The sequence below is a fragment of the Macaca fascicularis genome, chromosome 10 (assembly GCF_037993035.2).
Source record: "Macaca fascicularis isolate 582-1 chromosome 10, T2T-MFA8v1.1".
Lineage (NCBI taxonomy): Eukaryota > Metazoa > Chordata > Mammalia > Primates > Cercopithecidae > Macaca > Macaca fascicularis.
This window is the reverse complement of record NC_088384.1, coordinates 107201474-107273562: the sequence shown is the minus strand read 5'-3', so window position 1 is coordinate 107273562 and position 72089 is coordinate 107201474. Positions and strand designations below refer to the sequence as shown.

At 45.1% G+C, this 72089-nt stretch overlaps 1 protein-coding gene and 1 pseudogene across 1 annotated transcript; one reads left to right on the top strand and one right to left on the bottom strand.

Moving 5' to 3' along the window:
• Window positions 1-20574: 20574 nt before the first annotated feature.
• On the bottom strand, window positions 20575-30690 carry LOC102124566 (small ribosomal subunit protein eS12-like). Its single transcript, XM_045364478.3, has 4 exons — window positions 30622-30690; window positions 30189-30274; window positions 28989-29029; window positions 20575-21051 (listed from the first exon to the last, which is right to left on the bottom strand). Exons 1-4 carry the CDS (start codon window positions 30688-30690, stop codon window positions 20597-20599), a joined length of 651 nt encoding a protein of 216 aa, XP_045220413.2. The 3' UTR covers window positions 20575-20596.
• Window positions 30691-37780: 7090 nt separating this feature from the next.
• LOC123567076 (small ribosomal subunit protein uS2-like) lies at window positions 37781-40507 on the top strand (annotated as a pseudogene).
• The last annotated feature ends 31582 nt before the right edge of the window (window positions 40508-72089 follow it).

Here is a 72089-nt window from a genome sequence, read left to right as displayed (position 1 = left end):
ACCATTATATTACTATTTATTTCTTGCTCACAATGTGTCAGTCATTGTGTTGGGTAATTGATATCTTTATTGGCTAATGTTTATGAAGTATTCACTATACACCAGACCCTATTTTAAACACACATTTTACATATATTAACTCATTTAATCCTCTCAATAGCCCTAAAAGGTAGGTACTATTCTTATCCCTATGTTACGGATGAGGAAACTGAGGTATAGCAGTGGGGAAATTTCTCAATCACATAGCTAGGAGGTGAATAAAGTCAAGACTGAAATACAAAGCACTTCCTGCCACCTGAGGGGCATAAAACATGAACAAGTACAGAACTGTTCATTCAGTGAAAACTTAGGTTGGGGCGGAGCAAGCAAGACAGAAACATTTGCACACCCACGACTACATCCTCTTACCCAGCCTTATCTTTCTCAGAACTTACCACTATAATATGAATTGTTCACGGTCACGATCCTACCTTCACATATCAACTCCATGAAGACACTATTTTTTTTCTTTCTTTTTTTTTTGACAGAGTCTTGCTCTGACACCTAGCCTGGAGTGCAGTGACGCAATCTGGGCTAACTGCAACTCCACCTCCCAGGCTCAAGTGAGTCTCGTGCCTCAGCCTCCCAGGCAGCTGGGATTACAGGTGTGCACCAGCTAATTTTTGTATTTTTAGAAGAGATGGGGTTTCGTCATGTTGGCCAGGCTGGTCTCGAACTCGTGGTCTCAAGCAATCAGCCCACCTTGGTCTCCCAAAGTGCTGGGATTATAGGTGTGAGCCATTTTGCCCAGCCTTTTTTTCCTGTTTTCTTCAGTGCTATTTCCCAAGCTCCTAGGACAGTGCTAAGCACATAGTAGGTGCTCAGTTAATATTGGAGGAAGGAGAAAGAAAGAGGGTTGGAGGAAGGGGAGAAAATGTCAAAGAATGTTTAAGAGCATGGAGAAAAAAAAGCTCTGAGGACAGACAGCGTTATAGGGGAAAGAGGGGATAGGCAAGTAGGTCACAGAATAAGCCACTGGGCTCACACTTGAGTGAGAGTACAAGGAAAAACTCTGAAATAGGCTATGATTGGAAACAATGGCCCATAAAACCACATTGAAAATGATACAAAGAAATTAACAGTTGGCCTTAGCTCGGGCAGACAACAGGGCGTGGTGGGGACAACATCAAAGTGGAGAAGCCATGCTTTTTCTGGCGGGGTGATGCTGGGGGAGGCCAGGGGGCTGTGTTTGATTCCAATCAATTCGTCACACTGGAAAAATTTGATTTTTTGCAGCCTCCAAATCATATTTTTGTGAAATATTTCAACTTTTTATATTGGCCTCAAATTCCAAGTTATTGTAAAATGCTATAGGAATGAGACGGGGGTCGAGGAGTTAGACTAACCCACCCACACAAAATTATAAAATCTGGGCCACATATTTTTAAAAACAACTACTTGAAGGCTCTGGAGAACAACCAGAAACAGAGAAACAAGAAGAGACTACCCTTAAAGACAGGAAGCAGTGGGGGATTTGCATATTAGTGACTTTTTGCCTGAGGGTACTCGCCAATCCACAAGCAGCTAAGAGTGACAAAAAGCTGCAGTTTACCAGCTGGAGGTGTCAAAGGTAGAGCGCTGGAAAGCAGCTGGAAGATTAGGTGGTCAATCCCGGGAGAGGAGGAACTGCCACTGCAATTAGCCCTCACATCTCTATATAAAATGCACGCAAATTCTTAGCTGACTACAAAACTACACCGGCCAGGGAAGACCCAGGAACTACAGTGAAAAAGCAGCAGCGAGAAACTGAGAGAACTGAGTCAGAGTTCCTGCTGACGTTGAGGGAGGTGGAGTTTGGAGGATGAGCCTATCCAAATTAATTGCCTTCTAGAAAAAAATAAGAACTCTTCAAAGGAGCACAACAGAACCCAGAATCTCTACACCATATCATTCATGACATCTAGTAGTGAATTGTAAGTCATTAAACACACAAAGAAGCAGGAAAAGGTGGATCATCATCAAGGAAAACAAGCATTTAATGGAAAAGAATCCCAGATGTTGCAATAATTTCAGGCAAGAAATTTAAGGCAGCTATTACAAACATGTTCGGGGACTTAATGTCACCTAATATAAATGTAACTGGAGTCTCAGAAGAAGAGGAGAGAGTGCATGGGCAAGAAAAAATTTGAAGAATTAAAATGGCCAAACACTTCCCAAATTTGGTAAGAGACATCAACTTACAAGTCCAAGAAGTTCAGCAAACCTTAAATAAGATAAATACAATAAAAGCTCTACATAGGCACATTACAGTCAAATTCCTGAAATCCAAATATAAAGAAAAAGCCTTGAAAGTAGTCAGAGAAAAGCAACGTATTATATACTAGCAGATAATGATAAGAATTATGGCTGACTTCTCATTAGAACCAATTAAGGCCAGAAGAGGAGGGAGTAACGTCTTTATGACGTTCAAAGAAAAAAAACAAGAATCCATAATTCTTTATCAAATGAAATTATCCTTCAAAAATGAAAACAAGCCTGGGCACAGTGCCTCATGCCTGTAATCCCAACACTTTGGGACGCCAAGGCAGGAGAATCACTTGAGCCCAGGAGTTTGAGACCAGCCTTGGCAAGGAAGAGAGGCCCTGTCTCTACAAAATAATAAAAAATAAAAATTAGCTGGGCATGGTGGTACATGCCTGTAGTCCTAGCTTCCTGGGAGGCTGAAGCAGGAGTATCACTTGAGCCCAGAAGTTAGAGTTTATAGCAAGCTATGACTGTGCCACTGCACTCCAGCCTAGGTGACAGGGCAAGACTCTTTCTCAAAAAAAAAAAAAAAAAAAAAAAAAAGCAAAGAAAAGAAAGCAAAATAAAGATATTTCAAATAAAAAAAGACAGAGAGAATTCATCACCGTAATCTATAATCTTCTCCTATAAGAACAACTATAGAAAACTTTTCATTCTGAAATGATATCAAATGGTAATTAACCTACAGGAGGAAATGACAATCACCAAAAACAGCAAATGTTTCAAACTGCCCCATCATCTCATGAAATATGTGAAAGAGAAAACAGATAAAAGAGGCACGTATGTGAAATCTTGTCCCTCAAACAGTAGAGCTTTAAACATCTCTGATGTCTGCCTCCCAGGTGTGAAGGCAGTGGTGTACTCCAGGACAGGGGAGATAATCCTATGAGGGTCTTTCCCTCTCCCTTCACTTTTTGGTCCCTGCAGACAAGTTTTGAGGGGCAAACCCTGAGGTTTTGTAATCTAGGCCATGCTGAAGACTCACCTGGCATGTCCATAGCCCCTGAGCATTGAGGGTGAGGCTGGCTTGGGAAGTTACACGGATCCTGCTGCCTCTGTGCTTACAAGCAGGTCGAAAGTCTCAGCCAGGCGCAGTAGCTCACATCTGTAATCCCAGCACTTTGGGAGGCCGAGGCAGGTGGATCACTTGAGCCTAGGAGTTCAAGATCAGTCTGGGCAACATGGTGAAACCCCATCTCTACAAAAAATACAAAAACTAGCCAGGCATGGTGGTGCAGTGGTGGCTCACGCCTGTAATCCCAGCACTTTGGGAGGCTGTGGTGGGAGGATCACTTGAGTCCAGAAGATTGAGGCTACAGTAAGCCAAGACTGTGCCACTGCACTCCAGCCTGGGCAACAGAGCAAGCCCCTGTCTTAAAAAAAAAAAAAAAAAGAAAGAAAGAAAAGAAAATAATAGTCTCCCAAGCCCAAGCCCAAGGCCAAGGCAACACAGCTGGGAACAGGAAACCCACAGGAGGCAACCTGCTTGCTCTAGGAAAAGGCCCAAAGAGGTCAGGACACCTGAGTTCTAGTTTGGAATCTTCCAGACTCACTGAGCTGTTCTTCAGCCTCTCTTTCTCAAAAAGGAGAGATTGATTGAGGGGGAAAAAAAAAGGTGATCTCAACCTTTTCTACCTTGCTGTACTGTTGTGAAGTTCAAACATGCATCAGCTTGCTGGAAATGCTTGAAGCTCTTTAGAAATACAAAGGATTTTTATGAAGAAGGGCCCCTCCCATACACATGCTATACTGTTTTCGGTGTATAAAAATCCAAAAGACAGCTGGGTTAAAAACACTTGGGATTGGTGAAGATGTGAAGAAATTGCAACCCTTATGCATTGCTGGTGGGAATGTAAAATGGTGCACCCACTGTCGAAAACAGTACAGTCATTTCTCAAAAAACTAAGCATAGAGTTACCATATGACCCAGCAATTCGGATTCTAGGTATACAACCAACAGAACTGAAGGCAGGGTCTCAAACAGTTACATAGACACTAGTGTTGATAGCAGCATTATTCACAATAGTCAAAAGGCAGAAGCAACTCAAATGCCCATCAAGAGAAGAATGGATAAACAAAATGTGCTACATCTATACAATGGAATATTATGCAGCCTTTAAAAAGGAAGGAAATTGTAACACATGCTACAACATGGATAAACCTTAAGGACATTATGCTAAGTAAAATAAGGCAGACACAAAAGGACAAATATTGCATAATTCCATTTATATGAAGTACTGAAAATAGTCAAATTCATAGAGACAGAAAGCAGAATGGTGGTTTCCAGGGGCTGAGAGGCGGGAGTTCATGGGTACAGTTTCAGTTCAGGAAGATGAAAAGACTCTAGAGATGGATAGTGGTAATGGTTGCACAACAATACAATTATACTTAGTGCATTGTACACTTAAAATGGTTAATTTTGTGTTATGCACAAGGGTGTGAATGTACTTAATGAATTACGCACTTAAAGTGGTCAATTTTTTGTATATTTCACCATAATTTTTTTTTAACATTCAAAAAGCAGCTGGAAGCCCCCAGGACACAATGGATTTTTTAAACTGAAATTTCCCTGGGGTATAGACTCTGGTGTTCCAGATATGGAGGCCAATCCAACATCACTCACAAGCCTTGGGGCAATAGGGACAGCAGTTGTGCCCAGGGTCTAGAAAGAAGAGAGATGTAGCCAGGCACATGTGGTCATTTCCTCCGTCCAGAGCCTCCTTCTCACTCAATGTTCCTCCAAGGCACAATTTCATTTTGGTAGTTTCCAGTGTACCCTTTCCCTCCTACACCAGACTGGCCATGTGTAATATTAAAACCAATGGCAGAAACAGCAATTACTTTTGTACCGACCAAATATTTATTAATGAAGCCATTTATTGGGTGAACTCATTTAGTCCTTGCAACCCCAAGAGGTGGGGGTACTGCCATTGCCTTCATGTCGTAGAAGAGGAAACAGGCACAGAAGTGTTCAGTCATCTGCCCAAGGTCACTTACACATGCAGTGGGGGACAGAGATGAGACACAAATCAGGGGGGCTGGCTCTATAGCCACCTTCTCAATCATAACTCTTGCTGCCATTCTAAGACAAGCTACACATCTCAGGAGTGAAGGCTCTTCCAAAGGCAGGTGAGTTTCCACTGTTGATTTGTTTGACTTTTTTGTGAAGTGAGTCCTCATCAGAGAAGCCACAGGCTATGAGGATGCCAAAATCAATAGCAGCTTTCTTGTATTGAATGCTTTCCACATCCCAAACACCATCTCCTCTAACCCTCACACAAATGCTGCCAGATGGGAAGGTATTGGCCCGATTTCACAGATGGAGACGGAGAGGCTCATAGTCATTAGCTAACTTGCCTGAGTCTATGCCTAATCTGGGATTAAAAGCCAGATCTGGCCGATTTCAGAGCCTCTACACCTAAACCCAACGATGGTCCACAGGGCCAATTTTGCATTTAGCCCTTGGCAATATCTAGAGACATTTTTGGTTGTCCTCTGGGGGGTGCCACTGGCATTTGGTGGGTGGAGGTCACGGATGCCGCTAAACATCCCACAGTGCACAGGACATTCCCACGACGGAGAACCATCCGGCTTAGAATGTCACCCGTGCTGAGGCTGAGACACCCTGCCGAAGCCCTAGGCTGTGATTAAAGGCAGTGCAGGGAATCTCAGTTTTAAGTTTTTAAAATTTCCCTCAAGGCCTTAAAATACACACCACAGCACGTCAGCCGTGACTATCTCTGGGTGGTGAGAGTGCTGGTGAGTTTTATTTTTCTCTTTTGGCAAAATTGCATTTTCTAAATTATCTGCAATGAATATGCATTAGTCTCGTAATCAAGTAAGTTTCAGCTTTTCCAAGAAGTCCTTGGGCTCTGGGAGTTGGAGAACCCTTCTGGGTTGGCATTTCATGATCCAATGTGAAGTTTCAGGAAGGTGAATCTCAGCAAAGGGGCCAGGGGCAAGGTCTGGCTCAGCCAGTTACTGGATGCCCACCCTTGGACTTTGCCCCTGGGAGCCTGGTTCCTTGTTGGTGACATGGAGATGATACCTCTTGGGTTGTGTTACCGTAGTTTTTCTGGGTGCCTGACCAGGTGCCAGGCACTATGGAGCGAAGCATTTTATCCACATCTGCTCATTTCAACTCCCCACAAGCTCATGAGATTGGCTACTGAACCCAGGAGGGAGAAGCAGCTTGCCTGAGGTCATGGACATGGTAGGTGGCAAAACTAAGACTCAAACCAAAAGGCATTTGATTCCCAAAAGCCTGTCATAAAATACAGACCCAAACGATGGCAGTGTTTGCTATTCCTGCCCCTGGAGGGGGCGCTTTGCAAAGACTGCCTTCATAAGACAGTTGAAGAATCTCGCATGCAGCTGGCATCCTTCAGCTCCCAGGGCACAAAGAGCTGTGTCTTATCTGTTCAACATCTGAACATCAGTCCACTTCAACATCTGAACTGATTCAAGGAAGCTGCCTGGCTTAAGTCCTCCTAGGCAGGGGAGACAGACCCTGGTCAGTTGAAAAAGAGGAAAGAAGTAAACCTGGGGGCCGGAGGAGGCTGGCAGAGCTCCTCTGTCTTCTCTCTGACTTATCTTGCAAAGAAAACGTCCCTGGTGTTAGCCCTGTCCTCATCTGGCTGTGGGCTGAGCTCAGGTGAACACTCTGAAGTACTGGCACTCCACCAAATGCTACCCGTCGGCTCTGGGATGCGACCCCGTGGAGGTAGGCTAACCAGGGTTAGCAGGTGTTTTATATAAGTATATCTTGTGCAATATTTGGGACATCCTCATACTAAAGAATTATTTGTTGTTTATTTGAAGTCCAAATCTAACTGGGTGTCCTGTATCTTACATGGCAACCCTTCCAATGGGCCCTCGATGTCTGAGAGTAAGGGAGGAAAAGGGTCAAGGGCTGCAGTGCTGGCCTTTATCAGGACAACTCTATCAGGACTAGGCCAGGATGACACCCTTCACGTCTGTGCTGGGATCTGGGATCTGATCCTCTCTGATTCAGCCTTCACATCTTTTTTTTTTAATTTTTATTTTTTAAGATGCTGTCTCACTCTATTGCCCAGGCTGGAGTGCAATGGTGTGATCATAGCTCACTGCAGCCTTGACCTCCTGGCTCAAGTGATCCTCCGGCCTCAGCCTCCCAAGTAGCTGGGAATACAGGCATGCACCACCACACCCAGCTAATTATCACTATTATTATTATTATTATTTGTAGAGATGGTGGGGGGTGGGGTCTCACTATGTTTCCCAGGCTGGTCTCGAACTCCTGGTCTCAAGCAATCCTCCCACCTTGGCCTCCCAAAGTGTGGGAATTACAGGCATCATCATGCCTGGCCTTCCACATCTTTCTCAAAGGCATATTTTTTCCTTTTCTTCCCTGCATAATATCCCTCTCTTGGCTTCCCATTACCCTGAGCTAAACCCTTAGCTGAGCCCTGTGCACTACTGTCCCCCCAGGGCCTGGATGTATAAGGTGCTTGGTAAACCTCTGTTGAAAGAATGCATAAGAAGATGGCCCCAGCCATCCACAGCCTTGGTGCTTATTCCTGCTGCCTCGCGCATCCCACAGGGGCCATATAGAGCTTCTTTCTTTTTCCACCATCACCTGCCTCCAGCCCACCCCACCCCTGTGCCTTCCCCCAACTCATCCTCATCTCAGCTTTCCTTGTCTTCCACCTCGGGGGTTGGCAGAGAAAAGAATGCCTAACCCCTCTGGCAATGCAGAGTGGTATTGCTCTGAGCGAGCTGGTGTTCAGTTCATCCTCCCGACATCAGGTGAGGTGGGTAATTCCTGCTGCCAGTCCCCTTTTTACAGCTAGTAAGGGTTAGGCGAGAATTCTGAGCCAAGCCAGTCTGGCTCCTGGGCCCACGCTTGTGCCGGCTCCCTCTTAATGCCCTGCGTGTAGAACTTTCTATCCAGGCTTTGATTGCTCATTTACCTCTCCTACTCCTCTGCTCCCCATGTGCTCCATGGGGGGAGGAACCACTCCATCCTCCACATCTGTCATTAGCATCTGATAATAACAAGAATCCTATCAACCAACATTTATTGAGTACTTATTATATTCCAAGGACTTTCTAAATGTTTGATGTGTTTAATGCAATTCCCGCAAGTCATAAGTACTGTTGGTATCCCCATTTTACAGATGAAGAAACTGAGGCACAGAAAGGCTGGGTTAGCAGCTCCAGCCACACAGCCAGTGGCACAGCTGGGAGTCCAACTCTAGCAACCCAGCACCAGAGCTACCCTCACAGCCTCCACACCAAGCATTCAGGAGTGCTTGCTGGTGTGCTTGAGTAAAGAAAGGAGATTTTGTAGTTACTTAACAGGACCTTGAGAACAAACTAGTGAAATAAAGAGAGGGTCATTGTGGAGGGGAAAGAACTGAGGGCCACCCCTCAGCTGGCTGTGGAATGAGAATGCACTCCCATCTCTAAATGCCAGCACAAGCTGCATCCTTTCAAGGATTCTTTAAGCCCCAATACTAACATGGCTTGATCATTATAAACAACAAACCATCACACCAATAGCTGACGCTCACTGAGAGCATGTAATGTACCTGCAGAGTGCTGAGGGCTTCACACGCCCTCTTTGATGAGACTTCTGAGCAGATACTGTTATCCCCATCTGATCAGCGAGGTTCGAAATGGGGAAGTGACTCTCCCGGGGTCCTGTGGCTTCCTGGTGACAGGGCTGGCATTGGAGTCCCAGCCTGTGTTACTCTAAAGGACAGGCAGGGATGCAGCTTTCTTCTCTGTCCTCAGGAAACAGCCACATGTCATCAGGAAGCTACGTTTTTTTTACAGACGGATCTCTAACGAAACTTATTTACCTCTCTTAGCTCCATATTTTCCAGGATAAGGATTCAAACCAACTGAAATAAACATTTCTTCGCTGCCCTTTTTTTTTTTTTTAATCAACTGATGGCTGTTGAGCTCCCACTCGGTGTGAGACACTGCCCTGGATGCTGGGCATACAGGTTAGCAGCACCAAGGCATAGCTTGTGGGCTAGTGCAGGAGAGCCAAGGAAACAGATAAAATACCAGGTGATGACCCGTCAATGGTGTACACCGAGGGGCGAGGGGAGCCCACCGAAGACACCCAATCCCCTGAACAGAAAGGAAAACACAGAACCCAAGATGAGCCATCAAGCGTTTGAGTTGGCGTTCACCAGAGAAACGGAGCCAACAGGATATAGAGAGATTTATAACAGGAGATTCATTATGAGTATTTGCTCACATGATTCTGAAGGCCAAGAAGTCCTGTGATGTGCCCTTTGCAAGCTGGAGATCCAGGAAAGCCAGTGATGTAATTCAGTTCAAGTTCAGAGCCTGGGGTACAATTCCCAGTCTGAGTCTGGAGGCCAGAGGACCAGGAGCACCAGTGTCTGAGAACGGGAGAAGATGGAGGTCCCACCTCCAACGGAGGAAGCGGATTCATGCTTCTTCCACCTTTTTGTTCTCCTGGGACTCTCAGTGGACTGGATGATGCATGCCTACATTGGGGAGGGCGGTCTCCCTTACTCAGTCTATGGATTCCAATGCCCAGCTCTTCTGGAAACCCCCTCACAGACACACCTAGAAATCATGTTTAATCAACAATCTGGGCTTCCCTTAGCCCAGTCAAGTTGACACATAAATAACCATGACATGAAGAATGAGAAGGAATCACCCAGGAAAAAGGGAAGGGACAGAGGGACAGCACGTGTGAAGGCAAGGAGTGAATCTTGCGGAAAGCCTGCTGTGAGTACTAACGTGCCTCTGTGTCCTTGAAGCATGGGCTGTGCAGTGGGGCGTGGGGAAGCCTGAGAAGTCAGGGTAAGGACTTGACTTTGAGGGTGGCGGGGAGTCACACAAGGCAGGTGTGGAGCCACAGTTCCCACTGTGGTCCATCCATGCACCCCTCCTCGTGGGCTGGTCCATTGGAGTTAGGTAGGGCCATGTAACTACTTCTGGCCAATGGACTGTGAGCAGAAGGGAGCTGTGTTCCTTCTGGGCTGAAGCATTTAAGAGCCAGTGCATAAGCTTATGGGTCTCCTCCCCTGCTACAGGGACCCTGGAGCCACGTGTAGCTATAGGATGGAAGCCACGTGTAGCTTGGAGACTGGAGCTACCCATCCACAGGGAGCTTCCATGGAGAGGCTCTAGATCCACTGTAGCCTCTGCATGAATGAAAAGTAAACATCCAGGTTAAGCCACAGAGATTCTGAAATTTGTTGACAGTAGTGTTGTCTAGCCTGACTAGATCTGAGGGTGGAGGGCAGGTCAAGTTTGGTGACTCATGCCTGGGGAGATGCTTTGGTTAGACAGGCTTAATGGGTATCAAATATTTAAGTTTGGAGATAGCGTCTGCAAATTAGTTCATTCCCACTGGGATTCAATTCCAGCCTCTGCTCCACAAACTGAAACCTCTGTCTTGTACTTTGTGGGTACATGGTAAGCAAGTGATCAAACCAAGAGAAGAATCGGGGACCGGACAATCTGTAAGCCAACCTCAGACTCAGCCCCCAGTGGAGAAACAGATGGGAGACCCCTCCAAGGGCTTCTGTCCATCCCTATTCTGCCTTGGTCCACCATCAGCCAGCTGGTCAGCCCCTTTCTCCTCTGCCTCCATGCACTAACACTTATCCCAGCCTGGAGTGGGATGTGTGCATTCTGGCCGATGAGTTGTATAAGCAGGTCTCCTCAAAGGCTACTAGAAAGTGAATCTTTCAGATCAAAAGACTTCGGCTTACAAAGAGAGCCTCTCGCCTATGCCCTGCCTCCTCCGTAGGATGCAGAAGAGGATCAGAGACACAACAACTGGAGCTGTGGCAACCATCTTAGGGTTGGAGATAACAAATTCAAGGACAGACGGCCAACCCAGAAAGGAGACTGGGAAAGGACCTAATTCCCTGATGACATTTTTATGACGTGCGGTATCTTGGTACTTCTGCCCAGACATCTTGTTAAGACAGGAGTGAATATTCTTATCCTTTTAGCTGCTATTACTCGGGGGTTTTGGAGCCCAACAGACCCTAACAAACATGCTTTTTACCTTTAGAAATCAATCAGTCAATCAATAGTGTAAATGGTTATCTCAGCTCAGGAGGATGGGTTCCACCAGAGATTCGGGGAAAAAGCCAGTTGTCTCTGTAAGCTTGTTGTCATATCCTCCTCTGACATGTCTGGAGTCTGAGAGGCAGAGGAGACTGAGCTGGATGTTTTTGCATCTCTTTAGTTTAGAACACTGGCTACTGTTCCTGTGGGTCACGGGCATTCAAGGTCTGTGTTAAAAGCTTCAGTCCCCATGCCACTATCTGGGGCTGATCTGATGCCAACTGCTCTTACTTTTCTCATCTCCTTCCCTGCGCTCCGGGTACAGCCCACAGCCATCTGTGAAGGGCGCTTTGCAGGCATCATTCTTATCAATGCTTTATGCATCTGCAGGAGGCAGCAGAACCCATGCCCAGGCTGCTGCAGCCTCCCATACACAAATCCCCGCTCCTCCTTCCAGTCAGGCCCTAGGTCCTTCTCCTTTCTGCATCAACAAGCAGAATGCTGAGGCTAGCAGAGAGCACATCAATGTTTTCTTGGTTTCTCGTTATTTTGTCTCCAGCCATCCCACAGATACTAATCTTAAATTCCTAGTATATAAGAGTGAAAGGGGCTGGACGCAGGGGCTCATGCCTATAATCCCAGCACTTTGGGAGGCCGAGGCAGGCAGATCACCTGAGGTCAGGAGTTCAAGACCAGCCTAGCCAACATGGTGAAACTCCGTCTCTACTAAAAATACAAAAAATTAGCTGGGTGTGGTGGCACATGCCTGTAATCCCAGCTACTTAGGAGGCTGAGGCAGGAGAATAGCTTGAACCCAGGAGGTGGAGGTTGCAGTGAGCCAAGATCGTGCCACTGCACTCCAGCCTGGGCAATGAGAGCAAAACTCCGTCTAAAAACAAAAAAAAAGAGTGAAAGGGACTTGGCTTTAGGGAGCAGAGAGCCCAGGGCATTCATTTCACAGATGGGAAGAGTGAGGCCCAGAGAGGAAGTGGTGTTGGCCCATATTCATGCTATGATTTAGAGTCAAAGCCAGAACTAAAATCCAGCTCTCCATGGGTATAGGATAATCTCTTAAACATAGAATAATCTCTTAAACATAAACAGATATATATACCTATATGCACATGCAAGTATAATAATCAAGTAGAAGGCTATTCCTTCTTGTTTTTTTCAGTGAGATCATAAACTGCTTGTGGTCAAGTGTGCATATGGTAGAAACTGTATTCAAATGGGGTTGATTATTTAAAGGGGCTTATTGGCTCTCATAAGTGAAAACTCTAGGGACACATCTAACTGGATCCAGAAGGCTAAGAGATCCCCTCTGGATGTTGCATCTCCAAGCTCTGCTGCTTTCCACACAGGTTGACCCACCCCGGAACTGCTAACCTCGGTCAGAGGACATGGTGCTTAGCCCCCTCCTCAGCCACCTGAACCGGAGTGGGTATGTCCTCCAAAAGAGCACTGGTGCTGTTATCAGAAGATGTGGGAAAGAGAGATGTATAACATCAGATGCCCGCCACAGTAAGGAATGTACCTTAGCAACCCTTCATTTCCCCTGTAGGTCCCTATAAACACTAAAAATAAAGCATACCTGACTCCCACACATGAATGAATGAATGAATGAATGAATGAATGAATGAATGAATGTGTGTTGAATAAGCACTCACTGAGTTGCTGATTATTAGCACTGGTGCTGTACACTTATGCTACCATCTCCAAGGACTGCCCTGTGTCTCTTCATCCTTCCCCACGCCCACCCCATGCTCTCTGCAAGATACTGGAGCAGCCCACAGGTAGGAAAGGCAGCAAGTTACCCATTTGGATTGCTCTAATGAATCAAGAAATGCCCCTGTCAAATGCTGGCCAGAAGCTGCTCTGCTAAGCGCTCTCTGCTGTGTGGGAAGGCCGACTTTAGCCGCACAAAGAGCTGTTGCACAGTTGGTAAGGCCACAGGTTGAATCTGAAAGACCTGGGTTCAGGTTCCAGCTCTGCACCTTATTAGCTGAGGGTCCTTCTGCACATTCCCCGCCTCTCTGAGCCTCAGTGTCCTTATCAATAAGGTGAGGATGATACCAGACCCTACCTGGGAGGAATCGTGTGAGGGTCACGTGACTGCATGGCAAGCCCTTGGCTCAGTGCTTGAAACATATCCCAGAAGATCACTATTAGCTATTCTCAGTCCCACAGGGGTGCTCTTAACCCATCAGCACTCAACAGGCTTATTAGACGTGAACTCACTTTGCAAGGAGCAGACCACTCCTGTCCTGGGGTGACTGGGCCACAGACACACCTTAATAATAAGGGAGACAGGGAGGGGTACCAAGTAGAAGATAAAGCAAATCCATGGGGCGATCACAGTTGATAAAGGACTTCTGCAAACATTAACTCATTTAATCCTCACAATCATCCCATGAGAGAGAGCCTGCTTTTGTTTCCTTTACACAGATGAGAAAAACAGGCTCAGAGACTCTAAGTCATTTGCCTAATTCACCCAGCTAGTAAGTGACTCCAGGACCATTGCTCTTTGTGGAGCTGGAGGTGTGAGCTGAGGCAGGGAGAGGTCGTCCACCATTCTTTCCCCCTGCCATTGCTGAGAGAAACCCATTTCTGAGCTCGTGCAACTGTGAGTGACTCAACCCACCCTCTCTGTCAGAGCGGTGGCACATAACGTCCCGTGTCCAACCACCAATCTGAGTGCCCATCTCCCAGCCACAGAGACTGGGGCATGGACAGGTACATGGCCAGACAGGGCCAAGCCAAACCGCCCAGGAACCTCATGGAACTGAACCCTCAAACTTCCTACTCAGTTAGCCCCACTTCTCCCTGGAGAGGAACCTGCATGATTCCCTGGAAAAGAATTCACGGCATCTGTGAAACAGGACACAGATACACATGTAGCCAGATGCTGGGCTGCCTTTTACAGCCTCCTCTTCGCTGTTTTAAGAGCACCACTCTGCCACTTCCTGCTGTGATCTGGGACGAGTGCCTAAGTCACTCCGTGCACCCCCTTCCTCTCTGCAGAGTGAGGCTAGCACTAGTGCCTTCCCGTAGGCTGCTGCGAGGGTTCAGCACAGAGCAGGGTGCGCAGGAAGCATCGATAGCTGTCAGCTGCTGTGATCTTTTTATCTTACCCAGGCCTGCCTGCATCTCGTCACTTGTCACCCAGGTTATAATCAGCACCTAAAAGCTTCTGTTCTCTCAGCATGTATTTGTCTCTTTACTGGTGGACCAGCTCGGGGAAGGGCTGCAATCATTGAGTCCCTAGAGGCTCGCTTCCCTAGCTCCTCCCCATTCCAAAGGGGATAGATAAAAATTTAAAATGATCCCAGCTGCCATCCTTTGAGGAGGGCCTCCTTGGCTTCCTTTCTCCAAAGCATTCTCACCAAATGGCACCTCTCAGAGGGCCCCGAGCTGAGGCACCAACCACGGCTTTCAGTGATCATTCACAAAAGTCCTCCTGGAACTGGGACCGTTCCCTGCTGATCCTAATTCATCAGAGATGTTGTTTACATTTTTACCTTCCTCGGACTATGTGTTCTCGAGCCCTCAAAATAAAGCCTTTTTGGCATTCCATCAGTAAGGATTTCTCAATAGCTATGAACAGAAGCCAATTCTGGAAAACCTAAGTGAAAAAAAAAAAAAAAATTGTACTGAGAGAACGTGAGCCTAGCAGCACTATTCACAACAGCCAAAAGGTAGAAACAACCCAAATGGCCATCAGCTGATGAATGGTTACATAAAATATGGTCTATCCATACAAGGGAATATTCTCCAGCCTGAGAAAGGAATGAAGCATTAACACAGGCTGCAACGCAAATGACCCTCAAACACCATTTGTTAACTAAAAGAAGCCAGATGCAAAAATTCATGTATTGTATGATTCCATTTACATGTAATATCCAGAATTGGTACATCCATAGAGACAGAAAGCAGTTTTGTGGTTGCCAGGGACTGGGGAGAGACAGGAAGAGGAAGCGATTGCTTCACGGGTAGGGGGTTTCCTTTCCGGGTGATGATAATGTTTTGGAAAGGGATAGAAGTGCTGGTTGCACAACATTGTGAATATACTAAATGCCACTGAATTGTACGCTTTACAATGGTTAGTGTAATGTCATGAATTTTACCATAATTTTTCAGAAAAAGAAAGATTAAAGTGTTAAGATTAAAAAAAAATAAATAAAAGAAATATGGGCTGGCCCAAAAGATGAAAGGAAAGCTAAAAAGCCAGGTTTGGGAAAGGGCAGGAACCAGGGCAACCCCGTGGTCCTGGGTAGTGTGGGTGGAGAGTCTGCCAGGCTTCATCCTGCCTCAGGCAGTACCTGCCATTTTTAATCCTTGAGTCAAAGACTCAAGGGCCTCAGTTCCAGGCCCAACTCTTGACAGGAGAGGGCAGGAAGCCTGGACCAATGGTCCAGCTGCACAAGAGAGATGGGAAAATTCATATTTTGTTGTCAAAAGAAGGGAGACAGTGGCTGGGAAGAAAAAAATATATGAATTTGCGAGGAAGGAAGCTGGAGATGTGAGCTGAAGCAGGGATAGAGGTCATCCGCCCTCCTTTCCCCCGTCATTGCTCAGAGGAACTCATTTCTGAAAAAAATGTCATTCAATAGCTACCCTATTGCCCTTGTGCAACTGTGAGTGACTCAACGCACCCTCTCCATCAAACAGGTGGCATATGGCCCCCATCCATCCAATCACCAATCAGAGTGCCCCATCTCCCAGCCACAGAAACTGGGTCATGGATGGGTACATAACCCAGATGGGCCCAATCCAATCCTCGCAGGAACTTCATGGGAAGACCCCTTTTTCTGCAAGAGGCCCCCACTACCATCTGCAGTGGAGTCGGAGCGGGAGAGCGGTGTCAGATCCATCTGAGCCAAGTGGACTAAGAGTGAGGAAGGGGAGGTTTCCCCCACACACACACCAAACAAAACAAAACAAAACAAAACAAAACAAAACAAAAAACCAAGATGCTGTTTCCAGAAGAAGGAATGTGAGCTAGGTTGGTCAAAACAACAGATGGTCATTGCAGACATTGCCATCAGGAGGTTCATGGGACTGTGCTGACCTGCTGCCAATATCAGATCATGGGTCCCCTGGTGGTCCCAAATTACCCAGACCACTTAACCCTCAATTCCCAGCTTCCAGAAGGGGGGAGTCCAGGTCAGCAGGTGATTCAAGGATTCCCCAGTTGAAGCATAGAGTATTTGAATTAGCCCCCCAGGTTGGATGCAGTACTCAGATTATTTAAATTGTATTTGCAACTCACGGCTATCTTGCTGACACTGTAATTATTTTGTCAGGATGCTTATTTAGCGCCAGGCTTTGCTTTCCCCCAGCGGCCTCCCTAGGGCTTGGTTCTGAACAGAAGGTTGGATGTAGATTAGCCAGAAGCAGCAGGACTGCAATGGTGCAGCAGCTGAAGCTGCTGTGCGGTGAATGCTAGATGAGGCTTCAGGGTCTCTCTCGGCTGGGTCACCTCCGTCACCTGCTCACCTGCAGCAAATCTTGTTGGAAATGACTTGCTACTGCCCAAGTATAGATAGTCAGCCCCACCACCTCTCAAGCCAACCCAGCACCTGGGCCTGTCTATTCTTCTTCCTAAACCTTTCTCAAACTCTATCTTTTTCTCACCCATTCTTTTCTCTGCTACCTTTCCTGTGTCTCCTCTGAGCATCCATCTCAGCATTCTCTGTTCCTCCACCCTTGACTATCCAGAAGCCATCGTTATCTCTTCAAGGATCAAATCTGACCCTATTATCCACTCCCTTCACCCATTAATATCCTTCGATAGCTCCCTATTGCCCTCAGAAAAAACTCCAGCCTCCCAGCCTCCTTGGCATTGTGTAGAGGAACCTACATGATTCAGCTACTACCTAACTCTTCTACCTTTCTGTTTCTCTCTCACAATGAACTCTTTGGGCTCATTAAAAGTGATGTATGTTCTCTTACCTCCATGGAGCCTTTGCATATGCTATTCCCTCTGCCTGAAATACTGTTCCCTCACTTCCTTTACCTGCTTAACTCTTCCTTTTTTCCCTATTTCTTTTTCAGCTACTGCAGATCAGTACCTGCTCAACTCTTAGTCTTCCTTCAGTTCCCATCAGAGAAACCACTGCCTGCAGGAATGTCAGGTGCCCTGTGGGAAGGGACCTTGACCAACTTGTTCACTGTTTCCTCAGCACAGTGCTTGGCACATCAGAGCCATCCACTAAATGTTTGCTAAATGAAATTACTTATCCAAATATTTATTATTTCTAGTTGACACTTTTAAGCTTTTTGTTGATGCACAAAGCACATTTAGGAAAGTGTGAAAGTCCTAAGTGTACAGCTCACTGAATGATCACAAAGCAAGCTCACATGTGCAACCACAACCCAGGTCAAAACTAGAACATCAAAGGGTCCCAAAAGACCTGGTAGGTCTCCTAGCAATCATTCTGTCCTGCCCATGCTTCCAAAGGTAATCACATTATTGACCTCTAAGACAAAAATTGTTTTCCCTGTTTTAAAACTTTATATTAATAACTTCAAATTTGTATGTTTATATTTTATATTAACATTATATGAATACAATAGGACTCTTTCACGTCTGGTTTTGTTCACTTAACATTGTTTCTGAGATTTATGTATATTGTTGCAGTAGTTGTAAGTTATTCTTTTCTTGGCCATACAATATTTCACTGTGGGAATATACTATGATTTTTAATCCATTATACTATTGCTGACCATTTGGATACATTCTAGTTTGAGGATATTTATGTCTTTGGTATGCAGATATACACAATTCTGTTGAATATGTACTAGAAAAGGAAACAATGGGCCAGAAAATATTTGTATGTTTATCTTTAGCAGATACTTTAGCCAGTTTTCAAAAGTAGTTGTTTAGACTCCCAACTGCAGTGGGTGAGAGTTCCAGCTGTTTTACATCATTAGTAATGTTGGTCCTTTTAATATCAGCCATTCTGGTGGATCTGTAGTAGCATCTCATTGCAAATTTCATTTGCATTTCCCTGACAAGCATTGAGGCTGAGCATTAGTTCACTGAATATCTTCTTTCGTGAAGTTTGTTTAGATTTTTTTCCTATTCCTTTTCTTATTGCTTTGTAAAAATTCATGACATACTGTGAATATGACCCTTTTTTCAGTAATTTGTATTGCAAACACCTCACTCATTCTGATTGTCATTTTCTTAATGTGCCTTTGATGAACAAAAGTTCTTAATTGTAATGTAATCCAATGTACAGTTCTTTCATTTATGGTAAATGCTATTTGTGCTTTACTTAAGAAATCTTTTCTTGCCCCAAAGTCATAAAGATATTCTCCTATCTTCCAGTGGCTTCATTGTTTTACCTTTCATATTTAGATTTAAAATCCACCTGGGGCTGGACACGGTGGCTCGTGCCTGTAATCCCAGCACTTCGGGAGGCCAAAGCGGGCAGATCACAAGGTCCAGATCAAGATCTCCTGGCCTACATGGTAAAAGCCCATCTCTACTAAAAATACACAAATTAACTGGGCATGGTGGCAGGCGCCTGTAGTCCCAGCTACTCGGGAGGCTGAGGCAGGAGAATCGCTAGAACCCGGGAGGCGGAGGTTGCAGTGAGCTGAGGTCACACCACTGCACTATAGCCTGGTGACAGAGTAAGACTCCGTCAAAAAAAAAAAAAAAGAAAAGAAAAAAGAAAAAGAAAAAAAGAAAAAAAATTCTACCTGGAACTGATTATTCTCATATAGGGTCAAGTTTCACTACTTTCCTTATGGATAGCTGATTTACCCAGCTATATCTGTTGAAAAGACCACTCTTTCCCCCTCTACTCCGAAAGGCCACCTTTGTCATAAATCATGTTACTTTAGATTTGTAGGTCTGTTTCTAGAAACTTCTATTCTTTTTGGCTGGTCTCCTTGTGTATCCTTGCACAAATATTATACTCTGTTCGTTATTGTTATTTGTTAGTAAGTCTTTCCTCCAACTTTGTTCTTTCTGTGGTTGTCTTGATTGTCCCTGGACTTTTCTGTATAGACATTTTTGTATAAATTTAAGAATCAACTTATCAATTTCCACACACAAAAAAGAAAGCTGTTGAGATTGTGAGGATTGCACTGTACCTGTAGATTTGGTGAGAACTGATAGCTTTACAATATCGAACCTTCCAATTCATGAATATAGTATCTCTCTCCACTTAGTTATGTCTTTTAACATTTCTCTCCCTAACATTTTAGAGGTTTCTGCAGAGACTCTGACATATCTTTCAGTGGATTCATGCCTAGGTATTTGATTTTTGATACTGTTGTAAATAGCATTGCTTTTAAAACCTCATTCTATAATTTTTCCCCTTTGTTATATAGAAATGAGGTCAATTTTTGTATGTTAAACTTGTATCTAGGGACTTTGATAAAATTAATTTATTATTCCAATAATTTATTGGCAGATTCTTCCAGATGTTCTGATTACGCAAATATGTCATCTGTTGATCATTGTATTTCTTCCTTTCTAACCTTTATACATTTTTGGTCTGTTTTATTGCACTGACTAGGACCTTCAGTACAATATTGTGTACCAGTCATGATAGCAGGCATCCATTCTTTCAACATTTTGCCAAGGTTTTTATAGATACACCCTATCAGACTAAGAAAGTTCCCCTCTATTCCTGGTTTGCTAAGACAGTTCCCCTTCTACTCTTAGTTTGCTAAGAATTTTTATACTAATGAATGTTGGAATTTAACAAAAGCTTTTTCTGTTTATATTGAGATAATCAAATAATTGTGTGCCTTTATTATATTAATATGGGAAATTACATTGATGAATTTTAAATGTTAAACTATCTTTGCATTTCTAAAATATTTCCAACTGGTCATGACATATTACTTTTTTTACTTAATTTCTTGCACAAATTAACATATTACTCTTAATATATACCAGATTTTAAAATGTGTTAATATGTTTAGAGTATTTGCACCTATACTTAAAAGAGAGATTGGTCTAAAATTTTCCTTTCTTATAGTGTTCCCATCAGATTTTGTTATCAGGGTTATAATAGCTTCCTAAAATGAGTTAGAAAGGAGTCTTTATTATCCTCTGGAAGGATTTGTCTATTTGTATTATTTCTTCCATAGATGTTTAAAAATTTTTTGCCAGAGAAGCCATCTAGACTTTCTTGAAGTTTCCTTTGTTAAATGGTTTAAATTAGATTCAATTTGTGTGTGTGTGTGTGTGTGTGTGTGTGTGTGTGTGTGTGTGTGTGTGTGCCAAAGATTTATTTCTTCACTTCTTGCATTTGAAGTACTCTTCGATAACATCCTTGGCCTGAGACTCTTTGCCATAGTCCTTAACTACTACACAACTGCAACCAACCACTTTATGGGGTTTCCCGTCTCTGTCAATTTTACAGAGGCCTACCCATTCTCCTAGTTTCTTGTTGTGGTCAACCTTAATTAGGTTGACTTGGTGTTCAGCACAAAGGGCCTCCACCAACTTGACATACATAGGCTCATCACAGTTGGATGCAAGCACACAAAGATGGGCTTGGCGCTTGTCTAAGGCTTTGGCAGCTCCGCGAATTCCACGTACTAGGCCATCGTGGATGAGGGCGGTCTTCAGCACCTCTTGTAAAGCAGTATTAACGTCCATTACACCTCCAGCGGCAATCCCTCCTCGGCCATGGCGGTGGGTTACGGGTGAAGCTGAATCTTGAACGCACCCAAGCCTCCGCCTCCGCGCTAATCAGCGGCGGCAGGGAAAGAGCAGATTCAATTTTCTTAGTAAAGGACTCTATATCTTTACTTTTTTCTTGTATCAGATTTATGATGTGTTTTTTTAAAGGAATTTGTTCATGTTATCTAAACTTACTGTCCTAAAGTTGTTCATAATATCCTCTTGTTATATTTTTTCATGTTCATTTGACCTATAGTGATACCCTTTTTAAATTCCTGATCCGGATCATTTTAGGCCTTTTCAGTTTTTCCTCATCGGTTGCTAAGGATCAAAAATTAATAAAAATGTTATTAGTCTTTTCAACAAGCTTTGGGCTTTGTGGCCTTTCCTTAGTATGTTTGTTTTTAATTTCATTATTTGCTACTCCTATGATCATTATCTCCTTATTTTTATTTTCTTTGTGTGTAAGTTGCTGCACTTTCTCAAATTTATGAAAACAGATGCTTAGATCTGATTTCTACTTTTCATTATTTTATTAATATATGTATTTAAAGCTATACATTTCCTTCTAAGTACAGCTTTAGATATCTCCAATAAGACTTTTCTCCTTTTTTTTTTTTTTTTGAGATGGAGTTTCGCTCTTGTTTCCCAGGCTGGAGTGCAATGGCGTCACCTTGGCTTGCCGCAACCTCTGCCTCCCCGGTTCAAGCGATTCTCCTGCCTCAGCCTCGGGAGTAGCTGGGATTACAGGCATGCACCACCATGCCCGGCTAATTTTGTATTTTTTTTTTCTTTTTTAGTGTTTAGGGGATCAGGGATTCTCCATATTGATCAGGCTGGTCTTGAACTCCCGACCTCAGGTGATCTGCCCATCTTAGCCTCCCAGAGTGCTGGGATTACAGGTGTGAGCCACTGTGCCCAGTCTGTTTCCCATTTTTTATGAAGGTATAATCTACATAAAATGATAATCATACTTTTTAGTGTTCAGCTCCAAGTTTTGACAGATGTATATAATTGTGTAACTACCACCATGATGAAGATAGAGAAGAGCTCTATCACTTCCCAAAAATAACCTTATGCCCCTGTATCCAGGGCAATAATTTTCTCTTTAGCTGCATCTAAGCGGCTATCAAACCCATCCACTGAGTTCTCATTTTTGTACACTTGTTTCTGTTATAGAAATTTAATTAATCATATAATCACCATTATATGTGATCATGTATGTTGTTTCATTTGTTTTTCTATTTTTTAGTAGTTTAAAGCAGAAGGGTAAATCCAGTCCCTGCACTTCATCTTGACCAGAGTAAAAATTCTGACAAGTTTTTATATGTAATCTTTTCATTATCATTTGGTTGAAAATATATTCTAATTTCCATTGTAATTTCTTCTTTGACTCATCAGTTATTTAAAAGTGTATGGTTTATTTTCCAAACATATGGGAAATTTTCTACTTATCTTTGGATTAATTTCTAGCTTAAATATACTATAGCCAGAGAACATATTCTGTGTGATTTCAGTTCTTTGAAATTTGTTGAGACTTGCCTTATGGCCCAACATATGGTCTGCTTTGTTAAATGTTCCATCAGCTCCTCAAAATAATGTGTATTCTGTAGTTGTTGGGTGCAATGTTGTATGTATATCAATTAGGCCAACTTATTAATCATGTTGATCAAGTATTGTAAATCCTTACCTTTTTATTTCATCAGATCATATTAAAATCCCTTAATGTGATCGTGGGCTTATCTATTTTCTTTTCAGTTTTGTTGACTTTGAAATTACATTATTTGATACAAATGAATTTTAAATTGCCAAATCTTCCTTACGAATTATACTTTTTATCATTATGAAGTATCTCTTTTGCTGGGCACAGTGGCTCATGCCTGTAATCCCAGCCATTTGGGAGGCTGAGGTGGGCAGATCATCTGAGGTCGTGAGTTCGAGACCAGCCTGGCCAACATGGAGAATACAAAAAATTCTAGAATTTTTTCTAGAATTCTAGAATACTAAAAATACAAAAAATTAGCTGGGTGTGGTGGCACATACCTGTAATCCAGCTACTTGGGAGGCTGAGGCAGGACAATTACTTGAACCTGGGAGGCGGAGGTTTCTGTGAGCCGAGATCGCGCCATTGCATTCCAGCCTGGGCAATAAGAGCAAAACTCCGTCTCAAAAAAAATTAAAAAAGAAATATCACTCTTTATCTCTAGTAATATTTTTGCCTGAAAGTATACTTTGTCTGATATTCACAAAGCTATTTTAGCTTTCTTTTAATCTATCCTTTTCTATCCATTTATTTTCAATCTATCCTTCTGTTTATGATAGTCCTTGTAAGCAGCATATTGTTGGATTTGTTTTTCTATCCAGTCTAATAATCTTCATCTCTTAATTAAAATATGTAATTCATCTGATTTTAAATATATTATCATCTTGTTACCTTTCTTTTGTATCATCCAGTATAGGCCTTTTTCCCATCCTCATTATTTTCTTTTTGAAAATAATCAATATGTATTATTACATAACACTCTCAATTATCTTATTATTTATACATTCTGTTACTGTCTTATGGATTTACCTAGAGATTGCAACATATATCCGTGATGTATCACAAAAAATAAACCTAGCCTGGGCAACATGTGAGATCCCATCTCTACAAAAAAATTTTAAAATTTGCTGGATGTGTTGGAATGCATCTGTGGTCCCAGCTACTTAGGAGGCTGAGTTGGAAGAATCACTTCTTGAGCCCAAGAAGTCGAGGCTGCAGTGAGCCATATTTGTGCCACTGCACTCCAGCCTGGGCAACAGAGCAATACCCTATCTCAAAAAATAGTATATACATACACACACACATATACACACATACACACATATATACACACATTTATTTCATTCTGAATCCCTAAGTTGCATCTACACACACACATATTTATATATATACAAACACACACACATACACATGCATATATATGTGCATGTGTGTGTGCTTTACCATTTGCCAGAAAACAAAAGGTCCTTGGAACACTTTAACTCCATTTACTACCTCCTAATTTAAATGTTTTTATTGTCATGTGTTTCAATTCTATGTACAGTTGACTCTTGAACAACGTGCGTTTGAACTGCATAGGTCTACTTACACATAGATTTTCTTTCACTTCTGCCACTGCTGAGAGAGCAAGACCAACCCCTCCTCTTCCTCTTGCTCCTCAGCCTACTCAGTGTGAAGACGGCAAGGATGAAGACCTTTATGATGATCCACACACCACTTAACAAATAGTAAATATATTTTCTCTTCCTTATGATTTTCTTAATAACATTTTCTTTTCCCTAGCTTACTTGATTATAAGAATATGGCATATAATCCATGTAACTTGTAAAATATGTGTTAACCAACTATTTATGTTTTCAGTAAGGCTTCTGATCAGCAATAGGCTATTAGTAGTTAAGTTTTTGAGGAATCAAAAGTTATACATGGATTTTTGGCCAGGTGCGGTAGCTCATACCTGTAATCCCAGCACTTTTGGAGGCTGAGGCGGGTGGATTGCTTGAGCCCATGAGTTTGAGACCAGCCTGGGCAACATGGTAAAAATCTATCTCTTAAATTAAAAAAATTTTGGTTAAAAATTAATCAATAAAAAGTTATACATGGATTTTTAACTGTGCAGCAGGTCACCACCACTAACCCCAGTGTTGTTTAAGAGTCAACTTATATTATCTTAATGTAATAATTATAAACATACTACAATAATAAATGTATTATCATTATAAACCTATCATATAAAAAGATAAACATATTAATTTATGCAATCAGTGTTCATTTAGATCTATCCATTTATTTACCCTCTGCATTGTTCTTTATTTCATCCTGAATTCCTAAATTGCCATTGAGGATCACTTTTCTACCTGGAAAATACTATTTATTATTTTCTTTAGTGTTAATCTTCTGGTGAAAAATTATCTTGGCTTTTGTCAAAGAATGTCTCCATTTCTCCTTCATTTTTAAAAGTAGTATTCTGGATAGAGAATCTAAGTTGACAGTTTTTTTTCCTGCACTTTGAAGCTATCATTTTATTGCCTTTTGGCTTCCATTATTTTTAGCTGTTATCTTTGTCTCTTTGAAAGTAACATATCTAATTTCTGGATGCTTTATAAGTTTTTCTCTTTGTCTTTACCTTTAAGCAGTTTGACTATGATGTGACTAGGGATGATTTTCTTTGCATTTGCTGCATAGGGTTCTTAAAGATCCTTTAATATATGGATGAATGTCTTTTATCATTTTTGAATAATTCTCAGCGAATGTCTTTAATTGTATTTCTTCCATATTCGCTCTGTCCTCTCCTCTGTGATTCCAATTCCATGTTTTAGACTGTTGCACCTTATATTGTGTGTCTCATGTTCTTTCATTTTCCACCTTTTGTCTCTCTTTGCTTCATTTACATATGTTCTTCTGATTTATTTTTCAGATTACTAATTTTTCAGCTGCATCTAATCTACTATCAAAAACACATCCACTGAGCTCTCATTTTCAAGCATTTCTCAGTTGTAGGAATTTTATTTGATTCTCTTCTACAGTTTGTTATTCTCTACCAAAATTCTCATCTTGTCACCTAGTGCTTTGAACATTTTAATAATTATTATTTTAAAGTCCCTGTCAGACAATGCCAATATCTGAATTCCCTATAGTCCTATTTCTGTTGACTGTATTTTTCTTGGTTTTTGTTCTAATCTTGCCTTTTTGTCTTTCCAGGATTTTTGTAATTGTATGCTAGACCTTGTATATTTAAAGTGTAGAATATTTTAACCCCCTACATTGTATTTGTCTTAGCCTGGATTCCCCCAGAAAGGAGAACCTGAGACCTTGATTTGTGTGCAGGTAGTTAATTTTGTTAGTAATCCAAGCGCACAGGAGTGGGATTCTGAGAAGAATATGACAGGGAAAGAGAGAAAGCCAATTCATGGGTACACACTTGAATTGGTCATTACTGGGGGTAACTGAGGATTGATCCAAACTAAGACCTCCTAAACAAACACAACAAAAATCTAATTGCATCTCAAAATGTCCTGCCTAAAGAATGAAGAAGCACTTATTCCCCAACTCGCATTCCCCATTGATCAAGGGTTGCTTATGGGTGGTTAATTCTGTTTCACTTCCAGGATACATGTACATGATCGAAAGGTAGATTCCCATGGCCAGAGGCATCAGAGTAGCCCTGACATGGGAAGTTAGAGACAGCAAAGGCTGAGGCAGGTGATGCAGAGTTATACCTGCACAAAGTTAGTTGTGGCAACAGTGGCTGGAATAAAATACAGAGCAGTGAGATATGAGGAGGGATGGAAAAAACTTCCAGTCTCTTTCCAAAGAGGATGTATTTTGCTTCTAACAGGCAACTGGGTTAGGAAAAGATGAACCTGATTCAATCATGGATTTTAATGGCTCAGAGCCGAGCTTCAGTCCTTCTGAAGGATGGTCTGTTCCTAGTTCTGCCTTACTTCTAAGCGGCAGCTCTCCGGGGTCCTAAATCAATCCTAGGGTGTTGACCAGGGCCCTCCTTCTGTGGCTGGCTCTGAATGCCCGTATTTGTTGCCCCAGCTCCATAAATCTGCCTTCAAATCAATGAATGCCTTAGGGGGAAAAGTGGTTTGAAATATCAGACTGAGCGTTAAGGGTTTATTTTCCTTCTGGGGTCTTGGCCCCTTGAATCCTGGTTGCCTTTGGTAGTTTTCCAAAGCCTTAAATCAGATCTTCTTTTTTATGCCCAGACTTTCTAGTTGTTCTCAGAAGGAGGATTTGTCTAAAACAAGTTAGCTGCCATTGCTGAAAGCAAAACCTTCCCATTTGTTTATGAAAAGTTTTTGGAGGTAGACGTGTACCTTCAAGTGTTAAAAACAGCCTTAAAAAACAATCGCCTCAAAGTCAGGGTTGAGCTTTGCATCCATGCTCTCCTCCTCTTTCTAGGACCCCTGCCCCCAGCCCCACCATAGCTGTCACAGTGTCTGTCACTTGGCACACACTTAATATGTGTTCAGTGAATGCATACCCTTCAGAGTTCCTTGCTGTGTCCGTGGAGGATGCTGTGGGGGTTGGGAAGACCATCCTCTTCCTTCAAAGTCCCCATGGAGCTGACAAGAAGCTAAGGTGGGGATGAGAGGTCCCACAGACCTTAACACTCATAAGACCCCCCCAGGAGAAGACTGATATGAGCTCATTTCTGGACCCCATCCTGGAGTTTTAATTTAAATCTAAGGCCAACATCTACTGGGAAAATATACCCTAAGCAACAATGGCTCCAGCACTAATAATTGCCCAAGACCTGGAATTCTTAATTCAAGGAGGACCCAATTTGGGGACCCCCTATAGAGGATCTCCAGGCCAGAACGAGTGGGATCTGAAGATACAGTATGTGCTGGAATGGTGTTTCCCAAAGCTTGGGAACCCAGGTGACTTTGCATGGTAGAGGGGCCACCACTTGAAACAGCATTGAATCCCAGAGTAAGTAACTCTTTTTCTATCCTCCTTCAGTCCATTCAACTAAATCAAGGAGAAAGGCTCAGGATGGTGCTAGGAGGTCCTTAACCCTTCTCCAACACATGTCCATCATCCTTCTTAACAAAAGACGGGCAGGTCTCAGGTTAAGAGCCTTCTTAGGCAAAAGTATTAGCTAGTAGACAATAACATGATTTTCACTGTATTTCTGTTTACTTGTAAAGTCTATTTATAGAGCATGATATTGGCTTTCCATTTACCTTAGTGACATAAGCTTAAGTAAACTTTTGAGAGTTTATGTCAACAAAAATATTAAGTTAATAGTCGCTTTAATTGTACACAACTGGAGCAAAAACCATGAAGGTTGTGTGCAAAGAAGTGAAATTTGAGGAACAGTGCCCTGAAGCAGTTCTTCTTCACTGGGAACAGACAGATGATGATGAGAACAAAAGATGTGACCCCAGGGAACCTAGGAAGCCAGAAACCCACACCAAGGGGCCTGGCCATTTAGTTCCTACCACCCAATCAGGAAGGAATGAGGGTCAGTCAGGAGCAGACGGGCACCAGCCTGCCCGACCTCCGCCAGAGATAAGTTCCTTGGGGTCAGGACCAGCCATTTCCTAATGATGCTTGTTTCCAGTATAAACACTCCTTTAAGGAATCCAACATTTTTTCTAGCACCTCTTGAGACTGAAAGAGACGGATGTGAGAGTCTGAAGGAGAAGGTGAGAAGCAGGTGGGGGCAGTGAGAACTTTCACATGGTACTCAAGAGAAATGGAAAGAAGTTTGTAAAAGGAGCCACGTGCGTTTAAGCATTCACAAGACGTTTTCTATGGGCTCTGTTTTCTTTTTCCTCTGTGTGTGTGTGTGTTGTGAGACAGTCTCACTCTGCTGCCAGGCAGTGAGTGCAGTGGTGCAATCTTGGCTCTACTGCAACCTCCACCTCCCCAGTTCAAGAGATTCTCCTGCCTCAGCCTCCCATGTAGCTGGGACTACAGGCATCCACCACCATACCTAGCTAATTTTTGTATTTTTAGTAGAGACGGGGTCTTGCTATATTGTCCAGGCTGGTCTTGAACTCCTAACCTCAAGTGATCTGCCCACCTCAACCTCCCAAAGTGCTGGGATTACAGGCGTGATTACACCACGCCTGGCTTGTATGCGCTCTTGAACCTTCCTAGAGGGATACCTAATACTCACCAACAGTGAGGCAAACAGTCCCACTTCCAAAACCTTCCTAGGTTGCCTGACATGAAGGCCACTGATTGGTTCTTTACAAATTTGCTGCACAAACGTAAGGCCTGCATAGACCACCGCCATGGGAAGGCAGCCCAGAGGTGACGGAAGGCCAATGGTCCTGCCTGTCACATTTGCCTGAGATGAATGGCTTTCATTTCCCTAAGCCACTAAGACATAATCACCCACCGCAACTCTGCCCAAGTTTAATTTCACATCATGCAGCTTTCACAGATAAGTGATTGGGGGCAGTGTTTATCGAGGAAATCTTTTTGTAGCCACCAAACCTGTGGAACCATTTTCTCCTTTAATTTCCGTCCCGTACTTCCTGCAGAAACAAATAAGATTGAGTGAGGGAGCCGCTCTAAGAAGACAGGAAATACGTATGTATCCAAACCAAGAAACATCCCATCCGTTATGTAAGTGGGAGGGGCTGAGAAGAACGAGGAAAAAGTTGTAAAATGGCAGCCCGAGGGCCCACACTGGCCGGCAAAGGTGTTTTGTTTGGACTACGCAGTGTTTTGTTGTTTTGTTTTATAACATTAAAAATATGTAAAAATTCAGAGATTTAACATAAAAATCCAGCTGTCAAGCTTCTCCTGGAAAAATCAGATCTGAACATACTGGGCTAACAATATGGCACCAACCAGATGGAACCAAATGACCGGGGCACAGGCTCCCCAGTTTGCCTCAATCCCTACCCCCACTTCGCTCCTGTGTGTTTCCAATGGAGTAACCAACTCATCCTGGTTGGCCTCAGATGGTTCTGGCCTTAACACTGAAAGTCTCATGTCCTGGGAGCCTTCTCAGTCCCAGATGAAATGAGATGGTCAGTTATCTTGGGTAGCACCTGGCCCCAATAAACATAGTGGACGATATTCATACTATTTGCATCTTCTGCTAAGCACAGCTCTACGCGTTGTAAGTGAGTTAGCTTGCTTAATCCTTGCAGCAACTCTATGAGGCAGGTACTATATCATCCCAGTTTTACAGGTGAGAAACTGAGGCACAGTCCGCTGAAGTATATGCAGCCTAGAGGACTCAGCTATGAGTTGGGACTTCAGTCTCTTTCCCTTGGTGGGGTCTCTCTAATCCAGGGAGTCAGGGCATCTTATTTTAGGTCCATGCAAGAGGAGGAAATTGACTGATCTGCTTCTAATCCACGTATCACGATGGCCCTCTTGGTGGCAGAGGTGGTTCCTACTCACCCAACATGTAGTCCCTCCTCTTCCTGCTTAAGATTACAGGGCCTCGATTTTGTGCAGGGCCCATCATGTACAGGGAAGGTGAGCGCCTCCCCTACCCAACCCAAAAGAATGACAGTAGATGGTCCACAGCATGGTAATTTTACCCCCCTTAGCTTGGTTTGATTGGTTTAGGATTTATGGCCTAGTTCTGCATAATGAGACATTAAGAGGAGATGTGGTGAGGTTTTTGTTCCTTGGAAGGTTTTCACTTCCTGATAAAAGTAGCCATAGGGATGAGACCTTCTCCTATATTCTGCCTTGAATGAGGTTGTGTAAGGATGGGATGCTCGGAGCTGTGGCAGCCGTTTTGTGACCAAGGCACAAACCTAAGGATGAAAAGTCAACAGATTCAGCAGGGTGGGCCTGAGGGGCAGAAAGAGCCTTGGTCCTTGGTGACACAGTGAAGCCACCAAGCCAACCCTGGAGTAACCCACCTCCAAACTCCTTTACTGATTGCTTAGGTCACTGTTAGTTCATTACATTGTAACTTGCAGCTAAACGTATCCTAACTGATATACCATGGGACCCTCAAGAACACCTTTGCTTTTCCCATAAAGTCTAGAGCAGCCCGTGCCCTAGTTTCCTTCTGTCTGAGCCCTCCCCCGACCCTGTAGGGACTTCCAAGGTTTAGGAGGCACCCCCAAGCATGAGGCACCCCGAGGGCCAGTCTCACCATGTCGGCCACATGGAAGTGAACAAAACAGAGAAATATCGATTGGCTGAGGAGCCAAAAGCTCACCATGTCGAAGAAAGATGGGTCAAGAGAAGTGGCGTGTTTCTCCCAATGTATTCTGCAAGTAATGGAGTGAGCGCTAGTGAGGGTGAGACCTGTCCCTGCGACGGTTCCTTCCCATCTCCCCCAAGTGCTCTCCCCCATCATAGCCTCTGCAGGTCCTGGCTTTGATACTCACTCACCGTGTGACTTTAACGGGGTCCTTTGCCTTTCTGTGCCTCAGTTTCCCCATCTTTAAAATGGAGATAATCTCATCCTCATAGTGTTGTGTGGTAATTGAACAAAATGATAACTGTAACATTTTCTCCAAGGTGCCTGCCCCATAGGCGTATTCTATAAATGTTTGTGATTATCTTTATTATGGAGGTGGGGAGATGGAGTAAGTGAGAAGGAGTTAGGCACCAACATTCCCATTTTGTAGGTAAGGAACCTGCAACTTTGAGAGGCTACAATGGATTATCCTCAAGACACCCAAATAATAGGCAAATAACTAAATTTGAATTTAAACCTGGATCTATCCCATTCCAAAATCTGTTCTAGAAAGCAGAGTATTATTTTGAAGCAGGTACTAAAGGCAAGGAAAAACCCAAAAATTTCTATTCATATTTGGGATTCTTTCAATAAAGAAAAGCAAAGAGGTTTTCTGGATGGCAGGCTAAACTATTTTTACTGACACCTTTAATTAAAGACAATCACCCTTGGTGATAGAATGGCTAATCTCAGCTCTCAGGAAAATTACCCCAAATGGCAAATGGAATTAAATATCCACTCAACTACTGACAGATGCTCTCCGAAGCAAGAGAACCACAGGACTTGATTACAATGACAAGAATAGGGTCTGGCCCCCAGATTGGAGGAGAACAAAATCCACTTTCAAATGATTCTCCAATGACTTCAATTAACCGTGGGCTAAACCAGGCAGTTAGTTGTATAAGGTAGATCTCTTTGTGGTTCAAATTAAATTTCATCTAGTACAAATGCTGCTTTGAGATTTTCAGAGAGAAGACACAATACTCAGGAAAGGAATTTGGATTTCGTCTGCGTGTGTTGTGTAATCAGAGATCAGGTGGGCTCTCCTCATTCCTCAGGGCATGTTTAAGATATTTTGTTTGTTGATAATTATTTATAATAATTATTAGCAACATCCTCATAATACTCCCATTCCTACTGACCTGTCCAGTTCCCATCTGCCGTAAAAGAATCAGCAAACTCTAGGCTCTGAGCCAAATCCGGCCAATGCTTGTTTTTTTGTAAATACATTTTTTGGAGCACTCCCATATTCATTTTATTTACATACTGCCTCGGGCTGCTTTCCTGCTGCAAGGGCAGAGCTGAATTGTTGTGTAAGTTGCAACAGAGACTGTGGGTGGCCTGCTAAGGTGAAAATTTCTTTCAGACTCTTTAAGAAAACATGGCTTATGCCTGTAATCCCAGCATTTTGGGAAACCGAGGCAGGTGGATCACCTGAAGTCAGGAATTTGAGACCAGCCTGGCCAACATGGTGAAACCCCCGTCTCTACTAACAATACAAAAATTAGCCGGGTGTGGTGGCATGGGCCTGTAATCCCAGCTGCTCAGGAGGCTGAGGCAGGAGAATTGCTTGAACCCAGGAGGCAGAGGTTGCAGTGAGCTGAGATCATGCCACTGCACTCCAGCCCGGGTAACAGAGTGAGACTCCATCTCAAAAAAAAAAAAAAAAAAAAAGTACAAACCCCTGCAGAGACAGTAGAGAGGAAGACTTTCTGAAGGACAGACATTGTTGGCCACGCTCAGAAGTTGAGACTTTGCCTAGAAGGCGATAGGGAGCTCCTGGAAGGTTAGAAGGAGGGGAAACACGGCCCCTGCAGCAGATGCCATCAGTGCCTCATCCTGTCCCCTGGTCATCTCTGCAAGGATAAGGTCACTTACTAACACCTGTGGGCATGCAGCCCTGCCCTGTCCATGCTCATATTAGTGATCCAGGGGCTCCAACGTCCAGAGAGCCCAGGCTCAGGAGTCAGCTAGACCTGTATTCAAATTCCAGCTTCTCACATATCCTCCTGAGTGACCTTAAGCAAGTTGCTAAACTTTTCTGTGGCTAGAGAGATGGGCAGGCCAACTTTTCAGGGCCTTGGGGTACATGTGAGGAGAAACAGACAGCGCAAATGTTAAGTTCAATTTGTGCTTGTTTAAAAGACAAGGAGGAGGCCAGGTGCAGTGACTCACATTCAAAATCCCAGAGTTTCGGAAGGCCAAGGCAGGAGGATTGCTTGAGCCCAGGAGTCCAGGACAAACCTGGGCAATGTAGTGAGACCCTGTCTCCACAAAAAGTTAATAATTAGCTGGGCATGGTGATGTGTGCCTGTAGTCCCAGCTACTTGGGAGACTGAAGCAGGAGGATCACAGCTGCAGTGAGCTGTGATCATGCCACTGTACTCCAGCTAGCCTGGGTGATAGAGACAGACGCTTTCTTGAAGCAGAAGCAGAAGAAAGAAGAAAAAGAAAGGAGGAGGAGGAAAGAAAAACAATAAGGGGGAAATAAAACTGTTGTAAGAAACCAGTGTAACTCCTGACAGTGCCCCTGTCCAACACAGTGGCCAGCTCAGAGAACGGAAGTCTGTGTCTCATCTTTGCTCCAGGATTTGAATAAAGTCAGTTCCACCTGCTTAAGATCCTAGAAAATGGGGGCCATTTTTATTATGTTTTGATTTCAGCAAATGACCACTTTCCTCAGGAAAGTCTACCAAAATAATGGACAGGAAGTTGTAGAAATTCAGGAGAGAGACTCATTTTGCTCGAATGACAGCAAACCACATTTGAACTTGAGCTAATTTAATTCTCTGCTCCAGTTCAATATTTCCAGCGAAGATTTTGAGAAACAAAATCAGATTTTCAGTAATGAAGATGAATTTCAATACATGCCACAGCTGGGCAGATTCAACTGTTGCACCCACGGCGTTATTTCCTGGCCACATTGAAGAGTAAAGTCTGAAACACAGTTTAAATGAAGCCAGGAAAGAAAATAAACCCTTTAGCACTAGGCAGGATGGAGAGGGTTTTAGCCAGGCCCTTGAAGTACTCCATTTACAGGATCTTACTGTGCTGGGAGAAATAGTGACCCAGCTCTCAGGAATATAGACAGTTTGAGCTGGAACAGTTTTTAGACATTACCTAGGGCAACTAAGGTTCCGTAAAACAAGAACCGTAAGATTTTTTTTGTTTTGTTTTGTTTTTTATAAAACAGGGTCAGGCACAGTGGCTCACACCTGTAATCCCAGCACTTTGAGAGGCCGAGGTGGTCGGATCACAAGGTCAGGAGGTTGAGATCAACCTAGCCAACAGGTGAAACCCTGTCTCTACTAAAAATACAAAAATTAGCTGGGTGTGGTGGCGCATGCCTGTAATCCCAGCTAGTTGGTAGGCTGAGGCAGGAGAATTGCTAGAACCAGGGAGTCAGAGGTTGCTGCAGTGAGCTGAGATGGTGCCACTGCACTCCAGCCTGACAACAGAGCAAGACTATGTCTCAAAAAAAAAAAAACAAAAAAAAAAACAAGATTTTACTCTGTTACCAAGGTTGGAGTGCAGTGGTGGTGGTGCAGTCATAGCTCACTGCAGCCTTGACCTGCCCTCAAGTGATCATCCTGCCTCAGCCTCCCACATAGCTGAGATTACAGGCACACACCACCATGCTCAGCTAACTTTTCAATTTTCGGTAGAGACAAGTTCTTGCTATATTGCCCAGGCTGGTCTTGAGCTCCTGGGCTCAAGTGATCCTCCAGCCTCAGTCTCCTAAAGTGCTGGGATTATAGACATGAGCCACCACACCCAGCCCACCATGAGATGTTTCTAAGAGTACAAGAGCCCAGCAATGAGTAACAAAATCTTTAAATCCACCTGTCAAGAAAGACATTCCCTTTTCAATTCATCTTTCCCATTACATCGATGAAGGAGTCTCTGTTTGACGTTACTAGTTCTTTAACACTTCATTTTGAAACAATAGGCCTTAGGTCAGCGGCCACGCTGCCCAGCTAGAATTTTCCTTATAGATCAGGAGTCAGCAAATACTTCCCACAAAGGGCCAGAGAGAGACGATTTCAGACTCTGCATGCCACATGGTCTCTGTCACAATCAAAGGCAAAGGCAGCCATTGACAAAAAGTCCTAAAGTTTATAGACAAAATGTCATAAAGTATGAGTGCGGTTGTGTTGCAATACACCTTTACTTATGGGTACTGAAAGTTTAAATATTCTTCACGTATCATGAAATACTATTCTTCCTTTGATTTTTTTCCCAACCATTTAAAAATGAAAACATCTTTCTTAGCTTGGGAACAGCACAAACACAGGCGGCAAGCTGGATCTGGCCACGGCCATAATTTGTAGACTCTGTTGTAGAGTAGGGTGGTGGCCACAGAAGAGAAGTCCGCTGTGCTCATCACCAGCTTGGACTCTGCAATTCCAGCTCCTCAGTTTATCACTTCTGTGACTCCAGAGAGTTACTTTGCTTCTTTGAGCCTCAGCCTTCCCCTCTGTAAAGTGGGAATAATAACAGCACCTACCTCAGCAGGTTGTTATGAGCCTGAAGTGAGTTAATCCACATTAAGTGTTTAGAACATGACATGGTATGCAGTGTTAAATCGATATTAGCTCTTGTTATTGTTTATTTTTACTTTTACTTTCTCGTTAGAGCAAGCGATACTGATTTTTCAACCATGGTGATAATATAGTTTCTTTTTTACCTAAACTTATTTAGGTAAAAAGTCAATTTAAAGGGAAATATCATTTGAATGTATATAGTCTTATGCAAATAGGGTAAAAATTATAAATGGGACACTCAAATGACTGAAGGTTCAGAAATACTTTGCTAGTTCCTCATCTTCACTATACAAGGCTGAGAAATAAATATTAAAGATCAGACAGAGTCTTCATATAAAAAGAGAATTAGGCCAGGTGCGGTGGCTCACACCTGTCATCTCAGCCCTTTGAGAGGCCAAGGCAGGTGGATTGCCTGAGCTCAGGAGTTCGAGACCACCCTGGGCAACACGGTGAGACCCCGTCTCTACTAAAATACAAAACATCAGCCAAGCATGGTGGTGGGCATCTGTAATCCCAGCTACTCAGGAGGCTGAGAATTGCTTGATCCCTGGAGGCAGAAGTTGCAGTGAGCTGAGATGGCATCATTGCACTCTAGCTTGGGCTACAGAGTGAGACTCTGTTTCAAAAAAATTTTTTTAATAAAATTATTTAAAAAATAAAAGAGAATTCGAGTGCATTTCATTGTCTGTGACTTTTAACTGTTAGAGTCATGTGTATAGATTGTCTTCCTGCCCCTCCTACACCATGAGCTCATAGAGGGAAGGGACACATGGCTTCTGAACCCCTAACCCTCAGAATGTGGAACATAGCACACAGACAGTGACCACTGATATTTGTTTTTTGAATTGAGGCAAGGTGGACTATTCCATCTCAACTAAGAACTAAAAATAAAATCCTAAGGCCCCCAACCAACTGAATAGACCCCCCTTGGCCAAGAGAACCTCAGAGAAACTGTAAAAACTGAGTTCCAGGCCATCACGGGACAGGAGGTCAGACCCACCCTGTTATAAACCCCTTCCCTTTTGTGGCTTGAACACAATAACTGACCAACGTTAATGTGAACATAGAGATCATAAGACTGATCGAATGGACTCTTTGTGGCAATAAGGTACCAAATTATAAACAGGATCTAAGGCCAAGCCAAGCAAGGGTTAAGTGACACAACCCCATCCTTAAAGAAACTACTGTAGTTATGTTCTAATGACTCTAAGGTTTCTCTAGCATCTGAACAAGCACTGACCTCAAGATCGGCAACACTAAACAACTTCAACTCACGCCATATGCTGACTAACTGCCCCCCTGTTCCGCAAGCCACAGCTTCAGCTTTGACTGGACAGAGGCTGATTTCAGTACTTCCTCCTGATAAGAGACCACCAGCTGTAAACAGGTTCTGGCCGGTTTATAGAGGCTGCACACTGAGTGCCTTCAAGGCCCTACTTTACCTTTCGACCTACACGGCCTAACTAGAATGCATTTAAACACTGTCTCCTTCCCAAAGAGAACATAAGGCACACATAACACACACGTTTGTTCATACATACATCAGAACCCCTTTCATGAATGTTCATAGCTCCTCCTGTAACTTGTTGAATATGTCTACTTGGCCAACCCATCCATGAATTCCTGTCTCATCTTTCCCTCCCTCAAAGTACCTGCTAATGGCCGGCCTCTTCCAGAGGCAATGTTTTCCAGTCTGGCAGAATGGCCACCTTCCAGGCTATAATCCTTTATAAGAAATAGTCTCCTTTCTAAATTTATAAATTTGTGATTTTTTTTTCTGTTGACACAATGCATATGAACCTTCAAGTTACTTCCAGCCTCCCAAAAGAGCAGGAGTCCGATTTTTTTATTCATTCATTTCGCAAACACTTAAGATCCCCAACCAGGAGCAAGCTATGCTCAGAGAACCCTGAGAAAAGCAGTAAATAACCTAACCATTGCTCCTGGTCTTTGATGGTTGGCTCTGAATTATCTGATCACGCATTCCTAACTTTAAAAACTGCTAAACACTCGCCTTTAATATGTATCAATTATTAATATGTATTCAGCATTATTTATTGTTATGGTATTATATAATAATAATTATGTTATTATATAGTCATAATTTTTTTTTTTTTGGAGACAGAGTCTCACTCTGTCACCCAGGCTGGAGTGCAGTGGCATGATCTCGGCTCACTGAAACCTCCGCCTCTTGGGTTCAAGCAATTCTCCTGTCTCAGTCTCCTGAGTAGCTGGAATTACAGGGACCTACCACCACACCCGGCTAATTTTTGTATTTTTAGTAGAGATGGGGTTTCGCCATGTTGGCCAGGATGGTCTTGAACTCCTGACCTCCAAGTGACCTGCCCAGCTCAGCTTCCCAAAGTGCTGGAATTACAGGTATGAGCCACTGCGCCCAGCCATGTAGTCATAATTACACATAATAATATATTTTATTATAAGATATAAAATATAATTATAAAATATAGTATCTGTTGTTATAATTAACAAAGTACTATTTATTAATTAGGAATAAAAAGGAAGAAATGACCATAGCTCCTGAGCTGCCCCTGGTGTGATGAACCAGGAGCAGCTCAGAAGCAATGATCATTCCTCTTTATTCCTAATTAATACTTGAATTATTAATTATATATGTATTTACTTATAAATTGCTTGTGGATACCACTTTTTTTCTTTTTTTTCTTGAGACAGAGTCTCTCTCTGAAGCTCAGGCTGGAGTGCAATGGCATGATCTCGGCTCACTGCAACCTCCGCCTCCTGGGTTCAAGCGATTCTCCTGCCTCAGCCTCCCAAGTAGCTGGGATTACAGGTGCCCATCACCGCGCCTGGCTAATTTTTGTATTTTTAGTAGAGATGGGGTTTCACCATGTTGGCCAGGCTGGTCTTGAACTCTTGACCTCAAGTGATCCACTTGCCTCGGCCTCCCAAAGTACTAGAATTACAGGCGTGAGCCACCACACCTGGCCATGGATACCACTTTTCCAGTCTATCCCACACATTATAAAACAGGCAAAAGACTGTGAAACCAAAGTTATAAAGTCCCCAGCACTGCTACTTTCTTTCCACGCACCCCACTTTGAAGAGGACCCTGGGTGTGGCGGAGGCCAAGCTCACACCTGCACACAGTCATAATGCAGGGGTAAGCCCGTGGTCAAAGTGTGACTGTGCTTGCTGGATGGGGAAGATGGGCCAAGGTTGGGGACATCTGTGACAGACCTGAAGCTGAGCTGGAGCTGAGATGGAAGTAGATTTTCGGAGGCAGAAAGTCCAGAAGGAACAGTCCCTCCCAAGCAGAGTCCCCGTGGTTCCAAGCTCTCTTCCTCCTGCCACCTTCATAGCTTGGGAATGGGAGGGAGGAGGGGAGAGGCAGGGAGAGCTGGCGAGTTTGAGATGCCCTTTATCTGGCACATTATCTTAGCATGGCCAGAATAACTCCCACATCATGACATTGGCCATGGGGTTTTTCTTGTTTCCCTCTCTGTGTTCAAGGAAGGCTGCACATCGCGGCAAAACTTCCTGCTTTCTGGCAAGGAGCCCAGCTTCATCATCACCAAGCGCTGCCCTTTGGTACCCGTGCAGAACACGACAATAAAGCCTGACAGTGGGATCAGGATTTTGCAGACCCTCGACAGCAGGTCTGTGGAGCTTGGGAGCCTTCCAGGGGCCCTGCCTGTTACAGAAGCTGGGCACACAGCTCCATAGATATTTGTCTAGTGAATGAATGCAGGCACAGAAGAGTGAATGGAGGAATATTTGCTCAAGTCCTAGCTCTACTATTTTCAGAACAAAACCACTAATAGAAGGAGGAGCTAGATTGCATTATTTCCAATTCTTACAACTGCACAGCAGAAATTATTTTGGCCCTGTGAATACTGGGACTGAGAGGAGAGAGGACTCCCAGCATCCCACCTGCTAGGAAAGGGGCAGAGCTGCTGCGAGGCCCCAGGTAGCCTGACCCTGAGCCAGCTTCTCATCCCCTTTGCCAATGGCTTCAATGTGGAGACTGAAGGGGATGCCACTGGCTAGGTCAACCCAATCATCTCACTGTCATATATCACCCCCATACATCTGCTATCTGTTTACCCACGAGCTACTGGAATACCTCCAGCTACGGGCCTCCCATTTTTACCTTTGAATAACTAGGAGATTCTTCTTAATTTGGAGCTGACATTGGTTTCCCTGTGACGCTGTCTATGGAGTCCGTCTTTGGGAGTTTTAGAAAACAAGTCTACTCGCTTTCCCTGCTACCCACAGAGGGGGTCCACAGAGTGTTGTTCTGGATTCCCGTCATAACTCAAAGGGAAACTTTCACAAGGTCCAGAGCCCTTGATGTCCTGCAAATGAAAGAGGAGGATGTCCTTAAGTTCCTTGCAGCAGGAACCCACTTACATGGCACCAACCTTGACTTCCAAATGGAACAGCACATCTGTAAGAGGAAAAGTGGCGGCATCTACGTCATGAATCTAAAGAGGACCTGGGAGAAGCTTCTGCTGGTGGCTCGCACCATCGTGGCCATAGAAAACCCTGCTGATGCCAGTGTCATATCCTCCAGGAGCACTGGCCAGAGGGCCGTGCGGAAGTGTGCTGCTGCCACTGGAGCCACTCCTATTGCTGGCCACTTCACTCCTGGAACCTTCACTAGCCAGATCTAGGCAACCTTCCCAGATCCACGGGTTCTTGTGGTTACTGATTGCAGGGCCAGCGACCAGTATCTCACAGAAGCATCTTATGTTACAACCTACCTACCATTGCTCTGTGTCACACAGATTCTCCACCGTGCCATGTGGACATTGCCATCCCATGCAACAAGAAGCTCACTCAGTGGGCTTGATGTGGATACTGGCCCAGGAAATTCTGCCCATGCAGCGGCTCAATTGCCTGCAAACAGCAGTGGGAGGTCATGCCTGATCTCTACTTCTACAGAGATCCTGAAGAGATTGAAAAAGAAGAGCAGGCTGCTGCTGAAAAGGCTGTGACAAGGAGGAATTTCAGGGTGAATGGACACTGCTCCGGCCCCTGAGTTCACTGCTACTCAGCCTGAGGTTGCAGACTGGTCTGACGGCATGCAGGTGCCCTCTGTGCCTATTCAGCAGTTCCCTACCCAAGACTGGAGTGCTCAGCCTGCCACGGAAGACTGGTCTGCCACTCCCCCTGCTCAGGCCACTGAATGGGTAGGACCAACCACTGAATGGCCTTACACTGTTCTTGCACAGGCTCTGAAGCAACATGGAAAGAAGGTTGACAGAAAATAAACACCAGTTTCTAAAAATGGTTTTAAAAAGAAAAAGAAAACAAGTCCACTCTTTTAGATATGCGGATTAATGTGTGTGTGTGTGTGTGTGTGTGTGTGTGTGTGTTTAGAGAGGTAGATAATGCTAGCATTCAATATTGATAGAATGTTTATATATTATTAAGATTTATTGCATGCTTATCATGTGCCAAGTACTTTACAGAAATTATCCCACTTAATCCTCACAATACAACTGTGAAGTAGGTATCCTCAGACCCCCTTCTTCGGATAAGGACACCAAAGTTCAGAGAGCTTGCACCACCTGCCCAGAGCCCCACAGACAATTCCTGTCTGAGCAGAAGCTACACTCAGGCCTACAGTAACCCCAGCACCCTCCTTTCAGCTGCCATGCCACCCTCTTGCAGGCCTTACTAGCCTGGTCTCTTGCCTCTAAAGACAGTCCATTTGTGTTATTCAAGTTATCACTTTCCCTTTAAAAAATGTTAGAAAGCATGGGATTTATCCATAACCCCATCACCCAAAGATAACTATTGTTAATATTTCCATGCATTTTTCACATCTAGATACAGATAGTTTGGGTTGTTTTTTTTTTTAATAAAAATGAGCTCATACTATACATGTTATTTTGTAACCTATATTTTCTACCCAATTATATACCTGGAACATCTTTCCATAACAACACATAAAAGCCAGCATCATTTTATGACTGCCTGGAATTTCATTCTATGGATATACCAAAATATATTTAACTACTCACCTCTCATTGCACATTTAATTTTCTCCAAATACAAATCCCCCAACACATATCCTGGCACATAGATCTTTGTCGTATATCCCACTATTTCGTAGGTTATTGCCTATAAGGAAAATTGTTTGAGTCCAAGGTTATGCCCACTCAAAGGTGTTGCTGCAGAATCCTGATACTCCTCATCAGTGTAGGAGAGGGCTTGTCTCTCCACCCTCTAGCCCACAGAGCTGTCATCTTTTCTAATCTTGGCCAACCTAAACATTATAATAAAATGGCCGGGCGCAGTGGCTCACGCCTGTAATCCCAGCACTTTGGGAAGCTGAGGTGGGCGGATCACGAGATCAGGAGATCAAGACCATCCTGGCTAACACGGTGAAACCCTGTCTCTAGTAAAAATGCAAACAATTAGCCAGGCGTGGTGGCGGGCACCTGTAGTCCCAGCTGCCTGGGAGGCTGAGGCAGGAGAATGGTGTGAACCCGGGGGGCGGAGCTTGCAGTGAGCCGAGATGGCACCACTGCTCTCCAGCCTGGGCGACAGAGCAAGAACCCATCTCAAAAAAAAAAAAAAAAAAAAAAAAAAAAAAAAAAAAAAAATTATAATAAAATGTCCAGGGAAAATTATAATAAAATGACATCTTGTTTTCATGCACTTAGCTTTTATTACCAGTGAGGTTGAATTTATTCCAATATCAGACAGTTTCAGTCCATCTTAGGCATAGTACATCAATTACTATGGTGTCCCTAAGAGCACAAAATACCCCAGGTGGGATTCGGACCAGCATAGATTTCAGAGGCATCTGCCCAGCGGGTCTCAGCCAAGTGGTTAACGGTCCTCACAGGGTGCTGCCAGCCACCAGGGCCTAAAATGTGCTCAGGCTCCAGCCGTGGAACAAGACTGTCTGGTTAACAGCACATGTGGCCCAGCCATCCCAGTGTGGCATTTACAGCTCTCTGGTTTCTGTCAATGCTGCCCCTGCTAAACTATGTGGCTGTCCAGTCTGCACTAAGTGCAAAGCTGGCTCCTGTGCCGGCACCCACGCCCACAGGAAAGGCTGCCTTGATTTGAACCTCTATTTAGGGCCTGCAGAGAGGGGTGCCTGTGTGTAAACACACTTGTGGCTTTTTGTTCTCCTTCCTGCTGATTATTTTAAAGCTAGGAGTTAAGTAAGATTCAGCTTAGCGATCGATTCACTCACGAGGCTGCCTAATCTGTTGCTTTTTATAAACTCAGGAAATTCTTCTCATTGATGGGTCTCAGTGTTGAGGGTGTGACAGACCAGCCCCCTCCCATGATGCTGTGCATGCCTGGAGGAGGGGATGTGGTGTGGTGAGCTCAGCTGTGTCCTGATAACCAGCATCCCTCCTCCTTTCTCAGGGGAACTGCAGCTCTATTTTTCTTGCCCAAGTCCGTCCACGACCCGCTTCCTATGCCCCACCTCCAGCCTGTGGAACAGGCAGAGTTCCAGACCCGGGTTCAAGTTCCCCACTGCCAGGTGTCAGATATGTTACTTATCTTCTCAGAGCCTCAGTTTGCTCATCAGTAAAATGGGGATGATAATAATACCTACCTCATAATGTGGTTGTGAAGATAAAACAAGAGTACCTCCACACACGTAATCTTGGAAATGACAGCATGTAGAGCTGATTTCGTTTTTATTTTACAAATACTGATTGAATGGCCAGTTTCATTCCACTGTAATCACGCTTCAAATATAAGCGAGGCATAGGAAAACTTACAGAGAAATTATAATTATCTGATCTGGCTGCCCCCACAGGCCTTTCTGTGGCCTCGGATATGGGCCCTGATGCAAGATACATGATCACTATTATTTGCTGACTTGAATTGAGCGAAGGTGGTCAAAGCCAGTGTTTATGAACCATTGAGTTCCTTTCAGCTCACAATAGCTCAGTGGTACATGACTCAGTGGCTGCAGCATGTCTTTCATTCACTCATTCAGGAAGCATTGATGAGCCCAGATGTCAAGTCTTGTGCTGGGGAAGGCCCAAGAGGAGCAATAAAGGGCCCTGTTGTTGAGCTGTTTGTCATCCAGAGGAGAACAAACACCCACACATACTACTACTGTCCAAAGCCAGTGGCCAGAACATATACGATGATACACTCTGACCTGCAGCCTCTGCAGCAGTCAGCCCAAAACGGTCAGGACTTGGCTGATGACTGCCAGCTTCCCAAATCAACCCTTGGATTCCCTTTCACAGTCCTCTCATAGAGCACATGCCTCCATAGAGGTATCACTGCTAATGGTGAGATCGCGAGGCAAATCCAGAGGAGACGCTCCAACCACTGAGCTATGCTGCCTGGCCTGGGAGGAATGAAGAAAGAGAAGACGGAAAATGAAAGGAGAGAAGGAGAAACCTAAGTCCTAAACACAGAATGACTCATTCTCTCCCACAAAGGTTATGAACAAGCCACATCTTCCTCATTCTAGCCTGTCAAGCTTTGGTGTATTTGAATCACCTAGGAGGCTCGTTAAACACTTGGATCCTGGGACCCACCCTTAGAGGTCCTGAAACCAACAGTCTGGGTTGGGGCCTGGGAATCTGCAATTTTACTCTAAGTTCTCAAAGTCCTTGAACCTCAAAGCAAGGTCTTCAAACAGCATCTCGGCTATCAACTGCGATAGCTCTGCACCTGCCAATGCAGACTCCCAGGCCCGCCCTTCAACCTATTAAATCGGAATGTGTACTTAAACAAGATCTCTAGGTGTTTTATATTTACATTAAAGTTTGAGAAGCCCTGCTTTTGGTGATTCTCATTTAAGACGTCCAAATACCACTTGGAGCATAATAAATAATACTAACAATGAACTAAGCAGTGTTTGGAGTGTTTAATGCTTAATAATTCATTTATGAGTCAAAAGAATCCTATGAGGTAGAGTGTATTATTATCCCATTTTATAGGTGGGGAAAACAAGGCACAGAAAGCTGAAGTAACTTGCCAAAGTCTCAAAGCTGGCACGTGTGAAGGATGAGGTTGAAACCCAAGCTGACCAGCACCTGCCGCTCCCATTTGCCTGCTGAATTCACCTGGAAATTGACAAGCCCTGCATCATCCTGGCTGCCCTCCTGGGCCCTGACTTCTCAAACAAGGCGATCAGCAGCTCCGCAAAATCAACAAGAGCTGCACTGCTCTAGGATGTCCTGTGGCCAAATAACACATGCAAATTACATTGATTCTCTGGGAAGAAAATGGCTATGTGGGTCTGGGCAAAGTTATTACATTGTTAAACTCAACCAGTTTAGAAAAAAAAGTTGTGCATACAGAAAGACATGCTAGGGGCTCAAATGAGCCCTACAATTAAATCAATTCATTGCCTCAAATCTGCACTGAATATTATTAGGTTGGTGCAAAAGTAATTGCAGGAAGAAAAGCTAGGGAAAAGAAACAAGAAAATTGCAAGGAAGAGAAAATATATTTACTATTCATCAGAGGAAGTGGATCATTAAAAACATCTTTACCCTGTCTTCATGTTGAACAGGCTGACTAGGAGGAGAAAAGGGAAGGGTTGGTCCTGCTGTCTGAGCAGTGGCAGAGGCAGAGGAGGCGGAAGGGGAGGCAGAGGAGGCGGAAGGGAAGGCAGGTGAGGCAGGCACACTGAGTGTAACTTCGGTTAAAAAAACTCCTTGTACAAGTGGACCTATGCAGTGACTTAACATATTCCATAAGGTTCTGGGGCAAAGATGATGGCAAAGCAGGTAAAGAGCCACTTGTAGTGTCTTCCACCCGGAAGGACTTGTTTGGAGACTTTTGTGCCCTCTGCCATCTGGACTAAAACTATTTTATAAAACCAAGCTATGTTCTCTGAACTTAAGATGTCAAAACATTAAGAAAACCTGTACAGCAGAACTGATTGCTCCAGTGTGCCTCACCTCTGCTGTAAGCACCCTTCTCTCTGGGACGTTGCTTGTATGTGGTGGCTCTGTTCTCCCACCATTGCTGCAACTGAGTTATTGGGTAGTTATGTTCCCAAGTGAGATCAGGCAAGGCTGGAAAAGGCAAACTCAGCAGTGGAAAGCTTCGGGGCTTTCTGATGGATTTTTAAGGATATGAGGACTTCAGAACCTTGGAAGTTTTTTGGTTTTGTTTTGTTTTTCCAGTTCCGTGAAACACGAAAGACAAGGGCAATCAACGGAGATGGCACACATGCAACCAGGAACAGAAGGGACCGAGTCCCAAGGCTAGAAAAGGATCTCCCCTTGATCAAAAAGGATTCTGTGTTTATACATTTCAGCAGAGAGCCAGCTCCACTTCCAAAAGACAGAGAGTGACAAAATGGGCCTCTGAGCATCCCTGGGCCTACCCATCAAGGCTGAAATCCATTTGTCTTGGGTTTTGGCAAAAGCAGCAGCCAGGCAGCCAGAAACACAAGCCAGAAGACCGTGCTTTGAGACAGGCCTCAGAGGGGCCAACTGAGCTCTAGCGCAATGTTTAATAAAAGATAAAGAGTTCATTGCAGGACTATTTATAACAGCAACAAAAACTTGATCAGCATAAGATTGACTAAGTACATTTGTGTATATCTGTACAGTGAAAATGAGATTTTCAAGGAATATCTAACAACTTAGAGAAATGTTTATTCAGTTGACACTTGAACCATGCAGGAGTTAGAGGCACTGATTCCCAGGCAGTCAAAAATTTTCAGAGAGCTCTGGACTTCCCCAAAACTTAACAGCCTACTACTGACTAAAACCTTACTAATAATAGTCAAGTAATACATATTTTTGTATGTTGTGTGTGTTATATGCTGTATTCTTACAATAAAGTAAGCTAGAGAAAAGAAACTTAAGAAAATCATGAGGAAGAGAAAATATATTTACTCTTCATCAAATGGAAGCGGATCACTATGAAGATGTGTATCCTCTCTTCATGTTGAACAGGCTGACGAGGAGGAGAAAAGGGGGAGGCTGGTCTTGCTGTCTTGCGGGTGGCAGACGCAGAAGATGGGGAGGAGGTGGAAGGGAAGGCAGGCAAGGCAGGCACGCTGGGTGTCACTTGTACTGAAAAAACTCCTTCTGTAAGTGGACCCACACAGTTCAAACCCATGTTGTTCAAAGGTCAACTGTCATATAATATTAAGTGGAAAAAAAAAAAAAAAAAAGCAGGACCCACAGCACAAAACAAACTTTTCTGTACAGAGATAGATAGATAGATAGATAGATAGATAGATAGATAGATAGATAGATAGATAGATAGACAGATAGATAGATAGATACATAGATAGATAGATAGATAGATAGATAGATAGATAGATAGATAGATAGATACATAGATAGATAGATAGATAGATAGATAGATAGATAGATAGATAGATAGATAGATAGATACATAGATAGATAGATAGATAGATAGATAGATAGATAGATAGATAGATAGATAGGGATATAATTGTTTTTGTTTTTGTTTTTTGAGACGGAGTTTCATTCTTGTTGCCCAGGCTGAAGTGCAATGGCACGATCTTGGTTCACCACAACATCCGCCTCCCAGGTTCAAGTGATTCTCCTGTCTCAGCCTCCCGAGTAGCTGGAATGACAGGCATGTGCCACAACGCCTGGCTAATTTTGAATTTTTAGTAGAGATGGGGCTCCTCCATGTTGGTCAGGCTGATATCAAACTCCTGACCTCAGGTAATCTGCCTGCCTCAGCCTCTCAAAGTGCTGGGATTACAGGTGTGAGCCACCGCGCCCGGCCAGATATAGATATATAGATATATATATATATATATATATATATATAGATATATATATATATATAGATATATAGATATATAGATATATATATAGATATATAGATATATAGATATATAGATATATATATAGATATATAGATATATAGATATATAGAGATATATATAGATATATAGATATATAGATATAGATATATAGATATATATATATATATATTTTTTTTTTTTTTGTAGAGACAGAGTCTCTCTCTGTCGCCCAGGCTGGAATGCAGTGGCCGGATCTCAGCTCACTGCAAGCTCCGCCTCCCAGGTTTACGCCATTCTCCTGCCTCAACCTCCCGAGTAGCTGGGACTACAGCACTTTGGGAGGCCGAGACGGGCGGATCACGAGGTCAGGAGATCGAGACCATCCTGGCTAACACGGTGAAACCCCGTCTCTACTAAAAAATACAAAAAAAACTACCCGGGCGAGGTGGCGGGTGCCTGTAGTCCCAGATATAGATATATTTTTAAGGAAAAACCTGGAAGAGTAATCACCAAATGTTAAAAATGTGAGTAGATTTTCTTTCTCATATCTGCATTTTCTGATTTTCCATAATATACATACATTCTTCTTACAGACAGGATAAAAGGAATTTATAATTCTTCTCATTATAAACCAAAAATACATTGCTGATATTGTTTCCTGATACAGTAAATACAGTAAAAGTTACCATTTATCGAGCACTTAGTATGTACTTTAGATAGATGATTTTATTTTTATTTATTTTTATTTTAGATAGATGATTTTTATTTTCTTGTGGTTACAATAACTGCAGGAAACAGGTACTATTATTATCTGTATTTGCTTATGGGAAAAGAAGCATTTACCATTGGAAAGTTAAATGTCTTGCCTGCAGCTCAGTTACCACATAAGGGACAGAGCTGGGTTCCAAGGAGGATGTCTGTGGTGTGTTAATGTCCATGCTATTAACTCTGAAGTAGCCCCAGAAAGTGAGACCCAGGTAGGATTGCCAGATAAACTACAGGACACTCAGGTAAATTTGAATTTCAGGTACACAACCAGTAATTTTTTTAAACTGTATCATGCAATGTTATTCATTGTGTAACTACATTTCTAATTTAGGCATCCTGTTGGTTGGTTGGTTGGTTTTTTTAATTAGAGAAATGACTTATTTTGCAAATTGCTATAGGAAGGGGTTGAAAGCAATGTAGCGGTCCAGCAGTTCTAGGAAAAGTCAGGTTCAGGCCCCAAAGTTCTTTCTTTTTTTTCTTTTTTCTGAGACAGAGTTTCACTCTTGTCGCCCAGGCTGGAGGGCAATGGCATGATCTCAACTCACTGCAACTTCCACCTTCCGGGTTCAAGTGATTCTGCCGTCTCAGCCTCTCAAGTAGCTGGGATTACAGGCATGTGCCACCACACCCAGCTAATTTTATATTTTTAGTAGAGATAGGGTTTTTCCATTTTGGTCAGGCTGGTCTCGAACTCCCGACCTCAAGTGATCTGCTCACCTCAGCCTCCCAAAGTGCTGGGATTACAGGTGTGAGCCACCATGCCCGGCCTCTTTCAGTAAGATCTGGGAACAGTGAGCCCCCCAACAGGCAAAGAGAAAATCTATGTCTTGGATTCCCTTTTGTTACACCCTCCTATGAAGGAAAGGGAGCTTTTGCTAATACAAATTGGATGCCTGGAGCAGACAGCCCCTTAAAAGTGAGGGATGCTTGTGACTGGAAGACTCCACCAAGCAATATTGCTGAGCACTTGAAAGCCACACTTCAGGCATGCCCACACTGGGTGGTAACAGATTTTGAGTCTCCTCTATGAAGTGACTTGTCTGGCTTTGCTGTCAGTAGTCAGAGTAAGAAGTGATTCACAGCCCCCGTCCTCAAGTCCTAGCCCCAGTCCTGGGGCTCACTGTGACAACCACACATCCAAACTTAGATCATTTGACTGGTCTATTAGGATCATCCAGGGAGTTTTAAAAAAATACTGACACCTGGGCCCACTCCCAAAAATTCTGATTTATTTGGCTGGCTGGTGGTGGGAAGTGTGGGTATTTTACAGCAACTCCCCAAGTAATTCTAATGCCCAGGTGAGGGTTAAACATCACTGCACTGAACCAACCACAATAAACCAGGTGCTAGGATACCCATAACAGGGGAAAATGTCACATACATCTGTCAAACTGAAATACCAAAGTCAACCTCACTGGGTTGCTAAAAGGATTAAATGAGCGGCTCAGTACCTGCTCTGCACAGAAAATACTTGACGAGCGTTATTTCTTTCCCAGAATCAAACACACTCACTGACATTTATTGAGCCTTTTTCTTCACCCAGACTTATGTTATCTCATTTAGTCCTCAAAACAGTTCTATAAAGTAGAGATCATCATTGTCCCCATTTGTAAGATGAGAAAACTGAGTCAAACAAAGGTGACCTCATTCTCAAGGTCATCAGCTAATCATAGTGGAGCTAGGACTTGAACCCAGGCCCTTTGACTCGGAACCGCACGTTCTCAGTCCCTTCCATGTATTGTCTTCTTGCTGACAGAGCCCTCTAGGGCAGAGGAAGCCACCTACACGCCACCTCCCAGCCTTTGCCCTGGCCATTCCTTTGCCCTGAATGGCAATCTCTTCTCTGCCTCTGCAAATTAGAACCTGCCGAGGAAACACCCCGGTCCTTCTGGGCTCTTGCAGACCTCACGGTGAGTGCTCGGTCATCCATTCATTTATTCTTTCTCTGACTAAGCAGACACCTATTGAGCACCTACTGTGTGCCAGACACGGTGCTAGACACTGGATGTAAACACTAGGGAGTCTTGCTGAGGCTTGCCATTCCAGGATGGCAAAATAAACAAAACAAACAAATGTATAACTGCACATTGCAGAGATTGCTCTAAAGGGAACCGGGAGCTTTAACCTGACCCTGAGCACAGAAAACCACAGGGTGGTTTTAAGCGGAGGGCTGGTGTGACCACATTTGTTTTTCTGGCTGCTGTAAGGAGGATGGATTGGCTCGGGGTTGAGGGTAGAGGCAAGGACGCCAGAGAGGAGGCTAAAGGAGGAATCCAGGTGAGACCGGAAGAGGCCTGGCTCATTGTGGGGGTGGCCTGAGGAAGAGGATGGACACCTTCCAGAGAAGAAGCTTGCTGCCAGTTGGATGGGGGAGGTGGCAGGGGGGTTATTGCCACTTGCTCTGGCCCTCATGACAGACATTCTGTGCACTTTGTACCGTGACTTATTTCATGACTGTATACATTGCCTCTGGAGTAATGTTCTAAATATTTAACCATCAGTGTCATGAGGGAGAAGCAAGTATTGACTAAATCAGAACAAACTGTGACTCCAGCTTTGGGCAGCATTCCCTGCTGGGCTAGGCATTAACCCTTTAGTTGCTGGACATCAGTGAGGTCCAAGGCATCCCAGGTGAACAGCGTGGGTGGAGGCAGAGGACTCCGAGGGTTTAGAATGACGCTATTTGTTAGCAATATTAAAACCAAACAGCACATGCTCCCTCAGGATGCCTCCCCACTCGATTTTAAGCTTCTAGGAAGCAAGGCTAGACTTAAGAAAATCAATTAGCTAGAAATCTGTCCAACAGGTATCCCATCCCTTGCAAAGACCTGGACTTCCCTGGGAAGATGTCCAGGCTGACATTTCAATTTTGCATTTCTGTGAAGAGATACAGAGTCCTCCAGAATCAACCCCGAGCCTACAAGGGCTACATGTTCTGTGAGCCCAGGCCTCGGGAAGAGAACATGTTATCTGCGGGGGATTGCTGCTGGCAGCCCTGGAGAGACTGTTCCGTGCTAGGGCGCACTGCCTCAAGGATGCGCGGATCTTGGCAGACAGTCCTGGGGAGCCCAGCCAGGAGGACACAGCGGGCGGCAGAGGGAGCTGAGCCACTCCTCCCCAGGGAGTGTCCTGAACTTTGTCATGTTGAAGTTCTGACATTTTTAACGGTGGAAAGAAATTTTAAAAGATCCTGATTAAGAACAAAGCAGCAAAGAAATCTACGTGAGTGAGCACAGTTTGTTCTGGAAGGCTCTCCCTTTGCACATTCAGGTTCTCGTTCTCCACCTGCAAAGGGGGTAGATTTGCTTTTGCGCTCTTTGTACTTTACAAGGATGATCTGAAGATGGATGAGGGCCTATTAATAGCCATCATGTTAATGGTTCCCTCCCTTCTTCCTCGCCTTCCCTCATTTCCTTCCAGAGATGTTCTACTGATTTAGATAATGGAACATGCAGGCACATTGTGGAGTCTGAACTCTTCTAGTAGCCTCGTTATTATCTCCCTTCATCCTGACATCCTGGAGGTGGGGCTGTTACTGTCATCTTACGGAGGCTCAGAGAGGAGTATGACCAGCTGTGGCCATGCTGCTGGTGAGAGGCAGATCTGGAAATGGAACCCAGACCTCTCTGACTCCCCAGACCAAGTTTTGGGCTGGCTATAGATTGTCCCTAGCACCCCCTCCCATGGGGAAGTCCATTTTAAAAGGAAGATGCCCTAGAATTTTAAACCATGGTTAGTCTAAACTGCTTAGAAACAAAGCATGGAAGAAAGAAGGCATGAAGGCTGGACATGCATCAGCCTGGTATTGAATCCCCTTTTTCCACTCACCAGCTGTGTGACCTCAGGCAGAGTGTTGAACCTCTCTGCTCTCAATGCCTATTGAAGGGACAAGGATGCTCTGGCGTTGAAGGCCATAGAAAGACAGTCCCATAGCCGAAAGGTTTCAGAAAAACGGAAAAGCCCAGTGGCTGACGTGAAGAAACTGCAACAGCTTTGGTCAGCCCTGGAGTCCAGCCTAGTTTGGTAGCCTAGTAGCTGTGGGGCTTTGGACAAGGTGCATAACCACTCTGCGCCTGTTTCCTCATCTGTAAAATGGGGACAATCACAGCCCTTGCTGCAAAGGGTCAGCATAAGAATGAAATGTGATCATTCACACCAAATCCTGCCATTAGGCTGGTCCTGCGTGTCCATCCTCAAGGATGAAATAAGGTCTAGGCTGCCTGCAAAGGCCTCCAAGCATTTTGGCCAGTACAGCAAGCTCATGTTGCCACAGCCATGAGGACACGAGACAGTGGCGCCCCTGGTCCCTGACCTTGAGTGGTGGTTAAGAGCATGGAGTTGGAGCTAGACGTTCAATTCCAACTCCGGCTCTGCTGCCTTCTGGCCCATGACCTTGGGCAAGTAATTAGCTTCTCTGTGCCTTAGTTTTCCCAGTCATAATATTAGTACATACCTCCCAGGGTTGCTGTCAGAGGTAAACAAATGTGTGTAGGTAAATGCCTTGGAATAGTGCCTGGCATATAGGAAATTCCACTGAGGTCTTTCCTGGTATTATTTTTCTCCTCACTTCACATGTTGGTAATCTCCAAAAGAACCAGCTATCTCTGCCGTGGGAAGATGCTTTCTGGACCACCTGACATTGCCACTAATGACCCAGAACACCAGCTGGATCTGAAATATCCATCTCCTCTCACCTCTCAGAGCCACCGCAAGCTTGAACTGTAACCTACCGGGTTCCGGAGAGGGCACACCTCCCTCCAGTAAGAGTCCCTGGCTCCGTGTCACTGGTTCTAAGAGGCTTCTTCCAAAGGCTACATTTCTTCTCATAACTATCCCACCGCGGGCTCTCCAGGCCTGCCTGTTATATATAAATACACTTAACTTTTATGGGGTATGCAGTGCTGTCAGCATAAACCATCTCCTCTGTCCCACAGGACTAGGGGAAGGGCTGAAACATGGAGAATGTGCACATGTGACAACACCAGGACAGACTCTGGGACCCAGATGATTAGAACCGACACCACAAGGTATCACCCTAGAGACGTAAAACATCACTGAAGTCTTTCAGTCTCCCCTACTGCATGTGTGCAATTTGGACGTGATCCTCCCAGCCTGGATCAGCGCATCCCATCTCTCTCTCTCATCCTCCCAGCCTGGATCAGCGCATCCCATCCCTCTCTCTCATCCTCCCAGCCTGGATCAGCGCATCCCATCCCTCTCTCTCATCCTCCCAGCCTGGATCAGCGCATCCCATCCCTCTCTCTCATCCTCCCAGCCTGGATCAGCGCATCCCATCCCTCTCTCTCATCCTCCCAGCCTGGATCAGCGTATCCCATCTCTCTCTCTCTCATCCTCCCAGCCTGGATCAGCGCATCCCATCTCTCTCTCTCATCCTCCCAGCCTGGATCAGCGCATCCCATCCCTCTCTCTCATCCTCCCAGCCTGGATCAGCGCATCCCATCCCTCTCTCTCATCCTCCCAGCCTGGATCAGCGTATCCCATCTCTCTCTCTCTCATCCTCCCAGCCTGGATCAGCGCATCCCATCTCTCTCTCTCATCCTCCCAGCCTGGATCAGCGCATCCCATCCGTCTCTCTCATCCTCCCAGCCTGGATCAGCGCATCCCATCCCTCTCTCTCATCCTCCCAGCCTGGATCAGCGCATCCCATCCCTCTCTCTCATCCTCCCAGCCTGGATCAGCGTATCCCATCTCTCTCTCTCTCATCCTCCCAGCCTGGATCAGCGCATCCCATCTCTCTCTCTCATCCTCCCAGCCTGGATCAGCGCATCCCATCCCTCTCTCTCATCCTCCCAGCCTGGATCAGCGCATCCCATCTCTCTCTCTCTCATCCTCCTCCGCCACCACTGTGCTTATCAGACCACTGGGGAGGCCTCCTGGCTCCCAGTCCTGCTTCTGTTCTGGCACCTCCTTCACTGTGCTGCCCACAAGCCGCACGGGTGATACAGTACAGCAGAACCCCACTGGTCACCACCCTGCTACAGAGGCTCCTGAGGCCCTTAGAGCTGCTCTTAGAGCCAGCCTGGCAGGGCCTTCCCAGTCACCTGACTCTGTCTTTCCATCTTAATGGGTAACTTGATCTCAGTCATCAATGGTTAGATGCAGGTGTTTTGTTTCTGGTTTGCAGATGAAGTAGCAACTAAAGCCATCAGCTCATTCATTCATTGATTCATTCAGTCAACAAATACTCATTGAGGGCCCACTATGTGTCAGGCTGTGTCCCCGATGCTCAGGGGACAGTGGTTAGCAAGACAAAGTCCCTGGCCGGGGCCAGTTGCAAAGCCGTAGGGAGATGCAGAACAGCAGCCGCGCCTCAAGAGGGCCGGAGCTCGCTTTAAGGCTCTGCTGTGGCTGTCTGGAAACTCTTAACTGTTTTTAGACAAGGGCCCTGATTTTCACCCTGCACTGGGTCCCACAAATTGTATAGCTGCTCTGTCCCTGCCCTCAGGGAGCTCACATTCTACTGGGAGACAACAGACACTCAGTGAATCTGAAATGTCAAGCCCCAGAGGAGAAGTGCTGTGAAGAAAGTGAACCAAGGTGGTGGGTGCCAACCAGTGAGGGTGGCCTGGCCAAGGCTGTCAGGGAAGGCTTCCCTGAGCGGGTGCCTAGAGGGAGCCAGGCAGCCACACAGCCACACAGCCACGCAGTGGTGGGAGGTGGGTGGGGAGAACCTTCCAGGCAGGGGGAGAAGAGCAAGGGCTGAGTCCCTAGGGCAGGAGGGTGTTTGCTAAGCTGAAGAGACAGGGAGGAGTCGGTGTGGCTGCAGCCTGGAGAGTGAGTGAGAAGGCACTGACCTAAGCAGAGCAGGGGGCCATTCAGTGCAGCTTGAGGGGAGGATCCAGAACCCCTACCCACCAGTTCATGGTCGGACCTTGCCCAGATTCACTGCAAGACCTAAGGCTGGTCCTGAAACCCAGATCCTCCCTAACAGGATCTCTGCAATGACAAGGGCTGGCTGGACAATGTTCAACGATGGCCCTGGGGGGTTTCTCTTGTCCACATGCCATGGATACAATGCTGGGGTGGAGGGGACAGTCACCACATCTTCCCTGCTGGGGTTGAGGGGTTCCTGGTTCCCCAGCACAGCCCTCAGGTTTCAGGGAGCTTGCCTACTCTTTCTGAGAATCTGCTACAACTTTTTGCAGACCCCAAATGTGAGTTCCAGCCACATCGTTCCCCCTACTTCTCTCATTCAAGAAAATGTTCCTGTTACCGCCTTGTCCTTACACTGCTGTGTTGTTACTACTTCACCGTCAGGAATTGGATTCGGACTTTTTCTTAAATGTTCTTATTTTAAAAGGAAACATTGTATCATTGCTATGTAATACTTGCCATAAATAGAAAGTAACCGTGAAATAAACATTTTGCAATATCCTTGTTGTCAAATTCTAGCTAGATACCATCCTAGCCTCAGGCATGCTCTGTCTTTGTTTAAAATGGAAATTTGCAAGTGCTAGAAATGGCTTAAAGGGGCTAAGGGCTCCAGAAGCAAACAGAGACTTTCTCCTAAGTATACAGAAAGTCTGAGAGAGAATGAAAAAGGACCATTTCACCCTGTGACTCAATTTTGGTTAATATCATGTATGAGTACATCTTAGAATTATCTTCCTAACAAAACCAAACAAAACCTAAACCCAAACAAACCTTTGAAACAAAGCCCAAGCCTGTCTGACTTAAGGAAAGACAAGAGGCTGTAAAGAAGTGAACGGTGAGTTCACCGAGACTCCGGGAGGGCCAGAGACTCAGGGGCAGGGCTCAAAGCATCCTGCAGAACTGTCCCAGGGAAGGTTCCTGGAAGCTCGTGCTGGGCACAGGTGTCACCACCACCATCAGGACTGCTCACCGGCCTCTGACAGCAGAGCTGCTGCCATTGCCACCACCCCTAGAAATAGAATGCAGCTGCTGCAACCCCTCACTACCAGTGTGCTCCCAACTTCTTTCGGAGACAATTGTCTTGATTTGTTGCCCAGACTGGAGTGCAGTGATGTAATCATGGCTCACTGCAGCCTGGATCTCCTGTGCTCAATGAATCCTCCCACCTCAGCTTCCCAAGTAGCTGGGACTACAGGCGTGAGCCATCACTCCGGGCTAATTTTTGTGTTTTCTGTAGAAACAGGGTTTTGCCATGTTGCCCAGGCTCCACCTTCTTTATGTTACTAGCTTCTAATTCAAAATTTGAGTGCTTCATCTGATTGGCAGGATGGGGGTCATGTGACTGTCCTCTAGCTGCAAAGCTGGCTGGGAAAATGAGTGACATTTTCAGCTTCTATCATGAGAGGTGGATTTTTGTCTCAAAAGATGGGAGATTCCCCAGGCATGGGAAGGGAGGTTGAATACCCAAATGTCAACAAAAGAATGAGAGATGACCGTTACACAAAGAGAGCACAGCAAGCCCAGTCACCATCCTTTGGAAGGCAAGAAAAAATCTCTATGAGGTTGGCCCTTGGCTAGAGTCTGGGAACTCAGATTTCATGAGGGTCCTACCCACCGTTAACTGATAAGAATGGCTTCTGTGCCTAAAATACCTATACAAAGAATAGCATTTGTGCTGAACGCCTGGGCTCCCGCTGGGAGTCTGGAATTTTGGTACCTGCCTGGCAAAGGCTGCCACGTGATCAGCCTCCAATAAAAATCCCAGGCCCCGAGTCTCTAGTGAGCTTCCCTGATGGACAACATCTCACATGTGCTGTCACAGCTCGTTGCTGGGGAATTAGGTATCCTGTGTGATGCAGCGGGAGAGACTCTTGGAAGCTTGTGTCTGGTTTCCGCCTTCACCTATTAGCCTCTTCCTTTGCTGATTTCACTTGGTGTCTTTTCGTCATAAGTCACAGCCAGGAGGATAACTGTATGCTGAGGCCTGGTGAGGCTTCCTACCGAACCGTCAATCCTGAGGGTGGTCTTGGGGCTCCTCCAGCATGCCATCAGTGTGACAGCCTTTGAGAAAACACCCACTCAGCCTCACTCAGCAGCTCTCAGAGAGGAGGAAAGTCCAGACACTCTTGGGATTTGTAACTTCTAAACAGTGACAATGACTCTTCAAGGCATGTTTGTGAACTGGGTAAGGCAAGTCTGGATAGCCCTGTTCCCAGAGGGGGAAACTGAGGCTCAAAGAGCAGAGCGGCCTGCCCAAGACTCCAGGTCCAGTAAGCTGAGAGTGGAGATGAGAGCCTGAGCGGTTCAGACTCCTAACCCAAGGCGCCTGCACTGGGTCACTTCCCGAAAGCGCTCTCCAACCTGATGAAGCCTACATAGGATTCATCCCGCCAGTTGAGGGCTTCATATTGTACAAGATCATTCCAGGCAACCAGAGCTTTATTTGTTTGTTGTTTGTTTGTTTGTTTATGAGACAAATCCTCATCCCTGTCCTAATCCCTGGGACCTGTCAAAATTACCTTGTAAAGAGTGGATATTACCTTATATGGTAAAATAAGTGATTAATTTAAGGATTTTGAGTGGAGGTGCTTATCCTGCATTATCTGGGTGGGTCCTATATCCAATGACAGGTATCCTTATTACAGTGAGGCAGGCAGGCTGGGTGCAGTAACTCATCCCTGTAATCCCAGCACTTTGGAAGGTCAAGGCGGGAGGATTGCTTGAGGCCAGGAATTTAAGACCAACCTGGGTGAGACTCCCATCTCTACAAAAAATTAAAAAATTAGCCAGGGTCTCACTCTGTCGCCCAGGCTGGAGTGCAGTGGCACAATCATGGCTCACTGCAACCTTGACCTCCCAGGCTTAAGTGATCCTCCTACCTCAGCCTCCCAAGTAGCTGGGGCTACAGGCACATGTCACCATGCTTGGCTAATTTTTGGTTTTTTGTTTTGTTTTACTTTGTTTTTGAGACAGAGTCTTACTCTGTTGCCCAGGCTGGAGTATAGTGGCATGATCTCCTCTCACTGCAACCTCTGCCTCCTGGGTTCAAGTGATTCTCCTGCCTCAGCCTCCCAAGTAGCTGGGACTACAGTAGCTGGGATTACAGGCGCCCACAACCATGCCCAGCTAAGTTTTGTACTTTTAGTAGAGATGGGGTTTCACCACGTTGGTCAGGCTGGTCTCGAACTGCTGACCTCAAGTGATCTGCCCACCTCAGTCTCCCAAAGTTCTGAGATTACAGGCATGAGCCACCGTGCCCAGCCTAATTTTTGTATTTTTTGTAGAGACAGGGTTTTGCCATGTGCCCTGAGTGGTCTCTAACTCCTGGGCTCAAGTGATCCTCCCACTTCAGCCTCCCAAAGTGCTGGGATTACAGGTGTGACCCACCACACCTGGCCAACCTGAGCCTTCTTGCAAAGGTATATGTAGTTATTTCAATTATGTCTGCCTCAAATGGAGTATGAGGCCAGAATTTTTTTTCCACTACCACTGTCTAGTAATTAAACATGCATCACCCACCCCCTAACATCAGCATTTCTCCACCTGTCATTCTCAGACCACCTGCATCTGAACCAGAATCACCTGGCATGCTTGTTTAAAATGCAGATTTCTGGGCCTCTCCGAGATATGTCCAGTTAGAATTCCCAGGAGGGCACCCGAGCGCATGCACTTAACAAGCTCCCCAGGGAACGTTCATGTTTAGCACAGTGTCCGCCAGAGTCCTCAATAAATCAAAACAGGACCAGAGAAAGTGCAGGCTGGGGGGACTTCAGAGTTAAGCATCCGTATTTCAGCTTGCGTTGCAGGATCCCCAGCGGCATATTTAGATCTCATTCTACATATTTATTCAGAGCCAAAATTGTCAGCAATATCTAACATAACTGGATACTGTGCTTGCAAGTTCAACTCAAAACGGAGGCCAAGTTTTGCCTTTTATTGGTGCTTTTAGCGTCCAGAACCTGCTACATATTCCTCAGCCATAATAGTGGGCTGACTGGTGGCCCCAAAAAGATATGTCTACGTCCTAATCCCTGGGACCTGTCAAAATTACCTTGTGTAGTAAAGAGTGGATATTACTTTATATGGTAAAATAAGTGATTGATTTAAGGATTTTGAGTGGAGGTGCTTATCCTGCATTATCTGGGTGGGTCCTATACCCAATGACAAGTGTCCTTATTAGAGTGAGGCAGGCAGGCTGGGTGCAGTAACTCATCCCTGTAATCCCAGCACTTTGGAAGGTCAAGACGGTAGGATTGCTTGAGGCCAGGTATTCAAGACCAGCCTGGGTGAGACTCCCATCTCTACAAAAAATAAAAAATTAGCCAGGGGTTGGGCACGATGGCTCACGCCTGTAATTCCAGCACTTTGGGAGACCGAGGAGGGTGGATCACCTGAGGTCAGGAGTTCGAGACCAGCCTGACCAACATGGTGAAACCCCGGCTCTACTAAAAATACAAAAATTAGCTGGGTATTGTAGTGAGTGCCTGTAATCCCAGCTACTTGGGAGGCTGAGGTAGGAGAATCGCTTGAACCCAAGAGGCAGAGGTTGCAGTGAGCCGAGATCACACCATTGCACTCCAGCGTGGGCAACAAGAGTGAAGCTCCATCTCACAAAAATAAAATAAAATTAGCCAAGCATGGTGGATCATGCCTGTAATCCCAACCTTTTTGGTAGCTGAGGCAGGAGGATCACTTGAGCCCAGGAGTTCAAGACCAGACTAGGCAAGACTCCCATCTCTACAAAAAATAAAAAGGTAACTGGGCATGGTGGTGGCATACCTGTAGTCCCAGCTACTCGGGAGGCTGAAGTAGTAGGAACACTTGAGCCCAGGGCTTCGAGGCTGTAGTGAGTTATGATTGCATCATTGCACTCCAGCCTGGGTGACAGAGTGAGATCCTGTATCCAAAAAAGAAAACAAAAGAGGAGAGAGAAAGGGAGAGAGGAAGGGAGGAAGGACCCTGTATCCAAAAAAGAAAAGAGGAGAGAGAAAGGGAGAGAGGGAGGGAGGGAGGGAAGGAGGGAGGGAGGGAGGGAGGAAGGAAGGAAGGAAGGAAGGAAGGAAGGAAGGAAGGAAGGAAGGAAGGAAGGAAGGAAGGAAAAGGCAGGCAGGTAGGCAGAGGGAGACTGACAGAGATGGGGTAAGGTTGGAGTGATAGCAGCCACCAGAGGTGGAAGAGGCAGAACACGGACACTCCCCTGGAGCTTCCAGGGGGACCATGGCCCTGCTGATGCCTTAATTTCAGACCCTGGCCTCCAGGGCTGCAAGAGAAGAAATTCCTGTTGTTTCAAGCCACCCTATTTGTGACCATCTGCGATAGCAGTAGCAGATTTCAGGGAAACTAATACAACCCTGAAAAGTACTCCATGCTTTGAGAAGGAAAGACAAGGCATTAAACTTGCCCGACCCCAGGGCCCTTGCACAAGCTGATGGTTCAGCCCGTGTGCCAGCTCGCCACATGCCCAGCTCCTCACAGATGCTTTCCTTGACACCCCCACCCACCATAGAAGGAGCTGCCAATCCCTGTCTAGCCCCTTACCCTGTGTTAGAGTTTCCTTTGTGCTTACCATGACATGAAATGACCTGTTCATTGGTTTGCTTGTTGGTTGTCTCCATGAGAGTGGAAACCTTGTCTTGTTCACTGCTGCCTTTCCAGTGCCAGGCACTGAGTGGGAGCTAAAGAAACATGTGTTGAGTAAAAGTAATTGCCGTTATGTTACACTAAAACATCGAGAAATTCAAACTCTGCCTGATAAAGCTTAATAGCCCAAAGCATTTTTCAGCTACAAAGGATCTTTTGGCTACACTCCAGTCCCTGGGGTATGCTGTTACTCCCTTCTGCCATAAATTCACTTGAATGGGAAACTGAGCACCTGACCTTTGCCCTCTTCCTGCTAGTCATGGCTGTGTGACCTTGGGTTTATGTCCTTCTCTGAGCCTCAGTGGCCTCATTAGTAAAATGATGACTTTGATTTACTGTTAGCAGTGGGTCTCTATTTAGAGGGCAGTTTCCACTTTGTGCCCCACTTTGTGCTAAACCCTTTACAGGTGAACTTCCGTGGGGTCCTCATGACAATCCTATGATATAGGAACTATTATTGGCCCCACTTGACAGATGAGGAAACTGAGGAACAAGAACGTTTCATCACTTGCCCAGAGTTGCATAACTAGCAAGATAGAACACATGCGAGGCTGCTATGCCACTAAGATGCCCTCTGCTCTCAAGCCACTCAGTAAGGCTTGAACAGTAGGCCAAAGATGACCTAAATTGCTAACAAACGTATATGTACATAACTGCACACTTGCTGGTCTTTAATCATAGCGGATGTCTGGGGAAACTGTTTTCTTCTCTCACTTTAAAAAATATGTAACCGGCTGGGCATGGTGGCTCACGCCTGTCATCCCAGGACTTTGGGAAGCCGAGGTGGGCGGATCACTTGAGGTCAGGAGTTCAAGACAAGCCTGGCCAACATGGTGAAACCCCATCTCTACTAAAAATACAAAAATTAACCAGAGATGGTGGTACACACCTGTAGTCTCAGCTACTTGGGAGGCTGAGGCACGAAAATCGCCTGAACCCAGGAGGCAGAGGTTGCAGTGAGCCAAGATTGTGCCACTGCATACCAGCCTGGGCGACAGAGCGAGACTCCCGTCTCAAAAAATACATATATGTAACAAAAGCCAGCACGCTGAAAGTCTGATCAGCTGGCCACCTAAATCAAAGAATGATTGCAAATGATGTTGCCCGCTGCACTCTGTAAACATCCATGGGGGAGAAGGTTCTGGTTGTAATGGCCCTCACATTCATTCATGTAAGACCCCTGCTTCTCTCCGACACAGGCAGATATATTGCTGTTTCGGTGGGAGGGATGCCAAGAGCGCTTGAATTATTTACTGTTAAAAGGCACTGAGCTGCCGGCGTCCTCTCTGAATTATTTAGCACTGTCAGGTAGTTCTGTATGTGCAATATGCATACATTGTGTTTGCATTCACTCTGTTAAAAGTGACTTCATTCTAGGCAGTGTTGGGAACATCCCTGTCTCTGGCGTCAGTTACTCAGTCCATTCTGAAGTCAGGAAGAACTAATGGTGTTTGCTAGGGGTGCAGAGGTTCAGAATGAAAGCCAGGAGGAAGTAGAGGGATTCATGTCCCTCATAAAGGTAAGACGACAGGATACCTCTCGCAGGGAAAAAGGCAGAGCAACACAGACAATGAGGTTTTAGCTGCCCCTTGACTGAGAGCCCCCTGGGTGCCTCATGCCAAGTCTTTCTCTCAGAATGTAGGATATCTATCCTGCTTTTCCTACAGTAGCTGGTAGATAAGATGCATGTATATGACAACTGAGGAAAAAGCAAAATGGTGTTCATCTAAACTTCGCCTCTTACATCAGGTGACCTCTGACTCTTACCTCTCAGAGTCTTGGATCCTACATCTGTGAAATGGGAGTGATGAGACTTTCCTCGTGGCACATGCTGAAGCAGGTGAGTTTCAAGCAGAATCTGTACACGCTCACCTATCTACACCTAACACAGCATAGGCACCAATAAGTGTGCAGGGGATCTGGAAAATGAATGAATGTGAAGAAAGGCAATTGGTGTCTGATTGGATAAAAGGACACAGAAGAACCTGCCATGATTGAGTCCTGGACAGCAATGATATTGGGGGAGCTGGGAACCAACGTCCCTACTTTATCATCTTAAATGTTAATTGTTACGCATAGGTAGAAGGTATATTTATGGGGTACAGGAGATATTTTGATACAGGCATACAATGTGTAATCATCACATCGAGTAAAAGGGTATATCTAACCCCTCACTTCATTCTTGTAGGTCCCAAGTCCTTCTGCTGTGCTAAGGACTGCCACATGTGTGGGATGCAGAGAGGCATTTAGTAAACATTTATTGAGCATGTACTATGTGCCGGGCACTGTTTGAAGCTGTGGGAATATAGTCATTAATTACAAACCAGGCCAAAATACCCATCTACTCTAGAATAAAGAAAATAGAGGTGCTGTCCTCGGAGCTTAGAGAGAGAGGCGGGTAAACAAGTCATAGCATAAGGTGCTGCAGATGCAAAAGGAGCAGGGAAGGGAAAAGGCAACAGGCGTGGGGATAGGTGGGCGGGGTTTCAAGAGAAGCGGCATAATGGAGGTCGCATCTAAGCTGGAGTGAGGGGCTGTCAAATCCTCACCTGCGCTATACACTGAGATGCTTGGGAAAGATGCTGGGCTTTGGCTAATGGTGGAATTCTCAATTCATAAAAGGGCAGTTTCAAAGATGGGGCCTTGTGCTGCCATAGTAGATGAATTTCTGTGTTAACTTGAGGAGATAATAAAAATTTTAATTAAACATCGGCTGAGTTACAAAAGGCAGCCATCATGAAAAAGTAATCTCTGTCATTTCCTCTTGAAACTGTCCAGTGGAAAGTAAATGGGGAAAGGAGCCTGATAAAGTACAAGGCAGCATCTTAGCCGGGGTGGAGATCTAGCATGGAAAGCATGCATTGGGAGATGCTTTTTCTTCTCCTTTCTCTTCATCCTTTTCTTGAAGTTATCTGTTTTCTCAAGGGCTGCCTATAAAAGAACCTGCAGTCAGCCCATTAACAGAATTCAGGCAAATCCCAGCACTTCTGGTGGGCAGGAGGAGAAGAAGTTGAGAAGAACTTCAATGTCAAGGGCAGCATTGGGGCTCATTTGGTTGCAAATGATGGAAATTCAAACTGTCTTCAGGCATGGATGCATCATGGATCCAGGTACTCATGCTGCAATCAGGAATTTATCTCTGACCATCTCTGGTCTCTGTCTTCCTCTGCATTGGTTTCATTCTTAGAGGGCATCCCCCATGTCCTAGCAAAATGGCATCTGTAGTCCCAGGCCTACATCCTACCAGCTGAGCACCCACAGCAGAAAGATCCTCTCTCGTTTCATAATGCCTGCAAAAGTCCTGGGATTGGCTGTGAGTGGCCCAACTTGGGTCACGTGTGCATCCCTAAACCACTCTCTGTGACCAGAGGAGTATGCATTCTCCTATGTCAGGCGTGGGTCACACATCCCCTCGTAGCACCAAGGGTCTGGAGTCAGCCCTTCTTGGACCACAGGGTCTGAGAGCAGAGAACTGGTAACTCATCAAAGTCAAACTAAGGCTCAGTTACCAAAATAAGGAGGAAGGGATGCTGGTCAGATCAGAACCACCATCACCCAGTAGAGGCTCCGGGAGAGTTTATCTCAAGGAGAGATGACTTAATGCTGCCACTGTGTGAGCCTGGGATCCCAAGGGAAGGCATGATTCTCAGTATACATTGGTATCTAAACCCTGAGCCCCACCTTAGCCAGGTGGCCTTGACCACGTGTGCTCACCCTGAGGAGGAGCAGGCTGTGGGTATAGTGTATAGAGCCTAATCCCCAAGCACTGTGCCGCATCGGGGTCCCAGCAGCCCACTGCAGTAGCCCTCCACAAAAGCATATGGCAAAAGTCAGGAACCATCCCCTCCTTAGCTGCTGTGCAGATCAGTTACCATGAGCTTAGAAAGCGCTGGTGGCTGGGTGACCAAAGGGACCTGCTCCTCAGCACAGGCAGAGCAGCAGGACTTAGAGGCTTGTCTCAGGGGAGGCATCAGAAACTGTGGCCACGGAAGCCACACGTGGCTGGGGCTGATATGTGTGCACATGTGAAACCCCTGGATACAATCAGAAGTGTCTGATGAGTGAGCAGATCCAGGCAGGGGTAACAATAACAACCATAAGCCACCTCGTACCAGGCAGGCACTGTACTGAGCCCCTGAGGACATCATTTCTTTTCATCCTAACAGCAACCCCAGGAAATAAGAATCACAACCCTTCTTCTATAGATGAGGAAACGGAAGTTGAAAGAGATTATTTCACTTGCCCAAAGTCACACAACGGTAAGTGACAGAGCTGGGATTTGAACCCAGGACTCCTGGACCACATAGGTCCTGCTATTCTCACTTCGTATGGAACCCCCCCCCATACACACACACACACACACACACACACACACACACACACACACCAAGCAGGTAAACACTTTGCACACACCCACAGTGAGGTACCAGATCATGCAGGTTACAGAGAAAATGAAGAATCATCCATGGTCCAGAAGCAGACGTTTTAGTGCTGGGGGCTGGGTTCAGGTCCTGATTGCAACCGTGTTAAGCTGCTGGCCTCTTACAAGTCACTTAAGTCTCTCCTAGCTGTTTTATCCCCTGTGAAAAGGGAATAATAGTATCCTGGCCACCCCGAGAATTCCATAGGATCATGGATGTGTTTGAAAACCGTGAAGTGCAACACAGATGTAAATAATCATAATAATAGTCTGCAAAGAGGAGGCCGATTAACGTATTAAATATTTTTGAAGGAGAAAATGGTTTGTGTTGATACCACAACAGTTTCTCAGCACGAACAATACCATCTGCCTGCAAATATTGTGATGTGGGAATGAAGAAACAATCTTTACCCAATTATCCTCCTTATAAAGATATACTGAAGTACAATTAATTCTCTAACTCTTCTATAATATTCTCTTAATTAGTGGTAAAAATAGGCATTTCTTCCCAAAGCTTCTGCTGTTATATACTAAACGCTGTTTCCTCATTCGCAATATGCTAATATGCTAGTAATTAAGAGCTTTGAGATTCTGTTTAATGACTGTGTTTGGTTTGTTGAGAATAATTGCATCTCTTACCCACTATTCTGGTGTTCCCAGGCAGAATCTAGGGGCATAAATGGGCACAAAAGGAATAAGGGGAGCCCCTCCCCTCTCTGGGTGGCGGCCCCTTCCAGACCTGTCTCCTCTAGACTCTGAGGAGCATGAGCTTGAGCACTTTCCCTACTCCTTCCTGCAAAGTGCAGTGTTGCCATGGCACGCGCATTTCCTCCTGTCCCTGCCTTTGGACTTGACAGCTCACTCCTTCCAGATTTCTCACCTGCAGCCTGCAGCCTGAAGGTATCACCTAGCACAGGCTTCTCAGCCTCAGCCCTGCTGACATCTGGGGTGGGAAAATCCTCTGTCATGGGGCCGTCCCCTGCACCATAGGATGTTTAGCAGCATCCCTGGCCTCCACCCACTAGTGAGCAGCACCCCATCTCCCAGGTATAACCATCAGAAATCTCCCCAGGCATTGCCAAATATCTCCCGGGGCAGGCAGGGTACAAAATCAGCTCCAGTTGAGAACTGCTGACCTGGTGTAAAAAGATTAAGAACAATGGAAAAGTCTATTCATAGAGGGTCAATTAAATAAATCACGGCACATTTCTCCAGTGAAATTTCTTCAGCAGTTAAAAAGAGTAAGTCAGCCCTATACAAACCGATGTAGAACAACCTTCAAGCAAAAAAGTCAAGGAGCAGAACAGCATCTATAGGAAGCTGACTTTTATGTTCACTGTATTTGCATTCAGGAGAAGGGCACAAGAAGATTGTAACAGTTGTCACCTCCTTGGAGGACATTTTAGTCTGTTCTGACCACTATAACAAACTACCGTTGACTGGGTGGCTTGTAAACAACAGAAATTTATTCCTCACAGCTCTGGAGACTGGAATGTCCAAGGTCAAGGTGCCAGATAGATTTGGGGTCTGGTTGATATGGTTTCACTGTGTCCCCACCCAAATCTCATCTTGAATTGTAGCTCCCACAATTTCCATATGTTATAGGAGGGACCCAGTGGGAGATAATTAAATCATGGGGGAGGTTCCCCCATACTGTTCTCATGGTGGAGAATAAGTCTCACGAGAGCTGATGGTTTTATACGGGAAACCCCTTGCGCTTGGCTCATTCTCTCTTGTCTGCTGCCATGTAAGATGTGCCTTTCACCTTCTGCCATGATCGTGAGGCCTCCCCAGCCACATGGAACTGTGAGTCCATTAAACCTCTTTTTCTTTAGAAATTACCCAGTCCTGGGTATGTCTTTATCGGCAGCATGAAAATGGACTAATATGCCAGTGAGGGCCCATTTCCTGGTTCATGGATGGCCATCTTTTTGCTGCATCCTCACATGGTAGAAGGGGAAAGGGAGCTCTCTCGGGCCTCATTTATAAGGGCACTAATCCCATTCACGAGATCACTCTCATGACCTAATCACCTCCCAAAGGCCCCACCTCCCAATATCATCACCTTGGGGGTCAGGATTTCAACATGAATTTGAAAGGAACACAAATATTCCATCCATAGCAGAGGGTAACCAGATAGCTGGACATCAACACAGAAGAAAGCCTTGATATGTCTCAATTTTTGTATGAATTTGGTTCCATGGACATGCACTACTTATTTAAAGAGTAAATATAATTTAAAAAAAAAAAACACCTAGCACATTGTTTGACTTGGAACAGCCTCAAATTCTACTTTTGTTCACTCCTCAGGGAGCCTCTCAGACAGGATTTTTTTAATGGCACATTCTGTCTTCTTGAACATAATCAACAACTCACATCTTGAAAGCAGTTTCCAAGCCATGCAGACTGACGTGTTCTGTGTGAGGCCAGGCCACTGCTGGGTTTTCTGAGAGAGAAACTGGGGTCTAAGGCTTGGGAACGTCAGGTTCCTAATTGTGAGATGACCTCAAGTCCTCTGTGACATTTCGCAGCCAGGGTTGATGGGAAAGCTGAAATACGAAACCCGGAGACACAAAGGATCACCTGGAGGGGGGAGTTTGATTCATTGCTTTATGAAAAGAATTTAAATGGGACTGCTCCAAATAGTGAGCCCCTTTGGCAGAAGAAAAATACATCTTGCCTGAAAAGAAGTGTGATTTATTTCACCCTTTTTAGGACCGTCTCTCTCTGATGATAGACATTTAAGTCCTGCCTCATACATGGGTCAGATTACCGGTAATGAACATGGCATGAGAGGCTTTAAAAGCCATTTAATCTTTCTGGTATCAGTCTCCTCATTTGTCAACCACTCAAGTCATTGAGCCAGACCCATATTTTCCAGTGTGTTTGGTACAACTCTGCAGAAAAGTATGAGCTGTAATGCAAGAGACAAGGCCTCATGAAAAACTAAGCTTGAGAAAAACTGGCTTGAAGGAAGTTAGGCAAGTTGCTTTTTGCAGGATTTCTCAGAGCCTTTACAGAGAGGGACAATCTTTTTTCTTGAAAAATTAATATGTGAGGTGTCTTTCCTTCCTACATGTTCCAGGGTCTTTTTCCTAGAAGGCATGGAGACCCATTTCTGCTTCCCGGCCCTGGGAACTATTGCAGGATAGGCAGAGAAGCAGACTCAAATCAAAGTTGCTTTCTGCCTTTAATAAGTCAGGTGAAATAGCACGGGAATGTGACATGTCTTCCAGCAGCAGGAAAACGGTGATGAGTTTCAAAGGCAAGGAGAGAGATAAAAGAATCTTCAAAACTAGAGACAGAAGATATTCTGGGGCTTCAGTGCCCCTGCAAAGTGGTACCCTCCACCCACCCCCACCACCGCCCAGCCACAGGCCCCCACCAACCAAGTGGATAACAAGACCCAGAGAAGTCGCTGACAAAGAATTCCATTTGTCAGAGGCAGCAAAGCTTCCAAACAAAAAGAGTGATCACTCAGAGGATGCTTGATAACTGGAGGAGCCCCCCCCAACCACCCCATGCCTTGTTGCAGTCTGAGATGCCCCTCCCAAGACTTTGTGCAACACCAGGTGAGGAAACGCCTGTGATGACCAAGGCTGAATCTTCCAGTAGCCCTGCGGGAGAGCAGCTCAGAGAAGGATGAGTGGGTTTAAAATGTATTTTTTTAAAAAATCAATGACAACAACAAAATGCAGGAATTGGGGCACACCTGAAGTTTGCCAGCTGAGATTCATGTCTATAACAAGGGCTAAAGGGCAGAATGAATCTCTAAGAGGGTACACATGCCTTCCCAAACTTCCGTTTCTGTGTGTGGGTCATAGACGTCGTGATGAGTCAATGAGGATGATAAAGAAACAACATAAATTGCCGAGACTAATGGAACACCCAATGCGTTCTACCGGATGTCCTATAGTTCTATCAACTAATAGATCACCCCAGCCCTTCGGGGCTCAGAGGAGGACTCCATGGAGGAGACAAAGAGAAGAAATTAGGCAGCAAAAGTAAGCTGCTTAGATGGTGCCCAGAAACTGAAGGGTAATTTAGCATTTCTATCAAGAGCCGCAAAAAGGTGTGTGCATTTTGGTCTAGTAATTCTTCTGGGAAACTGTGATAAGGATTTAATGTAGAATGCTAGGGGGATCTTTAGGTAAAATAATTAAGTTATTCATAATTGGGGATGCAAGGGAAGGAAATAAATTGAAGTCTGAGAATTGGAGAATGAACAAGTAAATGACAGCATCTCCATCTGATGAACTACTACGCAGCCATTAACAGTGAGGCTTACGGAAAGATGCTAGTGATATGAAAATATTTAATGTAAGGGAGCAAAGCAGGATACAAGTTGGTACACTTTGTACATCTCAACTGGGAATAAAATGCATGGAAAAAACCCTGAAAAGAAATGTACCAAAATGTTAACTGGAGCAGGCAAGCGGGGAAGGATGGAAAAACCAGAGGAAATGGTTTTATACACCGAGGGCAGCGTGTAAGGTGTAGGTGGGAATTCACTCTGTATCATGATGTCAGGCTGCAAGAACCCACCTGGAAAGGAGAGATGGGCTTGTCAGAGGAGGGCAGGGCACAATGAGAAGATGGCACAGCATACGTCCTCTCCCAGATTCTGAAATAGGGCCCTGTATTAGTTTTTTACGCCTGCCGTAACAAAAATGCCACAAACTCAGCAGCTCAAAACAACACATATGTATTGTCTTACTGTTACTGTAGGTCACAAGTCCAGGCAGGCTTGACTGGGTCCACTGCTTAGGGTCCCACAAAGCCAAAGTCAAGGTATCAGCAGGGCTGTGTTCCTTCCTGGAGGCTCTAGGGGAAAATCCACTTCCAAGCTCATTCGAGGTTCAATTTTGTTTTCTGTGGTTGTTGGACTGAGGTTCCCATTCCTTGCTGGCTGTCATTCAAGGCCGCTCTTTGCTCCAAACAGCTGCCTGCATTCCTTCTCAGGTTTTCCATGGGACACTCTCCACTTCCAATCCCACTGACTTCACCTTCTGTCCCATCTCTCTGCCTCTGGCTAGAGAAATTTCTCTGCTTTTAGGGGCTCTGGTAATTAGACTGGGCCCACTCAGATAATCCAGGAGAACCTCCCTATTTTAGGGTCCATAACTTAACATCCACAAAGTCCCCTTTTCTATGCGACATATGGTTTGGCAGGTTCCAGAGATTAGGGTGTGGGCATCTTTGTGGGCCATTCTGCCAACTACAGATCCCATCTCTCTTGCCACCTCATTTCAAGAGCACCTGACCTCACTTTCAATCACCCGACACCACACATCAGACTAGGCCTGCCATACTGCATCCAGTCCGAATGAACCCCAGCTGTCTGTCTCCAAATGTGTGCCCAGAGCTGAACACACCTCGCAACTCCAGCAACCTGAACGGGGCACCGCACGGCCCTGATTCATTGTCTTTTCCTCAAGAGCCTCCAGAGATTGTTATGTCACCAACACCAACCAGACTGCACCTACTCAAATCAAACATTTATCAGGTGGCAGTAAAAAAAAAAAAAAAAAAAAAAAGTGAGAGAGGGCCAGGCATGGTGGCTTATGCCTGAAATCCCAGCACTCTGGGAGGCTGAGGAAGGCAGACCACTTGAGGCCAAGAGTTCGAGGCCAGCCTGGCCAACATGGCGAGACCCTGTCTCTACTAAAAATACAAAAACATTAGTTGAACGTGGTGGTGACTGCCTATAATCCCAGCTACTTGAGAGGCTGAGGCACAAGGATCACTTGAACCCAGGAGGTGGAGGTTGCAGTGAGCTGAGATCTCACTACTGCACTCCAGCCTGGGTGATACAGTGAGACTGTCTCAAAAAAAAAAAAAAAGAGAGAGAAGGAGGAATGGCAGTTCCTGTGCTGCCCTCATCACTCTGCCAAACTCTCCCAGCCTCGGCCGAATGCTCCTTGGAATCACCTGGGGAGCCGTCCCTGAGAGACTGGTTCCTGAGCCCCACTCCTCAGACCAGCTAAATCAGACCCTCTGGACATCGAGGCCCTGGAATCTGCATTTTCAATGTGTCCTCACTCTCCCCAGGTAATTCCTCTGCACACTGTTTAAAAGGGTGTCTCTAACTTGAAATCCTGAAGCTAGTGAATGAGAAAGGTGCATGCCTTGAGTGAGAGAGAATCAGAGGGCGGTTGGACTCTTCTCTGAACTCGAACTAATCCAGCATCAAGGGGAAATCTTTTGGGAAACAGTGAAGAAAAAGAGAGACTGGCACTGCAAAGCCAGACAACAGGGTTCTGCTGAGGAGAGTTCACGGCCCAGGGCACGTGGGAAGATGGGCGAGACAGCCTGAGTGGTGGTGATCTTGGCAGCGTGGCTGGAGGAGGAGCCTCACGTAGAGCTAAGCTGAAAAGTTGGCACAACGCCACTGCAGTGCCCAGGTCTCGGGGCCAGGCGGACCTGGGGTCACCAAGTTCCCCAGCTGTCTTATGCTGGGAAATACCTCATTCTCTCTTAGATTGCTTCTTTATCTGTGAAATGGGGATAATGATAGTCCTTTCTGGATAGGGCTTTTGGGAGAATGAGGGAGGTGGTTCCCTTAAGGCTGTTTTGCTTGTATCAGTGAAGAATGCGCTTGGTTGCAAGTAACAGAAAACCAATGACAGAAGTCCCAGAGGTCTGTTCTTATTGGCAAGCCTTCTTTGGCAGCTCCACAAGATCAGGACACAGGTCTCTGGCCCTGTAGGCAGGGCCTCCCAAGTGTGCACACAGATCACCTGGAGACCCAGGTACAGATTTGAGTGTAGTAGGTCTGGAGTGGGGTTCACATTTCTAACAATCTGGCCCGCAGACCACACTCTGAGTAACAGGAGCCTTTCTTTCTTTTCTTTTTTTTTTTTTTTTTTTGAGATGGAGTCTCGCACTGTTGCCCAGGCTGGAGTGCAGTGGCACGATTAATCTCTGCTCACTGCAACCTCCACCTCCCAGGTTCAAGCAATTCCCCTGCCTCAGCCTCCCAAGTAGCTGGGATTACAGACACCCGCCACCACACCCAGCTAATTTTTTGTTGTATTTTTAGTAGAGACGGGGTTTCACCATGTTGGCCAGGCTGGTCTCAAACTCCTGACCTGGTGATCCGCCCGCCTCAGCCTCCCAAAGTGCTGGGATTACACGCATGAGCCACCGCGCCCGGCCTGGAGTCTTTCTTTCATGGCTACAAAACTGCTGCTTTGCCCCAGTCATCACATTTTCAGGGAAGGCACAAAGAGGCACAAAGGAGCTACGCCAGCCATATCTGCTCCTGTTATCTAGAAAAAAAAATGGAGCTTTCTCATGAGCAACCAGAGCAGACATCCCCGTGGGTTTTGTTGGTCTAAAATGGGCCTTGCAGCTAGCCACAGCTACACAGGAAGCTAAGAAA

Coding starts and splice junctions, on each gene's coding strand:
- LOC102124566 (XM_045364478.3), bottom strand. CDS start 30,690: ATGGTGAGCTTTTGGCTCCTCAGCCAATCGATATTTCTCTGTTTTGTT. Junction 30,275..30,621: donor ACTTCCATGTGGCCGACATG/GTGAGACTGGCC, acceptor TTTCATCCTTAG/GTTTGTGCCTTGGTCACAAA. Junction 29,030..30,188: donor AAGGCAGAATATAGGAGAAG/GTCTCATCCCTA, acceptor TTGTTTCTGCAG/GAAGTACGGGACGGAAATTA.